The 72,089-nt window shown below is 40.1% G+C and overlaps 3 protein-coding genes across 3 annotated transcripts; 2 read left to right on the forward strand and 1 right to left on the reverse strand.

Moving 5' to 3' along the window:
- The first annotated feature begins 21,314 nt into the window (after positions 1–21,314).
- Positions 21,315–25,307, forward strand: LOC143534700 (vacuole membrane protein KMS1-like). The gene is made up of 8 exons (XM_077029130.1): positions 21,315–21,364; positions 21,906–22,117; positions 22,185–22,263; positions 22,999–23,301; positions 24,119–24,276; positions 24,360–24,476; positions 24,547–24,726; positions 25,053–25,307. Exons 1-8 carry the CDS (start codon positions 21,352–21,354, stop codon positions 25,224–25,226), a joined length of 1,236 nt encoding a protein of 411 aa, XP_076885245.1. The 5' UTR covers positions 21,315–21,351; the 3' UTR covers positions 25,227–25,307.
- Positions 25,308–26,060: 753 nt separating this feature from the next.
- Positions 26,061–27,189, reverse strand: LOC143534704 (uncharacterized). The gene is made up of 3 exons (XM_077029134.1): positions 27,024–27,189; positions 26,329–26,939; positions 26,061–26,126 (listed from the first exon to the last, which is right to left on the reverse strand). The coding sequence occupies exons 1-3, from the start codon at positions 27,187–27,189 to the stop codon at positions 26,061–26,063; spliced, it is 843 nt and encodes a 280-aa protein (XP_076885249.1).
- A 5,253-nt stretch (positions 27,190–32,442) lies between these two features.
- LOC143534706 (uncharacterized) lies at positions 32,443–33,252 on the forward strand. Its single transcript, XM_077029135.1, has one exon. The coding sequence runs from the start codon at positions 32,443–32,445 to the stop codon at positions 33,250–33,252; it is 810 nt and encodes a 269-aa protein (XP_076885250.1).
- The last annotated feature ends 38,837 nt before the right edge of the window (positions 33,253–72,089 follow it).

The following is a 72,089-nucleotide window of genomic DNA, read 5'->3' on the forward strand; positions in this document are numbered from 1 at the left end:
TCTTACACCAAACTTTTCCTTTCAAACTATCACTTGCCTTCCCCTTCTTAAATCTTTCATTTGGCCTTGGGGGTTCAATTCCAATGGTCCTTTGATTCTTGAGACCATCATATTACCGACAACATTAACCTCTCGTCATATTACCGGCAACATTAACCTCTTAACAAATGTCAAGAATATACAAGGTGGGTATGTAGAGTTTGCGGGTAATTCGGTTGGAATGATCACTAAGGAAAGTGATGTGTCAAATGGGTGCATCACGTTTGAAAAGGATAATTATTGTAACAAAGTAGATCACAACTGGTTGAGTGTGTCACAAATTTGTGATAAGAAATACACAACTGTATTCAATGATAAGGAGTGCATAATACTAAAACCGGGGTACGTCATTCCCGAATATATGGTAGTTATGAGATCTCCGAGATCAAACGATATTTATGTGTTAAATATGACTTCCAAAGCATCTACTTCTGTTGAAACGTGTTTTGTCTCTTAGGCAATTGAGAAAGACTCGATTCTGTGGCACAGATGGATGGGTCATATTCATGTCAGAAAGATGAATTATCTTATGGCTAATGACTTGGTTGATGGGGTTTCCTTGAAAAACTTCAAATTATCTAACCGCTGTGTTGCATGCAAGAAGGGCGAACAGAAGAAGAAGTCAAACCCTTCTAAGTTAATCATTACCATTGATACTCCACTGGAACGACTTCATATGGATTTTTTGGTCCTGTGAATCGTGTGAGTATTGCTGGTGATTGGTATTGTCTAGTCGTCACTAATGACTATTCAAGATATTCATGGGTGTTATTTATGAGTTCAAAAGATCAAACACCCATTCTGGTTCAAAATCTAATCACTAAGATCGAATCACTGTACAAATTGAAAGTGAGACGTATTCAAAGTGATAACGGTACAGAGTTCAAAAAAATTGTATTGGATTTCTGTTGCATTCAAAATGGAATTCATCGAGAATACAGTGCTCCTTATTTACCACAACAGAATGGGGTGGCTGAAAGGAAGAACAAAACATTGATTGAAGCTGCAAGAACAATGCTTGCAAACTCTAAGCTTCCTGTCTAATTTTGGAATGAAGCGGTGAATACTGCTTGCTATTCGCTCAATCGAGTTTTGACTGTGAACAGGCTTCAAATGACGAGTTGTGAACTTCTGAATAAGATAAAACCTAATTTAAAGTACTTGGAGCCATTTGGGTATCCTTGTACTATGTTGAAGAAAGATACGAGAAAATTTGAAGAAAAAGCGATTGAAGGTTATTTCTTGGGTATGCATCACCTAAGAAACGTGTATGTAACTTTACTTCAGGCTGTGTAGAGGAGTGGTATCATGTTGATTGTCAACGTCACACCACACCTCCTGCTGGTAAAGGACCTGATTGGATGTTCGACTATGAGAGTTTATTTAACTCATTCACTCAAATAGTTGATCAACCAGATGAGGACTTGGTACGTGCTTATTTAGAATATCAATTCTTACCTCCAAGATCTTCTGGTTCTGATTATGATGATGCTCTACAAGATGATCTTCCTAATACATCTGATGTGATTTCTATCTCGTCGGATGATGGTCATTTTGTTGATTCCTCCTCAGCTCCATTTCCTGAAACACATGAGATTGGTGAATCATCCCATGATGCTGAGGGGAATCTAACTAATTTAACTGACAATGTTGTTGTGCCTGAGAATCCTACTATTCGAATTCATATTTATCATCCACAGGACAACATCATTGGTGATCTTGATGTAGGTGCGCAAACACGTCATCAAGTTGTTACTTCAAATGATGCTAACATATTGTGCGCGTATGCCGATATGCACACATCAGGAATCATGAATCTCGCAAAATACACTTGCTTTCTATCTCAAGTGGAACCAACGACTGTTCGTATGGCGCTTGAAGATCCATCTTAGGTAGAAGCAATGCAACAAGAGTTGCAACAGTTTAATCGAATTGGTGTATGGGATCTCATTGACAAACCTGTTAGAGTTAAGAAATCAATGCCGACGAAATGGGTATTTAAGTGCAAGAAAGACGATCATGGGGTGATCGTACGAAACAAAGCACGATTGGTTGTTCAAGGCTTTCATCAGCAAGATGGCATAGATTACACGGAAGTATATGCTTCAATTGCTCGATTGGAGGCTATACAAATATTTTTGGCTTATGCGGCTTTAAAGAATATTAAGGTTTATCAAATGGATGTAAAAAATGTGTTTCTCAATAGGGAACTACATGAAGAAGTGTTTTTTTTTTTTTTGCAGTCTCCTAGTTTTGAAGATCGAGATTATCCGGATCGTGTTTACCGATTGAACAAGGTCCTGTATGGTCTACACCAAGCCCCGAGAGCATGGTACGGCACACTTGCTGACCATCTTACCGATAATGGCTTCAAGCGAGGAACTGAGGATTGCACTCTATTCTACAAGAACGTTGGTGATGATCTGCTCCTTGTCCAAATATATGTCGATGACATCATATTTGGTTCAACAAACGACAAGTTTTGTAAGGAATTTGAGAAGTCAATGCAGACGAAGTTCGAAATGAGCTCCATAGGGGAGATGAATTTCTTCTTAGGGTTGCAGGTTCATCATTCTGACAAGGGAATCTTCATTCATCAGACGAAATATGTGAACGATGTCTTGAGCCGATTCAAGATAACTACCGGAAAAATCCCTTCGATGCCTCTTCCCGTGGATCACAATTTGTCACCGGCCGAATTGGAAGATACCGTAGACCTACCCTTTACCGAGCAATGATTGGTTCATTAATGTTTAAACTGCTTCTCATCCTGACATAATGTTTGCAGTTTGTTTGTGTGCCAGGTACCAGTCAAGTCTTCAAGTGACTCATCTGGCGGTGGTTAAACGTATACTTCACTATCTGAGGGGTAATCCTGACATCGGGTTATGGTATCCCAAGGATGATAGTTTTGAATTCACTGCGTATTCCGATTCGTATTATGGAGGATGCAAGATCAACTTTAAATCGACTATAGCGGGTTATCAATTTCTAGGAAACCGGCTTGTTTCCTAGCAGCGTAAGAAGCAGAAAATGGTCTCCACTTCAACCGCAGAAGCAGAGTATGTGGCAGCCTCGAGTTGCTGTTACAGGTTTTTTGGATCCAGCAACACTTGCGGGATTACGGTTTGAAGTTTCTTAATACTCCCATCTTTATTGATAATTCAGCTGCTATAAATATCACTGAAATTCGATATCATTTTATACGGGATTGCTTTGAAAAGATTTTAATTGATACAGAGAAAGTGCACACTGATTTTCAAAAAACCGATCTGTTTACCAAAGCATTGATAAAACGTGTTTTAAATTCTTCTTGGTTTAATTGGATTAAAAACTCTTGCTGAGATCCTTAAACAAGGATAACTTTCTTTATTGCATTTTGTTTATTTTTTCTTTCATTTATTTTATGTTTTGGGTTTTAGAAGTGAAATTGAAAAATACAAAAATATTGTGATTTTGTTTGTATAGAGAAAAATCAAAACATTGAAAATCTGAAAAAAAAAATACAAAAATATTGTGATGTTTATTTTTAAATTTTATTGAAAAACCAAAAACATTGAAAATTTTGAAAAATCAAAAAGATTGTGTATTAAGCATGTACAGAGAAAAACCAAAAATAATTTTGCGCTCTCTCACTTAAAATTACGCAAATTACTCATATTTGATGGACATATACGTGAATATGTTTGGTCCTTATATGTACATGTAGATGTTCGGGATAGCCATCTTGATAATGGAAAGTATTTGGGGTGACTGTTGTGCGTTTTATTAAATTCTCTCGCTGAAAACTATGTCAGTTATTTAAGTTTGTGGAACATGCTTGCATGTTTTGGTCCTGTTATCTACTTGTAGATTGATAGGATAGTCATTATGTAGGTTCCCAGCCGGATCTACACGAGATATCGTGTACTACGTAGGTGCGGAATCCCTACGTAAGACGTTACGAGTATAGAAAACACTACGAGCTAACACACGACACGATAACCTAACACACGTTGTATTCCAACCGTAAACACATGATACTATTATCACTGGATACAAAACTCTCTGACTCGAATACACAAACTGTTAATCTATCTATTATCTAAGCCGTAACCTAGTTTATATAATCACGACAACTTCGCCTGGTATGTTCAGGCGAAGTTGTCACTAACTTCGCTTGTCTAACAAGTTCGCCTATATCAGCGAACTTGTTAGCAACTTCGCTTACATACAAACTCAAATCCAAACGACTCGATTACAGACACTAGACACTGAACTACTGACATCATGCACCAACAGACTCCCCCTTGGCAGTAGCTTCATCTCTTTAGCTTCAAACACGTGTCTTGTAATCTTCAATCTTCTATCTTCAAGCATGTACTCCTTATCGAACACAAACCGAGACAACTCTTTGATATTTCCTCGCTTCGTCTTTCCAAGCAGGAATATAAAATATCTTCTTGTCATTCAACACCTGCAAATCAGCTTGCGATAAGTTTACCAAGTGCATCGGATCGTACACTCTAAGCAGCTCTTGTTCTTCTTCGTCTTCCATCACTACCTCAGCTGTCTCACAATCTACAAACCACCACTTCAGGTCTTTAAGCACATCCTTGGGCATTAGCTTCATCGGTACTTCTTTCAAACACTGGATCGGTTTATACTTCATGACCATCCAAGGCTTTCCATCAGCTCTCAAACCTCTATCCTTGTCTTCAACAAGCTTTCCCTTTTGTGGCTTCAACAGCTCAAATTTCTTCTCTTTTATACTTTCTTTCCACACAATTTTCCCAATGACTCTAGCCATATTATCGTCACTTCTGTTTATCAATCCCAATCTGGCTAAGTCTTTCACTTCACATTCTGGCAGTGTTTTCAACGATCTTAACATCCTTCTAAAGTACTGAACACCGTCATACCTTTTAATCACGAAGAGCCTCAACTGCTCATCATATATCCAGCATATAATCCCTTTCTTCGCTTCAGCATAACCTTTAATGTTGTAACTCTTCTTAAACATTGTAGGGACCGCCGGTTTCTTCGTTTTGACGAACCACTGAGCATATCCTTCCTTCCACCTAGGCTGCTCTTCCCATTCAGACTCATCATTCCCAATCTGTTGACTCATATCTACGTTCTCGACTTGCGGTATCTCATGCTCCACATTCTCCTCTACTATCTCTCCCTCTTCTATCTCTGTATCAATCACAATCTCTTCACCAATTTTCTCTATCACATCACTCGGTAGTACATCATCATCACCAACCAAAACATCATCCATCTCTTCTACGTCCACCACCACCACATCATCACCACCAGCTGCAGATGTCGACTCCCCCTGAGTTGTGGAAGTTCCAAGAGCTTGATGAGTTCTTGGCAACACACCACCTGCATCTTTTGATGCATTGGGATCATCGTCTCTATCATTTCGTCTCTTCGTCCTTAACTCGTCGCCTTTACAGCTCGTCTCCCCCTGAGATGCCAAGAACTCCTTGAAAGCATCTATGATTTTACCATGTTGTACCAGGAGGGACGACTGCATCTGATTCTCTGTAACTAGGCGCTGAATAGCCTGGGTCTGGATAAGATTAATCCTTGACTGCTCTGCCACGACCCGTTCCAGTGCTGCTATTCGTTCTGAGTCTGATAGGGTTGCATCGAAATCGAACCTCATATGCGATAAATCTTGAGTGTACTGAGGAGGGATTTCCGATGTCACCGGCACCTCAGAAGTAGAGATAGACGTAACCGCAGGTGGTATCGTCACCGATAGCCCTGCAGTGACCACAACAGTCGACTCTATAAATTGTGCCACGACCTCCGATGGAGTAACGGTCGGAGGCGGCAATGAAACGATCTCAGGAGTCGAAAGTTGGAAAGTAGTGGGTGGGAGGCCAAAAGTAGACGAGGTAGCCACCACGGGAACACCCGTAGCGCTTGGCCTTGTAACCTGTAGGGATGAGGGAACCATTGTCATACCGGATAGTGCTGGTGGAGTGAAACGTACCACCCTAGAGCTCTCACCGGCTCCTGATCCTGCACCTATCCATTCCCTTCTTGACCTCCGGATCAACTGTTGTACCTCTTCCTCATAATTAGACTCGCTGTCATCAACAGTTCTCTTTCTCTTCCCATGTAGTCTTTCTTGAGTTACCATAATCCTTCTTGCCTCTGCCACTTCATCATCAGAATCAGAGCCAGCCACCGTTGTAGCTGCCCTAGTAACATTCACAGTCGAAGTACGTTCAACCGGAACCTGAATGTTCTCCTCTGGATCCACCCGATCCATATCAAAGAAGCCTTGACCACCAAATTCTGCATCAAGGTCCACGTTCTCCTCCGGTGACAAAACAGGAGCAGCAGGTATAGCTTGAGGTGCTCCTGCCTGTTGTGGTGCCAGGTCCCTAAACTCGTCCCCTCGTGCAGGCACATACCCCGCGTTGATCAAGTACCCAAAGAGTGGAGTATGCCGAGGACGGAGCTCAGGTTTGCTCCTCGCACTGGAGGATCTACATTGGGCGAAGATCCGTTTGTTCACACTCTCAACGTATCGGATCGGACGGCGCTGAGGAAGCGTTGGAGCAACATGATTCAAGATCATTTGTAGGAATCTTGGATACACGATGAATCGCTCACGCGCCATCGCTCTTCTTTGACGATCAATCTCATAAAAGACCATCTGACTAAAGCTGAATCGCTTGTTGTATGTCAGAGCAGTCATCGCTGACTGCATGGTCGCGCCCATGCCATCAGTGCCCGCCTTTCTCCCTGACATGCATACAATCATGACATGCATGAGAAAGCTTCACTGGTCAAGTAAAAAACCTTTCCTCCTCTGCGATCCCCCAAGGGACCAGAGTATCCCATTCTCAAAAACGCTCCATCACGGAAAGGAGCTACAAACTCGGTTGGGTCATCCCTTGTCTCATTCCCAAATCGTAAAGCCGCCCGGATTTGTTCAGAAGAGAACTGAACAATCTGATTGTTGACTGTTGCGCGCATCACCGGGGGCTCGACTCTACGGTCGTATTCCACTGTCTGCCAGGAATCCTCAATATTGGGCAAGGATATTGGCAGAGTTGTAGTAACCGCGTGGAATATCCTCGAGCGTAAAAGAAATGTGATGATTTCGCGGAAATCATCAACTCCGCTCGCTTCCGGGTCTAAAGTTATGTACATGTTGTGACCCGGGAAGAACTGTCTCTGGTGATCACCTCCGTCATCACCGCCAGCACCACCTGCTCCAGCAACAGCAGCCATATCTGCAACAAACAGGTTAAGTTAGATAAACGTCAAAGCGAATCACAAGTTCGCCTGTTACCATGAGCGAAGTTGTGATCAATTCTGTATAGGCGAAGTTAAAGGTGAGGCGAAGTTGGGAAACAACTTCGCTTCAACTTGAACTTCGTCTGAAAATAGTTAAGTAAAATGGTCCAGGCGAAGTTACGGATAACTTCGCCTAATCACAACATCGCCTCATAAACTGTTTCAAAATCAAAAATCAAGCGAAGTTAAACCTCAGGCGAAGTTACGGATAACTTCGCCTAAACTGTAACTTCGCCGAATTTGAATCGGCAACAGTTAGGGATTTTGAACGACGTGTAGATGATGATTTCGGAGATCGAGGACTCCGAAATACATGATTTTATGAAGTTTTAGACGTTCAAGTAGTTTACTATCATGTAAAAACAAGTTTGAAATCGGGTGTTTAAGGTTTCGAAAGACGAGGTCGATAATCGAGTCGAAACGACCGATGATCAACCTCAAAAACACTGATTATACGAAACTAGAAACCTTACACACCTTTAATCACAGATTGGAATCGAAAAAGAAGAAACTCAGATGATCGATGATATAAGTTCGTCGGTTGACAGAGAGTTAAGTTCGCTGGGTTTTTGAAATGATGATCCTGTTTGACCTTAAAACTTCTTTATATAGGGTCACAGACGTATCGGCGAAGTTGTGGATAACTTCGCCTATCAGGCGAAGTTATGCAGAACTTCGCTGATATTAAAATTTTTCAAAACAAACCCCATAATTTGAACAATTTGCGATTAAGTTCTAAAAAATCCTTTAAAGCGTTAAATGAAACGATCAAGACCAAGTAACCATGTATAAAATCAAACAATTACAAAAGTAACAAAAATTTGAAAAATTAAAGTACACGGGATCAAATTTCAGTCTCGACAGGGACTACCATGTTTTAGAAAAGATCCGAACAGGAATCATACTAATTTTGTGACTGTCACACAGATCCGTGTTCAGCTGTATTATGACATAAAGAAACAGGTTGTAAGCATGTAATCTACTTAAAATGGTTTTCATTGTTTCTGTGATACGAGTTAGGTTCAATTAAGCTCAAAACTTAAGTGGGCAACAACTCAGAGATTATGATGCCTCCTATCTATTCTCAAGGCGTATTTGACTTTCCCCAAGTCATCCCGAATTGACCTCGACCCGTAGTGTTTGATTAAGTAGTAATTACTCTTCGATCTTCGACCCTGCATCCTGTTCACCTTCTTGTGTCTTGATTGATAATCATTATCATTATGAACTCTAGAATTTTTTTTTTTTTTTTTAACTAACATGTATATACACAACTTCAAGTAGAAAATAACTGCAATTCCCGAATCTGGATCACTGCAGCGTCTTGACACGCTATCTTCACGGAAATCAGAACACTCACGGGCTCGTGTATGACTGGGTAATCGCTTTTCTGCCTATCATTCGGAAAGATATGTATGAAGACATGCACAACTCTTAAGGAGTTTCCACATAAAATCAAGTAGATTTAGTTAGTATCACTTCTACTTTTACGCACCATAAAAAGCTACCATGACATACAATGACTGTTCTAAAGTCTTTTAGGCCTAATAACTTCACTAGTTAAGCACACAGAATCAGTATATCTATCATTTTCCAAGGTTGGATCAATTTTCTGTTAATCATAGTAAAGTAACTTCTTACGAAGTAGTAGACTTGAAAAATAATTTCATTTCCCGAAAAGAAAAATTTAACTTCTATCGCCCCGACCAAATCAAAGTCTTCAGGTTAACGGCTATCCCGAAGATCCAATGGATCAGCTGGACCGACCACATACTAGTATGTGTCCTTCTAACTAAGTATGATCGACTAATTTTCAGCGAAAGAATGAAAACTCATCATAAACCGCCCCGGTCACTTTCAGTCATCTGGTTAATGGCTATCCTCATATTCTACAAGTAGAAATGTGGACCAAACATATCCGAAGACATGTCCTTCAAACTGAGGCAACCGACATAATTCTAAGCGATAGTGACGTTTTTTTTTTTTTTTTTTTAACACAAACATATGACTTGGTTACTCAGAATTTGATCATCCCATTCAGCTCAACAAGGTTTTGAAATCTAGTCTTGTCAAACGCTTTCGTGAACAAGTCAGCAAAATTATCTAACGTGTCAACCTTTTCGAGCTCAATCAGCTTCTTCTCAGCACAATCCCGTATAAAATGATGACGTATGTCAATATGTTTAGTTTTACTGTGCTTCACGGGATTGTTAGTTACTGAGATAACAGCAGTGTTATCAATGCAAATAGGAGTAAGTGAGAAATTCAGACCATAATCGCGCAACTGTTGTTGAATCCAAAGAACCTGGGAGCAGCAGTTGGATGCTGCCATGTATTCTGCTTCACAGGTTGAAATTGCGACTGAGGTCTGCTTCTTGCATTGCCACGACACTAGTCTGCCACCAAGAAACTGACATCCACCAGTTGTAGACTTCCGACTCTGATTGCACCCTCCATAATCAGAATCTATGTAGGCGACTAGCTCCAAGTCTCCTCCTCTCGAGTACCACAACCCCAGCTTCGGCTTGCCTTTGAGATACCGCAGTATCCTCTTCACACCCTTCAAATGAGATTCTTTTGGGTTTGCCTGAAAGCGTGCACAAAGACAAACAGCAAACATTATATCAGGCCTAGAAGCAGTTAAGTACATTAAAGAACCTATTATAGCCCGATATTGGGTTGGGTCCACGTCTGCATCGTTGTCTGAATCAGCACCCAATTTGTGATTGACGCAGACTGGAGTAGCATATGGAGTGCTGTCCTCCATCTTGAAGCGTTTGAGAACATCATGGACATACTTCGTCTGATGAATGAACATCCCGTCTTTCTTCTGATCAACCTTCAATCCTAAAAAGAAAGTTAGTTCACCCATAGCACTCATTTCAAATCTCTTCTTCATGACGGCCTCAAACTCCTGACACATGGCGACCTTTGATGCAGCAAAGATAATGTCGTCCACGTAGACTTGCACCAGCAGAAAGTCGCTACCCTTTCTCTTGAAGAACAATGTGCTATCAATTTTACCTCTTTCAAACTCATTCTCAAGCAAGTAATCTGATAAGGTTGAATACCAGGCACGAGGTGCCTGATGTAGTCCATACAGCGCTTTACTTAGCTTGTACACGTGATCGTGAAAGTCAGGGTCAGGAAAACCCGGAGGTTGCTCAACATATACAACCTCGTCGACTTTACCGTTTAGGAACGCACTCTTCACATCCAACTGAAAAACCTTCATCTCCTTATGAGTAGCAAATGCCAAAAACAAACGAATGGCTTCCAATCTTGCTACAGGAGCAAACACCTCATTGTAATCAATCCCCTCTTGTTGATTAAAGCCTTTAACAACCAGCCTCGCCTTGTTCCTGATAACAATCCCTTTCTCATCTCTCTTACATTTGAAGACCCATTTCGTGCCTATAGCATGCACATTCCTTGGTTTTGCAACCAAGTTCCATACTTCCATTTTCTTAAACTGAGCTAACTCTTCTTGCATGGCTTCGACCCACGAGCTGTCCTTAAGAGCCATTTGATAGTTCTTTGGTTCAATCTGGCTGATAAAGCAGGTGTACAAGCACTCGTTGATTATGCCTGATTCTTTAATGCTTGTGTAAACACAGGTGTGCTCATTCAAGCTTTGTCTTGTTTGTACACCGGCGGACATATCACCTATCACATTCTCCAAAGGATGATCTTTGTGAATTCTCGTAGTCGGAACCGAACTGACATTCAGATTATCTTCCAAGTTCGAAGATAGCTCATCAATGGGTGATTGATGTTGAGAGTGAAACGGATTGATGAATTCCTCTTCAGTAGAGGCAGCAGGGGTATTGACAGCATTTGACGAGGAAGGCTGACATTCATCATACTGTGGTCGTTGCACCAAAGTGTCTTCCTCATCGCATATCATCTTCGTAGCAATTCTTTCCTCAACTTCTGCAAAATCCAGATAAGGAATGTTAAAAGATTCAAAAAGTCTATCATAGTCGAAAACCCCAGCGGGTCCCGAGCTCGGTTTTGGTGATTTGTAACTTGTGATATCAGTGTTACACCCCACCTCAACCTTGCTGTTCGATGTATTAAAGACCCGTCTGTTGGGAGTCCCAACAACGTATCCGACTAAGATTCCTTCGTCGGCTACTTCACCAAATTTAGAATTGGTCTTTAATATCGAACATGGGGACCCAAATGGTTTAAGACCACTCAAGTTGGGTTTTCTCCCATGCATAAGTTCATAACAGGTTTTATTTAATCTTTTAACAGTTAACACTCTATTAAGGATATAACAGGCTGTTGCAACAGCTTCAGCCCAGAACACCACGGGAAGTTTCGAATCAGCCAGCATGGTTCTGGCTCCTTCAATTAAAGTTCTGTTCTTCCTCTCAGCCACTCCATTTTGTTGCGGTGTATACGGTGCGCTGTATTGGTGTTCTATCCCCTTCTGTAAGCAGAAGATCTCCATCTCGTAGTTCTTGAACTCAGTTCCATTGTCACTCCTGATGAATTTAACCCATTTCCCCATGATATTCTCAACCTTGGTAATTAAATTCTTTACCATCTGCACTGTTTCATCCTTTGACTTCAGGAAATATACCCAGGAGTATCGAGAGAAATCATCAGTGATCACCAAGCAGTAAGACGTTCCTCCTAGACTTCTTACATTCACGGGACCGAAGAGTTCCATGTGAAGTAATTCTAGGGTACTAACAATTGAATTGACCTTCTTGGTGAGATGGGATTTCTTGTGTTGCTTCCCCTTTTTGCATGATAAACATTTGTCTTCAAAGTTGAAATTCTTCAAAGGAACACCCAACACAAGCCCATTTTTGACAAGGTAGTTCATTTTCCGAAGATGAATGTGCCCCATTCTCCTATGCCACAACTCGGACTCCGATTCAGTCGCTTTTGACAGAAGACACGATTCTTCTGTGGTCATCTCAGTCGATCTCATATCCATGATATACGTATTCTTCACTCTTGGAACCTTCATAACAATCCAATCCTCTGGTATCTTAAAACCAGGATGCAACACAATCGATTCATTCTTTGTAAAATGTACGGTGTAGTCTTTGTCACAAATCTGCGAAACACTCAGCAGATTGTGCTTCAGTTCTTCAACAAAGTTTACTTTCTCCAAAGTCATCTTTCCATTTGACACCGTCCCTATTCCTGTAATCCTTCCACCGCTCTCTCCTGCGAAACTCACTCTTCCTCCTTGAACAGGTTTCAAGTCGTGTAACAATTTCTTGTTACCCGTCATGTGCCGGGAACAGCCGCTATCCACAACCCATTGATTGTTGGCAGCCCTGTTCAACTGTTCCTGCACGATTAAAGCAGATGATTAAAATCTTGGGACCCAAGACCGATTGGTCTTGGGTCGATACATTCCGTACCTTGGCTGTCCAAAGTTAGTATTATAATAATTTCTGTGAGTCCTAACAGGATACCTTCTTGTGGATTGACTATGAGGCCATCCAAACATTCTTGAATTAAATGAATTATTAGTTATGGTTTGGTTGTTAGCAGTGAAAAACTGAGATCCTTTTCTTTGAAAACCTGAATTAGACCAATTTCTGAATTTTGATGGGTTTTTAGTTTTAACATTATCGTCAGTTCTATTCTCAGTTCTCGAAGGCCTCACACCTCTGAATCTCTGCTTCAGAGGGCAATCAGCAACAAGATGTCCTTGTTGATTACATCTAAAACAACACCTGTTTTCAACTTTCTTATCAAAAGTTGTCTTAGATGTTGAGGCTGTATTACTGCCCGTTTGTCTCACATATGGTGGGACATACGGGTTTAGTGGAGACTTCTTTTCAGGTGTTTTATTTTTTTCTCCACTTTTTGGTAACACTTCCTCTTGTTTTGTCTCACTCGACTCAGAAGACTTGTCCTAGTTAGATGAGACAGGACTCGGAGCAGAAATCTTAACACTTGCAACAGGCTTACTAAATTCTGGTTCTTTAATCGTTACTTTAACCGGAACTGTCTAACCATAGTCAACATCGACAGATTTCTGATTACTAGGGTCATAAGTGTAATTATGATTGAAAGGTGGTGGAACTTCATGATAACCAATTCCTCCCCTTTTTGGGGAACCTTGATCACTAACGAGGTGATCAAGTATAGCGGAGGAATTTCTGAATTGTTCAAGTTTCCTGTTAAGTTCCACCACTTTTACCTGGTGATCAGCTATCTGTTTTTCCCTTTCAGCTATTAGTTTGGCTTTCTCTTCTAGAACTTCATAGCTAAGATCAATCACTTTAATTTTTTCAGCAAGCTTTGCTTTAAGACTTTTAATATCTGTTTCACTAGCTTTAATTTTTACTTTGTAACTATTTTCTCTAGCTTTAGTGAAATGATGATCTTCTTTTAAAGTTTTAAATTGCGCATCCAAACTAACAAACTGATCAGTTATAGTTGTCAGTTGTTCAGACAGATGTTCACACTTAGTACAAGGGAGTTCGGTACTTACCTCGGAGAGCTGGTCTGCCACATCTGCCATGTAAGCTTCATTTTCACCAGTTCCCTTCTTCTCACTATCTGCAGTTTCGATGTTTGCCAAATTGGCATGTTCAAATACTTCTTCAACATGCAGATTCCAGTTATACTCCTCATTCTGTCTGGAAATCATGGCTCTATAGTCATTACCACTACCACTCTGTTGTGTAGATCTGTTTTGACTGCGTTCTACACGTTCATTTTTGCATTCTTTTGCAAAGTGGCCGTTCTGCTGACAGTTGTAACAGCGTACCTTCGACTTATCAAACCATGGCCTCTCTCCAACAAACTTCCTGCCAGTCTTCTTCATGAACCTCTTCACCCTTCTGACAATCATAGCCATCTGCCATTGCAGATCCATCTCCTCCAGATCATCAGCATCGATCTGGTCATAGTCTTCATCCAAAACTGCAGGATCAACAATCTTACCCTGAATGTAGTTCTCATACGAAGCAAAAAAGGATGCATAGAGAGCAAACTGCTGTTCAGCAGATTTAACACTCATGGGCATCTTTGAATAGTTGTTGTTTGAAACACTTGGGGTAAAACTACTCTTAGTCGCTTGAGGTTGAGAAGCATTTGATCCTCCAGCTACAAAGCACACATCACCGTTCATGTTGAGAGATACATGTCCCTCATGTGTTGAGCTCGCGCCTGACTCTCCCTTAAAGTAATAAGCAGATGATTCAGTTTTCGAACTTGATCCAGAGTTAACCTTTGCACCATACATACCCGGATCTTGAACCTGATCGGTAGGTGTCTCCTTTCGTACCATGTTCAGTTCAAACGTTCTTAGCTTGTTAACTGCTGTCTCCAAGTCATAGTCAGCAAAGTCTTTATCTTCTCTCATCAACACAGTATACATCTCCCATTTCGGTGGGAGAGCATCAAGAAGCTTTTCAACTATCTCATCTTCTTTGTAAGCAATTGAATAGTTGCTGAGTTCAGTCATCAGATGATAATATCTAGTGATGATATCATCAAGTGATTCATTTTTCAGATACTTGAAGACCGAGAATTGGGTTTTTAGAAGTTTAATTTTCAAGGCACGAATTCCCACATTGCCCTCAAACCGGTTCTCAAGTGCTTCCCAAAGCTCTCTAGCAGTTTTATACTTTCGGAAGGTGTGAAGTATCTCTTGTGGAAGAGCCATTGTAATTGCTGCATGAGCTTTGCTTTCGGCCTCATACATTTTCTTCTCCTCTTCTTCCATCTCTTTGTATTTCTTGATCTGATCACGACCCTCATACTCAGCAGTAGGTGGAATGTAACCATCTTGTATGCACACCCACATCTTGGCATCTTGATACTTGACATATTGTTCAAAACGATCTTTCCACGCTACATAATCAGTTTTCTTTAGCATCTTAGGTGCTTTTGTAGCCGAACCAGCTTCTACTTCCATCTTTACTAGTTCAGTAATGTTTATCGAAGACATCTTTCTCAAAACTCAAAGAAATCCGAAAATCAAAAATTTTATTTTCAAACAGCACTGTAGGCGAAGTTGTGGATAACTTTGCTTAAGACTTAACTTCGCGTGAATTTGTAACTTCGCTCACTTTCTTAAATTCGCTGGATTGGCGAACTTGAGAATAACTTCGCTTAAGTTGAGCAAACTTGGGAGGTAGGCGAAGTTGTGGGTAACTTCGCTTGAGGTAAGCGAACTTGAAGAGGTAGGCGAAGTTGTGGATAACTTCGCTTAACCTTATATCTTCGCCGAAACCCTACTAACAATGACGGCAACTTCGCCTGATGAACACGAAGTTTCTGCAGATTAGATTTCTGGGTTTTTCGAGGTTTGTGAAGGTGTTATGGGTTGTTTAAGATTGTAGGAGGAGAGTATAGCACAAAATCTCAGAAAACTCGTCCCGCGAATAGTCGAACGGAACGATTTCTATACCCGCGTGATAATCCCGAACCACACAACCGAGCAAAAGCTCTGATACCAATTGTAGGTTCCCAGCCGGATCTACACGAGATATCGCGTACTACGTAGGTGCGGAATCCCTACGTAAGACGTTACGAGTATAGAAAACACTACAAGCTAACACACGACACGATAGCCAAACACACGTTGTATTCCAACCGTAAACACGTGATACTATTATCACTGGATACAAAACTCTCTGACTCGAATACACAAACTGTTAATCTATCTATTATCTAAGCCGTAACCTAGTTTATATAATCACGACAACTTCGCCTGGTATGTTCAGGCGAAGTTGTCACTAACTTCGCTTGTCTAACAAGTTCGCCTATATCAGCGAACTTGTTAGCAACTTCGCTTACATACAAACTCAAATCCAAACGACTCGATTACAGACACTAGACACTGAACTACTGACATCATGCACCAACACATTAGTTTATAGACTAAAAGTGACTTGGGTGATTGAATTTATTTTTATGCTCCTCAAAAATGAGTTTTGAAGCAAAAAGAGAAAATGATAGTACATTGATCATCTAGTCTCATATCCAGAAAGAAATAATCTTAAAAGATTGAGTGCTTAATTGCATTGGTGCATTGATAGGTCTTAAACAAGCTGTTAGGGTAAAATATGTGATATAAACATAAAGAAATGTTAAACTGAAAGAGGTGTTAGTCTCTTCCAAAACTCTCGGTAATGATGGCAGAAATGTAATAACATGTCATACTCAAACCTTGTGTTTGTCTGATCGCCAAAAACAAAAGGTCTGAATAAAAAGCATCTGTTTTCCTGACACTGTGAGTCTCTATGCGGCTTAATCATCTGGGTATTCATAACCATGAATATTTCAAAAGCTTTTAGAGCAAACCCAAAGTCATTAAACTTGATCACTGTTGTACAACGTACAAATTGAATTAGTGACTTGATCAAAATCTGATTTTAGTCATGCATTGTTCCTCCCTTACGTGAGTCTCAATACCAATAAGAAACGGACCCCAAGGGACACAATGTATGTAAGCCCACAGATGGACTCGTGCATACTCATTCACAATCTAGGAATCTTGGTGCATCAAACAAATATATCTAGAAAAATTTTAAAATTTTGATTGGCAGCATAATGGTTTAAGTCACGTTGGGGTGATACGGTAAAAATCAAATTAAGCTTGAACCGAGATTAGAGGCTGATAGTTTCCGATATTTTGTGCTTTAATTGAACATTTTAATCATATCACAAAAATACTTGAAAATTTGTTATAAGATTTAAGTGGACAACAATATCAATGACCGACTTTACGCCAGTCATAATATCGCTGAAATATAAAACTGCGATGGAAGGCAATTTGGTCAATATAATTATCTGCTTAAACTCACAAAAATACAAAAATATGTACTGCTTTCGTAAAACATTCAAAAATACAAAAAAAAATTGCTTTTCAGTTTTAAATGTAAATATTATAAAAGAAAAAGAAAAAGACCAAAAAGATTTTCATTTTTATTTATTCATTTATATATTATTTAATTCTTGATAAGTTATTTAAGTTATGTGTTTTTTAAAGTAAAACACGTTAAGGCATTGCATCTTATTCCGAAAAATAAGATTCGTAAGGTAAAGTTCATTGGGACACAGGTTTCGATGCAATATTTATTTCATTATTTAATTCTTTACTTAATTCTTTTAAATTTAAATTGAAAAAGATTTTAAATTTTAAATTTTAAATTTTAAATTATTGTCCATTCGTTATCTGTCTGGATAATGAATGAGGGTCATTTTGATAATGAATTACTCCAGTTCGTTATCCTTAATTCGCTTGCGCCACTCTGTAAAGAATGACCCATTCGTCATCTGACTTATAACGAATGAAGCACGAAGTTAACTTGATTCGTTGATTAATTCGTTATCAATTCGTTAAAATTTTTAACAAATAACTCATTCGTTATCAGGTCTTACGAATGAGATAACGAACTAGCTTATTCGTCAATTTTGAATTAACGAATTAGCTGATTCGTTAGTCTTGAAAAGTGTGCAAGTTTGTATTATATAATGAACAGGATCAGAACGAATCTGTTCATTTGTCTTCCTAAACTGTTCTTCTTCCTTAAGCAAACCTTTGCCAAAATTTTCAGAATATCCGACCTTCATTAAAACCTGTTTTGAACATCATCTGATATTCATAAGGTATACATGATCAAAACGCAATAGATTTCGAGAAAGGCGTAGTGATGAGCACTGCGAATATTGATGAGGTTGAAGAAGGTCAGTTCGTTGATCAGTCCCTAACACGCGAACGGATTTCAGTACTGTTAGGGTTGAACAATGAAGAACTGGATGCTTTAGATGCTGAGGAGGATTTGAAAGTGGTGAATTACGAGGAAGTATTACTTGATACGACTATTCCACATAGGAATACGTCGTTTATTTACGAATATGAGGAGATTGAGGTCGAAGATGTGACAGCAGAGGAATATCCTGATCTATACCAACGATCAAATTTTGATCAGGGTGTTCCTACTTTTACTGAATAAAATGTCAAAGCTGCTGAAGATCATTTGGAAAAGATCACGAAGAATAAAGCCAAGATGTCTAAACGTGATGCTGATCCAACTGAGGCTGACAATCTGGGTTGGTTCGAGTACCGGAGCAAACGGGCTTGTAAAATTATTGAGGCGTACAGGTACGTTGACCGAGAACAGAAACTGGACGCTGTCGCACGAGCCAAAGCTAATCAGAAGACCACATTCAAAGTCGTGTCGACTGTGAAAGGTGACATTGTATCTTGGTTATATGATTCTGAATTAAAGGTCTGTATTGTCAAGTGGGAGAACGGCGTACAGTATTATCAGCATATCACTGACATTTTCTCACTACCGCGTTAAATTCTTTAAGCCAAAGTCCCAACCCGTAAACGTATTGACGAGATTGATCCTCGTACGGGTTGGAGAAAACTCGTGCTTAAGGTAAAACCGCCAAAAACGATGAAACATGTATCGGTGAAGACGTTTCCACAGAGTCTTCACCTATCGTTTAATCGATAGTACTATGATAATGGTACCGGCGAGGCCATCATTGTACTGGGTAAAGGCTTTAAGACCAGCTTTATTAGAGTTATCGACTTGATGTGGCTCGTTAACTTATCTGAAACCGACAATGACGTGCTATTCGAGAACAAGATTTTGATAGAGCGCCATGAAGACTACAACCGAGCTATGCAATTCCAGCGTATCATACGTTTATGTCACGAGTTTGGGATTCATAATTGTCGTGATTGGCAGACAATGCGCTTCAAGTAGTTAAAGACAAAGAGCTCAAGACGAGGGGGTGTTTGTTAGTGCACGGTTTTGTCGCCTCGAGTCTTTGTAACTTATCGGTTGTAATTTATTATTATTATAATGTAAAGGGTATTTATGGAAAAACAAGTAGTTCGTTATGTATAGGCTAATTCATTTAGAATGTTTAACGAATTAGCCAGTTCGTTATATGTAATGTCCATTCGTTAAGGATGTTTAACAAATGGATTGTAATTCGTTATGTTTGTTTCCCATTCGTCATGGAATGTTGACGAATGGGTATAACGAATCACTGATTCGTTATGCTTTCCCTTTATGTTATGTAAGTTAACGAATGGAGCCAATTCGTTACGGGATGTGTAACGAATTGGTCTCCATCGTCTATATAAGGCTGAGATGCCTTACATAATTTATGTATTGATTTATATTATACCGAACCTCTGCTCAATCTCTCTCTCGATTCAATCCTTCGTTAACCTTATTACTCTAATCAGTTACTGTTATATATATATATATATATATATATATATATATATATATACTAAGATCATATATATATATATATATATATAACTAAGATCATATCATTAACTAGTTCCGTAAACTAATTAATCTAATACTATTATGAATTGATTAGATATGAGAATTACGTTTATAGTTTTTCGCATATTGCTCAATTGGTGGATTGACTTATGTGTTATATGTTAGCCGCATACATGGACTTATAGGTTTTACTGTTGCTGCATATTGATTGGGACATATACGGCTGTCAACTTATCCGTATAAGAGACTTATACGGTGTGCTGAACATATACGGTTACTGCTATTATTGTTGTCTATAAATAGATTGCCGGTTAGTTAGTTTGTTAGACTTTTGGATCCAGTTTCTGTTATTGTTGTATCTTTCAATCCATTAGGTCTCGTAAGCGTTAACTTTTACATCTTTTGTAATCAGGTGATTTGGATTAATAAACTTTTGGTTTAAACGAGATATTATCGTGTTTTTCATCTTGTATTGATTTCCGCTCAATACATTAAAGAGTAGAATAAGTTTATAAACGTGATGGCGATCCATCTCATGAACTTTTACGTTTTAGATGGGTTTAACTTTTTTCATTTTTTGCTTCAGTTTTTACAATTTTTGCTTTTGATTCGGTTTCAGATTTATTGGTTTTAGTTTTTCCATTTCATTTTAAGTTTTTGTTTTAGTTTTATTGGTATTTGGTTTTATTTAGTTTTTCGGTTTTTTTGTTTTAGTTTTTTTTCGATGTAGTTTTGTTTCAATTTTTATTTAGTTTGTTTGGTGTTTAGTATTAGTGTATATCGAAAAATGAAACAATACGAAGGTTTATAAATTAAGTGAAAGGTTCACATGTCTTTCAACTTTTAAAGTGAGTTGAAATCATTGAAGCTTTATATTTTTTGGATGTTCACGACCAGGTTTAATTAATTCACGTTTGGCATGAAGAATTTCAAAAGCTAAGAACGTTGTATGTGTTACCCTTTATTTATCTTCTTAATTTTCAAGTATGTTATTTCAATTTTCATTTATGAAAATGGGTCATTTAGAAATGTTTCGATTTGCTTTGGCTCGGATCAAAACGGGTCATTTTAAAATGATATCAGTAAGTTCTGGTCAACGAGTCAATATAAAAAGGTATCAATTTCATTCTTGTTTCAACGGGTCTTTTTAAAATCATATCGATTTGGGTCATTCGCAAAACGTATTGATTTGATTCTAGTCAAAACATGCCACTTTAAAAAAGTTTCGATTTGGTTCTGGTTTTTAAATGCGCTTTGGACGTGCTTCAGTTTATCAGAGTGCAAAACTTTTCGCATGAAATGTAAAAATAGGATCTGTAGTCAGTTAGTCACTTTGTTTGTTAGATTAGTGTATGAATGTTTATGTCATCAATTGTGTCCCCGGTCTAGGAATAAAAAAGCCTGAATCATTCTTGAATTGATGCTAAAAACACCAAGTTTGAATTAATATCAACGTTAAGGTTTTAGTTGTTTTATCCTAAAAACACCAAGTTTGAAATGTTTTGAAAACCAAACCAACCACCAACAAAACAGAAGACAGTGAGAGAGAGAGAGAGAGAGGCGGCGCCCTATCACTGATTCGTTCCTCTTATTATTATTATCCAACACTGCCTGCCTTATTATATTCCTCCTCCATTTCATTTCATTTCATTTGGGATTTCATTTGGGATTTTATTCCCCACCGTTGGGTCAGTCATGTTTTAATTATGGATCTTGTTGTCTTGTCTTCCCAAGCTGTCTGTCCGGACACATGTCGATTTCAGGTTAGGCCTTTCACATTCGCATTTGTTTCTTTCATCGGATTAATTACATAAAATGTAATGTAACTATTATTACTCTCCTTGTATTTTTGTGGTGGTGAAATTGCTCAGGATCATTTCATTTGTATGCTATGTTTTAGTATCTTGCAGCCATTGGTATTATGTTTATACTTTGTATATTTTCTTTTAGGGCACACAAATAAGTTTAATTTTTTTTCTCTTTGGTAGATATGTTTGATATTGGTGTGAAACATTCTTGTGTTGGCTAATCGCGTGTCACTGTGTGACGAAAAACTTTTGTCTTAGTAAATGATGATGGCGATTCATGCCGTATTGCTAGCATTCCGGTTGGGCGTTCTTTTTCAAATATATTTTATTATAGTATTAATTGAAAATGGAATAAATCGTGCCCCATTGTTTCCTTGTTGAGCATCATGTTATGGAATTAGGATAGATATGTAAAGTTATTATTATTATCCCAATATTTGATACAAGGTTTTCATTTAAGCATCTGTATTGTTATTGTTATTGTTGATGTTTGTAGGATTGCTTGAGAAGCATAAACAAGAGCTTGAGAGTTTAACCCTAACATCGCACCCTTTTAAAACATTGAAGTTATTCGTTGTGGCTGTTGCTCAGTATTTACAAAAATCACTCATATACCTTTTAACACATGGCGTTTGGCTTATGCTTCTAGTCATCGTCACGGTTGCAGGGGTAGTATTGTTTCTCTCTGCAGATGGGCCCCACGCAACGGTACATGTGTTTTAATTTTTTAACTTAATAAATGCATTCATTTGTAATCAAAATCTAATCTTTGTAGCATGTTGAAGAGCTTCTTAAATATATAAGATTTGGATTGTGGTGGATAGCTCTCGGTGTTGCGTCTTCTATTGGTCTTGGTGAGCTCATATAAGCAACCATTTTTATTAATCTATTTCGTTTACCATATTTATTGTTTATAATATATTTGTATGATTATCTCTTGGATATATTCTCTCATTTTATTATACCCTATAAATACAGGGTCACAGTTCTGATACCATAAAAGTGTTTATGGTATTGATTAATTGATAAACCTAATGCAAACTATGACCCAGTATTTATAGGGTATATTACAATGAGAGAATATCTCCAATAGATAATTCTACAGAAATATAATTAAAATAAATATGGTAAATTTTCTTATTACATACCGACTTAGGGGTGTGCCTGGCTTGTTTTTGGGCTCAAACTGAAATGAAAATCCAGCCTTTTGGATTTTTGAAAACCACTGAGTTTTGGTTTTTTCGGTGTTTCAATTTGGGTTTTAAAATTTTGGGCCGAAAAAAATGTCTCAAAATAATGAATTTGGGTCTAAACATTTGGTCTAGTTTTATTGTGTTAATTGATCATTACACATTTGGTCCTAAAATTTTGATGCTACCCATTTATTGATTTCTTTTAAATTTAAAAATCAGTATTTTTGGTTATGGTTCAGTTTTTAGTTGATAACCGAGAAACAAAAACCAACCTGTCGGTTTTTTATTGGGTTCGGTTATTCGTTTGGTTATTTCTGTTTTGTGCACACTCCTACTACATACCTTTAAAGTTGGCAACTAGTGTTTAATTATATTATCTTTTTCGTATTTAATTAGGATCTGGTTTGCACACCTTTGTTCTATATTTGGGCCCACATATTGCATTCTTTACAATAAAAGCAATGCAATGTGGTAGAGTTGATATTAAGAGTGCGGTTTATGATACGATACAATTAAACCGAAGCCCTTTGTGGCTTAAGAAAGATTGTTCCGAGTTTGGGCCCGCGTTGTTCTTATCCTCACATGAGGGGGTTCGGGTCCCGGTTACTAGCATATTGCCGCAAGTACAAGTGGAAGCTATTCTTTGGGGGCTTGGAACCGCATTAGGGGAACTCCCGCCATATTTTATATCAAGGGCAGGTTTGTTAATTTTCCTAGATCTCATTCCCTTTTAAGATTCATAAAAATGTTGAGATTTCAGATATACTATCAGGCTTTGGTATATGGCTTTTATATCTTAGTGTAAAAAACCGTGAGGGGCTATTCTGTGTACAATTAAATGACTCAATATGCTTTATTTACAACGAGATGCCTTGTATTTTCATCTGTTTCATATATCTAATCCTTTTATCGATTTAAGTTTCATAATTTCTTCATCCCTTTGGTTGTTATTACATATAAGCCTCCTGCAGGCCTTAAGTTTGACCAATTTCTTCTCAGAAGTACATAAGACCTTAAGTTTGACCATAATTTGACCCACAAGTATATGAGACTCTAGTTTGACCAAATTATGATTCAGAAGTACATGAGTATCAACCCTATGTTTGACCAGTTTTGACCCATAAGTACACGAGATCTTAATTTTGACGCAGAAGTACATGTTCCCCTAATGTTGACCAATTTTGACCCAGATACTCTGATGGTGATCTATTTTTACCCTAATTTAGCTGGATAAAAGCTTAAGCTGCATTAGTTTGGACAGCTTGAATGGCATTATTAGAATTTAGTAGTTTCTTTATATTGAAAGTGATATTATTTAAATGTTTATAAATAGCTTATTCTCCCAGTTATGTGAAAAACTGTGTAGTGTTAAATAGTGCGTGTTGCGTAATCTTTGAAGTTGAAAATGTGAAGACCAAATTACGTTAAAGCCATTAAAAAAATTAAAATGCATAGTGCCAACTGCCAAGTTTGTAAAGTGACGTCTTTTATTTTATTTTATTTGTACTTTTTGCAGCAAGTATCTCAGGTGAGAAAATAGATGCTGCAGAAGAACTAGAAGCATCTTCATCAGATAATAATCACGGAGTTGAATCAATCTTAAATCGTATGAAACGCTGGTTCCTGTTACATGCACAATATTTGAACTTTTTCACCATTTTGGTGCTTGCTTCGGTTAGTTTTGAACTTTCAGTTCCATGTTTATCTATTATCACACTTATTAATTAATTAACTTTGTATAATTACCTCATCTGTAGGTGCCTAATCCTCTGTTTGACCTAGCTGGCATAATGTGTGGTCAGTTTGGAATTCCGTTTTGGGAGTTTTTTCTCGCGACCCTTATCGGGAAGGCTATTGTCAAAACTCACATTCAGGTATATAAAAGATTTTGTTTATAAATGACCAAAAAGGACAATAAGAAGTAATTATGATATGCATTGGCAGACGGTATTTATCATCTCAGTGTGCAACAACCAACTTCTTGATTGGATAGAAAATGAGTTAATATGGGTGCTTAGTTTTATTCCCGGGGTGGCTTCTGCACTGCCAAATATTGTGGCTAAATTGCATGCAATGAAGGAGAAATATATGGCCGCCCCTCTGCCTGTCACATCAAATATCAAGGTAAGACTGTGAGCCTGACCTCTATTTTACTACTGAATTATAATTTTTTCAGGGAAAATACCCAAAATGTTCATATTAGAAAAGCGGTTCAAAGTCGTCCACTTGGCTAAATTCGTCGTATTTGTAAGTTAGTTATACGCTATGTAGTTAGTTGATTTGAGTTAAGGATGAACTAAACAGGAAACAAGGTCAAACGGGCTGAAAAGTGCAAACAAATGCATAGATATGTCATAAATGGTTTTTACAACATTATTTACTCGTTAAATTCAGAAAGACAGATAAACATATGCATATATTACAACTTCTAATGGTTATATATTTTGCAGGTTAAATCATGGGATTTATCCTTTGCTTCAGTTTGGAACTCGATCGTGTGGCTAATGTTGTTAAACTTTTTTGTGAAGATTGTGAACTCGACAGCACAGAGGTATCTAAAGAAGCAGCAAGAAAAAGAAATGGCTGCTTTAAAAAAGAAATTGGAAGAGGAGGATAGTCATTAGTTAGTTTCTGTTAGTTAGAAAAAACAAGTAGCTATTTTTGAATATTATGAAGTGGAAACAAAAAATCCACAACAGAAAAGAATCCATGCTCACATTTTTTGTACCCATTTACAGTAACAATAGTTGCAGACCTTAAACTGACAATTGAGTTTTGGATACATGTTTGGTTTACATACTACGTAGGTGGTAATTTTGGCCCATTGATTTATCAGAATAGACAATGAAATAGATCCTAACCAAAGTAAGCATGGCCAATGAAATGCTGACATCCTTAGATTTCACTAGGCACCAAATGAGTTTACACGACTTGGCTAATATTGTTGTCCAACACAAGTTTTATGCGATTTGGGAATGAGCGACTTTGTAATAATAGTAAGGCCAAGGTGGTTACTCGCCTTCAGGATTAAGCACCAACTAACGCAGTTGCGACACACGTCCTAATGTTGTTTTGCCAACTCCATTTTTCTTGATATTCCGAGCAGGTTATTGGCTTATTCCATCTGGTTAGGAACTATAATAAATATGCATTATACATATATGTATTTACATTATACAAGATTCTAATACAGAGGGAACCATATTTAAGTTAAATCCTTACATGGAAATTAACAAAGAAATAGACAAACATATAACCTGACAAACAACTAACTAATTCATCTATCATTCTCGCTTGTGTCGTGTCGAGTCAACTCAACCTCGTTCCATTTTGACATGCACAAAAAACGACGAATCGCCACCTTCTGATTATTCAACTACTACAAACAGTATATATATCATGTAAGGAAGGCATTTATCAAGCTACTGTAATCTTTTTAAATTTAGAAATTATTCACCTTACAACTCATCTAACTTGCTACACAACTGATGATGATAATCCACTACTATTGCTTCATACTTCAACTAGAAATACAAAATAAACAATAAAGTTGCAAATCATAACTTAAATAAGTAACAGAACCCACGAAGAAACAAATTAGCCTTACAAATTTCTTTTCCGTAGTAACATTGAAAACCCTTTACTGAAAAACTCATTGGACCCCACAGGTGGATTTGAGCCTGAGACCTCCGATACGATACAAGGCTAATTAGGCTTATATTTTACAGAATGAAACCCGGGTTTTGGAACCTTCTTCTTCTTAAGCTTGATCTTCACCATCACACCATTGTTGATCACAGACTGAACCACATTCAAAAGCTTTCCCTCCAATTTCGCCCCCTTTCTCGGCGTATAAACCACATTATGAATATCGTCAGCCAACGCCCTTTGGGCCAACACCTTCCCCACAGCAGCACAAGCCGCATGACTCTTAGTCGAGCCCAAATCAAACTTCATGTCCTTGGAAATCGAATGCGCGACCGCCACCACGTTACTCATGGCACGATGCACGACACACGCACGAACCGACCCTTTCGATACATAAACATCCAAACAAAATGGCTCATGGTATGGCCCTGTAACCTGATTAAAAGTCAAAACCCTTTTCTTCTTTTCAATAAAAAGTCTGTCATCCGACTTCCTCCGTTCAACGTTTCCATGGTTTCGTTTGGGTTCAAGTTCTCCGACTTTGTCTTCTGGTTTTGTAAGCTTGGACTTGGTTTTGGAAGATTTATTTTTATGGAAATTGTAATTATACTCCTCATACTCCTTTGAATCTTTATCAAGTTTATAGAACAGCTTTCCACATATTCTCAAATCATCAAACCCTAGGTCATCTAAATTTGGGTGGTCAAGGTTAAGGTTACTAACCCCTTTATTATTATTATTATTATTATGATGAAAAGGTAAGGAGCTTAAACCAGTTGAAAGTTGCCAGGTGTCGTTATCAATATTGTAATTATTATTGGAGTGAAGAGCAGTTTGAATTTTAGAAATAGAAGGGTGTAAGGTGGTAAATGAAAGAGTGTGTTTGATGGGTTGAAACTGGTACCTTGTGATTGCTCTTCTGATGAACATCCAGGTCATGTTGGTTGGTTGAATATTTTGAAGGTTTTCAGAGAAGCATTACGTCCAACAGTTGGTGTGGTTGATTAAAAACCACCACAATCACCTCCAGGTCATGAATCGTGTGTGTTTTACAACAAAAACCAGAGGCAAATCGTTGGGGGGGTTTTCCGAATAATCAAAGCATAAACAGGTCCATTGGTCCTCGTTGTTTCTAGGTGTTTTGGGGCTGGGGTTCAAGCGAGAGGGCTATAGTGTAGTGGTGGTGGTGGTGGTGGTGGTGGTGGTTTGTGGCTTTTTGAATATCGGTACCGATAATATCAATGATATTGACCGATATTGAACTAATATTTGACCAATATATCACCGATATTCCTGATATCTATGTTTTAAGTTTTAATTATCAAATTTTAGGGTTTAATGTTAGTGTTTTAAGTCTTAATCAATCCTTACTTGCTACGATTGTTAGTATTTTACAATTTGTAAAAGGTTAATTTGTTAATGGTATGAGACTATACTGAGTTATTAATGTTAAAATTGCTATATATATGAATTTTACATGAAGTTAAACTACCGATATCTCACTGCGATAACCGATATTTTAGATATCGGTCCTTGACCGATATCCGATATTTTTCCGCATTAACTGCTTAGTCACAGCCCAATCTTTATTAAAATAATAATACGAGTATCTATTTTTTCTATCTACACACCCAACCCTACTCAATTTTTAACACACATTCACAATCCATCCCAACTTAAAAAAAATATTTTTAACGAAGTCCGTTTTTAATAAATTTTATGTCGGAATGTTCATAATTTTTTTTTATGAAATGTCGTGTATTTAATTATTTTTTTAGCTCGAATATTAAAAGTTAATTGAATAATTAAGTTATTGGAGATTAGTTTAAATTGCAATATGAGTTTCCTCTACCAAACTTGATTGCTTTATTTTCTTTTTTTAATTTTTTTTAACTTTGGGTCCTCCAATCTCATTATGAGATTGCCAATAGAAGTAATCTTAGGGTATGGTGGATTGGTATAGATGGTGGTTTCTGGTGGTGCCGGTGTAAGAGAAAGAGACTGTGTGTAATAATTACATTTTATTTTTAACAATAAGAACCAATTTGTTGTTGTTGTTGTTATTATGTTAGTTTGTATAATTGTTTGGTGTTATTATTTGTTCGTATTTTCTTATTTTCGATTATGAAACATTATAAGTATTTGTTGATTCACATTTTGTTGTTATCATTAGGTTTTTTTCTTATGATGGGTCCTGACAGGCATGCTCACACTCGAACCCTTCTCAAAAGATCAAGGTCGGTCGGCGGTGCATCCCGCTAGGAGGATCCCGCCAATCAGCTTCCTTGCGCCTTACGGGTTTACTCACCCGTTGACTCGCACACATGTCAGACTCCTTGGTCCGTGTTTCAAGACGGGCCGAATGGGGTGCCTACAGGCCGGTGTCAGGAGCACGCAGGTGCCGAAGCACGCCGTGACGGCGCGCGCTGCCAACCACGATCGGCACAGTATTTGTTGTTGATTTTGATTATTTTGTTGTTATTATTAGGTTTTCTCTTTTTATAAAACATTGTTTATGTAGATTGTTATTGTTCCATACGTACTCATTTTTGATAGATTAGTATTGTTAACGTTTCATGTTAGTATAACTTTGTACATGAACCTTCATCTGTGTGTGTGTGTTTCAGATTATAATATTATTTAATATTTTATTTTAAGTACGAGTAAAAGACTAAAATATCCTTATGTGCGGAGTTTAATTTGTTAGTGGAAAGGACGAACAATGCAATGAACTTTAAGTATAAAGGATGTTTTCTGTCATTAAGTTTGCTAAATGACAACCATTAAAAGCACGTGTAAACATAAATAACTAGTTTTGCTATTCCGTCAACAAAATATCATGAACCGCTTATTTATACGGAGTTTTATGAGTTTTTTTTACTTAAATAGGTGAAGAAAAAAAAATATTTATCAAAATCAATAATTTGAAAAGTATTTACACAAACTTATTTTTTTTTCTCACTTTTAATCTTATTTAATATCTTATTAAATGTTCTATATAAAAAGCATAGATAGAAAACTAAAATTGAAATAATAAAACTTTTACGTTTTGTTTTCATTTAGTTCAAAATAAACTATTCAAAAAATGTTTTTGGAAACAATTTCTTATATTCAATAACTAGATTTAGAGCCTGTGTAACACACAGATAATCCAAATATTAAAGTTATAAATAAAGTAAATATAACTAAATAATGTATATAGAAAAATGTTTGTATCAATACTATGTGTATATAAATTGATTTTATTTATATCACAAAATTATTTTTATTAAAATGAATGTCATAAAAAAATAATGCATGTGCAAAAACACACCTAAGAACGCCCCGTCTATTGAAAACTTCATTCTCAGTATCATATTTGTATAATTGAAAGAATTTTGGTTATGAATCAATTTCGGAGAAGACTTCTCATATAATAATAGTTTTGAACTACACCATGAAAAATATTTTGATAAGTTTGAATGGCCTTCTTAACTTTTCCATAATGATAACATAAAGAATAACACGTTAACCAGTTCAATTTTATGAATGTTTTGATTCACTTGAGCATAATTTTGTATGACATATTTCACAAACAACATGATGATCACCATTGAAGGAAAAATCAATGTTGACACACATGTTGTAAATTTAATAAAAGTTAGAATCATTGATAGGCTTGGAGATGGCATGCCGGAAATGTTCGTCATCTTTCTTAGATTTAATAGTCATAGGGAAAGTACTTAATTTTCCAAATCCTGAATCTTTTGATTATTTAAAAAAATGTCATTGAAAATGAATTCAAAGCCACGTTCAAAATTCAAACTGTCATTTTGTTGACATTTTCAAGTCAAAACTTTGAACCCCTGGCAAGTTTGATGATAATCTATTTACATTCACAAACTTTTAAAAATAATCAGATTACTCGTTTTTACTGTAACAAATTTTGAGTCAAATGTAGTTAATTTGTACCAAACAATCTATTTACCAACTTTTGACCCATAACAAACAAATTTAAGTTCTTCAAAAATCCGAAACAATCATTTATAAAAAAAAATAAGAAACTAAGTTTGGTAAACTTTATTATATATGAAAGTTATCGGTATATACAATCCTTACATTTTAAAAAATATATAGTTTACTAAATTATCCGAAAAACAATTGGATATATTTAAAGCATAATATATTTATTATTTATAAATTTATATGACAATGTACAAAAAAATTCAATAGATACATGGATTGATTTTAGAAAATGGATCAAATTTTAAGCATATATTTATTATTTAATGATTAAGAAAATTGTTTCGTAAAATGATAGTATATTGGTATTATTTATATTTTTTTATTTACAATCTTCAACAATATACATAGTATAATATGTTAAGAATAACATTTGAAATTATATTCTTTTCAATCTTTACAAACACGGTTAGTTCACCAAGTATGTTTTAGAGTATATTATAACAACGTATAGTAGTATAGAGGTAAGGTACCAAAAGGACCCAAATACCCTTAAGTATCACCCGCGGGTCAATAGGAAGCTCCCAATGAGACACCCACGGAACGTATGGATCACCCGCATAACTGTGTAAAGGAAGAACGTCCTTGTACCACACGCGGAAGCATCCAGGCACCCTCAGACGTCATCCGTGGGATAGCACATCTACCCCCCAAGATGACCGGAAGGAAATGCTAGCAGGACAGCTGTAAATGACCGTCTCCTTTCTAGAAGATTTACCAAGATACTTTCTTGGGCAATACGTGATCTCTCAACCAATGGATAGAAGACACCTAGCCAGGTTGTTATAACCGTGCACATGGCCAGGAATTAACTCACCCTATTATAAAGCGACGCGTGTCCAGGTTGTTATACCCATGCAAATGCAACGTATAGCTCAACCTATCAGAAGAGGACACGCGTCCAGGTGGTTGCGAGAGTATCTTCTAGAAAGGGACAGCTGGCCCAATCACATTCTCACATCCTTCGGCTATAAATAGTTAAATACCCTCTCCATCTACATGAGGTACACATTCACTCTCAAGTATCTACTCTCAATACTCAAGTACTTTCTCTTCTTAAGAACTGTACTTATTCTCACGCCGGAGGGTGGTTACGGGAAGACCCCCCCCCCCCTCTTGTCCTTCCCGTAACGAGCTCACTGTGTCTGTTTTGCAGGTTCCGGTCACTGGACTTTAGGAAGTTATGCTCATATCGTGTTGGTTGTTGTTGTATCCTACCCGGTTGACTCATTAGATCCAAGACCCATTGAGGGAATTGGATCAGTGTTTCTTCATTGGCGCCATCCATTTTGGTGTTAGAACTGCACAAGCTTTTGTTGGTTTTTTGGTTCGTACGATATGAGTAAGCTTCATGAGGGGCCGAAGGGAACTCCTGTACCTATTTCACGAATCACTGATACTGAAGCACCTGTTGGCTTTACTTCAAATGTATTCGCATGCATCACGACACTTGGAAGTTCCAATCCATATGACCTAGGACATGCCACGACTCCAGTGGGTCCTACTCTGACGGACCTAGGGCATGTCACAGCGCCAGGAGGTTCCAGATCTGGCAATCCCGGGCGAATGACGAAAGAAACTCGCCGGACTCACTCAGAATTAGCTCTGGAAGACGATTCTGACGAGTCCGAACCGGCGGGAACTCACCATCGTAGTTCCAAAACTAGGGGACCCTTGTCTCCTGACGAGTGGTTCCGTATCCAACAAGAAAAGGTTGTAGCGGAGTATGAGCGACAAGTATGTGAAGAGCAACTCCAGGCTCGTACTCTAAATTATGAGGAATCTCCCAGGAAGTTTCTTTCCCCTCCTCCAACAGCGAGGAGTAGTCAGATCCGTCATAGCGTTCAGACGGAGAGAGATCCTAGGGAAGTTTGGAGACAGCATGACCGTCCTCGTATGGTCATGCGTGTGCCATCTTACCTTGACGAGTATGCCAGTTACGACCCGTCATACCGTCCGGGTGATATCAGTTATTACAGTGGCGATAGCCGCCTTCATTTGCACGAAGGAACTAACCGTCCGCATGCGGTAGTTCGCCAGGCGGGTTATCACAGTGATGTTGAGGAAGACTTTCCTAAGCCATACTGCCCGGCTGCGTTCGCTGAAAAATCAATGTTCATTGCATGAATTGCAGCTGCCCCGTTTCCAGTCAATGCTAAAATTCCAACATCCGTAGAGAATTATGAAGGGATGACTGATCCCCGTGATCACTTACTGAACTTTGTGGCTGTGGGAGGAGACAGCGGTTGGACTCTCCCATACTGGTGCCACATGTTCGCATTAACTTTTACTGGTGCAGCGCGAGAGTGGTTTAAAAAGCTTCCGGATGGACAAATCAAGAGCTGGGATGACTTTGTAGCAAAATTTTCCCAGCACTTTAGTCAGCAGAAAAAACACACTCGAGATCCGACCGAAATATTGAACGTTGTTAGGCGGAATAATGAGTCTATCGAAGACTTCATTACCCGTTTCAATAATGAAAGTCTTAATATTGGCGGAGTAAGTGAAGATATGTTGCGGGGAACTTTTCGCAAGAATGTAAAAAGTGATGAATTATTTTGGACATTAACTGGAAGAGATGGAATGCCCAAGTCTTGGGATGAAATTATGATTGCGGCAAAGTTGTTCGCAAGAACCCAAAAGACTTTGGCAACCAATAATCAGAAACAGAACTTGAAAGTCGAATTCCAGACTCCGCGACCGAACAAGCAGGAAAAAGGAACTATTTGGTCTAGACTCCAGCCGTCCGCGGAGGCGTCTAAGTTATTTGATGCCAGATCCTTGATTGGCAATAAAAACAAAGCAGGCTCCTCGACTCGAGGCTCAAACAATTGGACTCCACTTTCAAAGACTCCCACTGAAATCCTTACTACGGAGAATGTGAATTTCAGGAAACCACAGCCACTCACAAGGAGATCGTTCCTTGATACCAAGAAACATTATTCGTTCCATGACGACATCGGTCACAATACGAACGAGTGTGTTGCTCTAAAAAAATGAGATTGAGGCGGCTGTGAAAACAGGGAAACTTGGACATTTGGTCAAAGGTGGAAAACCTGGGATTGGTAAGGCTCCCGCGTGAGATAACCAGGGCCCGCCCAAAAAGCAAGTGAAAGATTTAAACGTTCATATGATTCAAGGTGGACACAAGGTTGGCGGGAAGATGAGAGAATTCCTGGATGAAGAGTGGAAAAATGAGCCTGTGATTTTTCCACGAGTCAAAGAAGGCACTTGCAACAAGAATCCTTTGATCATCACCGCTCTTTTTGGCCATTACCGCTCACAGTACGTTTTCTTCGACACTGGTAGCACGTTGGATATAATTTACGAGCAGTGCTTTGAGCAGCTAGATGAAGAAGATAAGGAGAATTTGAAACCCATTCATGCTCCTGTATCTAGATTTGGAGGCAAGATAATGCACCCGCGAGGGGTGATATCCTTTCCGGCCACTCTCAGTTACGGAATCCATTCAAGAACCGAAGAGGTCGAGTTTTTGGTCTTACCAGCAACATCAAAGCATGACATTATCTTGGGTCGGGAAGCGATCGGTGACTTCAATGCCCATCCTTCTACAGCACACGGTGCAGTCGGAGTTCCGACTCGCACTGGTGTGGCTATCATTCATATCAATCGCCATTGCTTAGCGATAGAAAGTTCTAAGCCCAGCAAAGTTTCGAAGCAAGCTAGGTAAACCGAACCCGAGAAATGGGTGCTAAAAAAAATTCTCATATCAAACTTTAACAATTGGACCCGTTATCTCTGAGATAGTAAGGACGTTTTTGAAGCAGTTACTGGCAAAAAGTGTTGACGTCTTCGCGTGGCAGCCCGCGGACATGACCGGGGTCCTGCGAAAGAATGCTGAACACAAGTTGCGAGTAAACCCAGCGTTTACTCCAAAAGAAGCTTAAGATGGGCCAGAACAAACGAAAGCAATGAATGACCAAGTTCAGGACCTCTTACATGCTGGAATCATCCGCCTAATACAATACTAGACTTGGGTCACCAATCCAGTCATTGTCCCTAAAAGCAATGGGACATGGCGGATGTGCATAGATTTCAAGGATATAAGCAAGGTGTGTCCCAAAGACTGTTATCCATTGCCGGAAATCGACCTCAAAGTTGATGTTGTAGCCCCATTCAAATTCAAGTGTTTCTTAGATGTCTACAAAGGCTATCATCAAATCCGCATGGCGTCGGGGCATGAAGATAATACAGCGTTCCGCACAGACCAAGGCACATTCTGTTATAATATGATGCCATTTAGTTTAAAAAACGCGGGTGCTACATATTAGCGGTTGATGGACGAAGCATTTAAGAAACGGATTGGTCGGAACTTGGATGTTTATATGGATGATCTCGTAATCAAAAGCATTGAGGAAGATCAGTTGCTGAGAGACATCGAAGAAACATTTGAAACTTTGAGAAGCATTAACATGAAGCTAACTCCAGCCAAGTGTTCCTTTCGGATGGAAGAAGGGAAATTTCTTGGAGTAATTGTTACAGGCGCGAGTTTTAAGGCCAACCCGGATAAAGTCTAGGCAGTAGCCCGCATGCCTTCCCCTTCGTCCCTTAAGGAAGTACAGACACTCAACAGAAGATTGGTTGCACTGAACAGATTCTTAGTAAATCATGCAGCCAAATCTTACCCGTTTGTTTCAACTTTGAGAAATTTCCTCAAGAAGGCACATTTCAAGTGGACCGCGAAAGTTGAACAAGCATTACTAGAGGTCAAAAATGCTTAATGGAGCTTCCTACCCTAACCGCACCGTACGCGGGTGAACCTCTGACACTATATTTGTCTGCAACAGACATTGCCATTGGAGCCGTGCTACTGACGGACAGAAAAAATTTCCAAACACCAATCTATTATGTTAGTAGGACGTTGACAGATCCAGAAACCAGGTACTCAATGCTCGAGAAATTGGTTCTGGCGCTGGTCTATGCTGCCAGGTGACTCCGCAGGTATTTCCAGGGTCACCCCATCAACGTGCTGACAGGATACAGACTCAAGAATGTGTTAAGCAAACCTGAATTGTCTGGGCGATTGGCGAAATGGGCCATCGAACTGGGTGAACGCGCCGAATACAAACTCAGACCAGCAATAAAAGGGCAAGTTCTAGCGGACTTCGTCACAGAGGTTCCGTAGCATAAAGAAAAAGAATGTTTAGTTGAACAACAACCCCAAGTACCTCCGCAATAAGGACAAGTCTGGTCATTGTTCATGGATGGAGCATCCAGTAGCGAGGCATCTGGCGCAGACCTCAGGCTAGTCAATCCCGAGGGCCATGAGTTTACATACGCCATCAAGTTAGACTTTAAAAGTACTAACAACGAGGCGGAATATGAAGCTTTTCTGGCAGGCCTAAGGATAGCTAAAAAACTTTTTGTAAAGCCCTTAGAAGCGCGGGTGGATTCCATGCTGATAGCAGGGCAGATCAATGGGACTTATGAAGCAAAAAACAATGTAATGGTTTCGTATCTGTCGCAGGCGAAGGACTTGATTCTTCAGTTCTCCTCGTTCAAAATTGTTCACATTAAGAGAAGTGAGAACAAGTCGGCGGACGCCCTTAGCAAATTGGCTTCAACGAACTTCAAGCACTTTGCTAAAGACATTCGTATTGAAGTCTTAGATCGCTCATCCATCCCGCAGAATCAATTTCTGGTAATCCAAACTGGTGTAGAATCCTGGATGACACCAATTATGGCTTACTTGTCATCAGGAGTCCTACCAGAAGAGAAGGCCGTGGCTCGGAAGACAAAACACAAAGCCTTGAACTATTAGATGAACGCTGGCGTTTTATATCGACGTTCCTTCCTTGGCCCACTACTTAGATGTGTGGATACCGAAGACGCGAACTACTTAATCTGAGAAGTTCATTAAAGCATTTGTGGTCTTCACGCGGCACCAAGAATGGTCGTAGCAAAGCTTATGAATGTTGGATACTACTGGCCGGGAATGCACCTAGATGCTGTATAGGAAATCAAGAAATGTGATTCATGTCAGCGTCATGCTCCCAACACATTGCGACCAAAGAATGAACTTGTTCCAGTTACTTCCGCTTGGCCGTTCCAGAAATGGGCTATTGACATCATTGGACCATTCCGTGAAGCCCCGGGACGTGTCAAATTTCTAATCGTGGCCATTGATTACTTCACAAAGTGGGTGGAAGCCAAACCAATCGCATCCATTACGGCATCAAGTGTCAAGAAATCCCTTTGGGAATTCATAATTGCCGATTTGGCCTTCCACTAGAACTTGTGAGTGACAATGGAACCCAATTTGTGGATGGCGGGCTACAAGAATAGTTGAAAGAACTTCATGTCACTCAGATTTTCAAATCTGTGGCTCATGCGCAAGCGAACGGTCAGGTCGAACGGACCAACCGGACAATAAAAGAAGGGATTAAGGCGAGGTTAGGCACTAAACGAACCGGCTGGGTCGACGAACTGCCCCATGTACTTTGGGCCTTTCGCACCCAGAAGAATTCAAGTAATTCTGAAACGCCATTCAGTTTAACCTATGGCACCGAAGCCATGATCCCGGCTAAAATCGGGGTTCCATCCGCACGAACTCTAATAATCGATGATAATGATAAAGAGTTACGAATGAACCTCAACCTTCTCGAAGAAAGAAGGGAATTGGCATCGATCCGCGAGCATAACTATAAACGCCAATTGCAAAAATATTATGACTCGTGGTTCAAAAAATGCATGTTTGATGCGGGAGACTTTGTCTTCTGCAGTAATGAATCTTCAGGCCAAGAGCCCCCGGGCAAGTTGGCCCCAACTTGGGAAGGCCCTAACAAGGTTAAACAAGTGTTATCCAAGGGTTCTTACAAGTTAGAAAAGTTGGACGGGACCGAGGTCCCTAGAACTTGGAATGTGGCATAGCTAAAGAAATGTTACATCTAACAAGACATGTTACCTTTTTTTTATTGGCCTGCGTGCCTAGTAGATTAATGAAAGACATGTAATGTCATCTCTTGTAATTTCGTTTGGCTTATGCCTTGTTTATGAAAGTCTGTTAATTCCATATTCTAATCTTATGTAATACACATGTTCTAGTTCGCGTACCAGATGAAATTCATACGTCCGAACAGAAGAAATGATGTAATCCTTTATTGACAAATAAGAAGATCCTACAAACACTTATATTATGAAGAATAAAACAAAGTGTACCGGATGAAATAAACTTCTTATAAATGTACAAAAGGGATTACAAAAAGATGTCAGTTACAAAGAAGACATACTTATGCAGAAATACAAGACTATAATTATCGTACAACATCTTCGTCTTCTTCTTGGTCATTATCCTCAGTCGCAAGGAGCTCCTTCAACTGTTCCACTCCATCTTCTTGATCTGCAAGCTCGATGATTTGATCTTCAATTGATAACTTCAAATTGTCAAAAATCTTCGTCTTCTTATCAAGAATTTTGGCAGTGTCCTGGCCGTGCAAGACGTATTCCTCGAGAATTCGGTTTTCTTCAGCAAATTTGAAACCTTCCCGGAAACCCGCTTGACGGCCAGCTTGAGAAGACGCGATCAGAAGTGTGGCGAGACAGTTGCCAAGCTCATCGCTCTTCCGGATGTGGGCAATGACTTGTTAACATAAAAGACATAAGCAGGCTTTCTAGGCATAACTATTATCTACAAAGAATTTGAAAGAAAGTGAGAGTCACCTTGGGAACTCCTTCAGCCAACAACCATTTTTTATCCGCCTTTGCTCGGATGAGTTCCATCGTGTGCTAGGCGTAGTCCAAGGCTTACTCCCTGTTCTTGGCAGCAAAAGTGGCAAGGCATTCATCTTTGGTGGCTGACTCAGCCTTCAAAGTCTTAACGAGCTCATCACGTTCATCCAGTTGTTGCTGGAGAGCAATTTTGGCTTCCTCAACAACAGACCGGCAAGCTTTCTCCGCCTCCAGTGCCGTCTTGGCGTCTGCCAACTGACGTTCAGCGTTATCAGCGGCCAGGAGATTGTCATTGGCTTCCTTCTCCGCCTGGGTTGCCCTATTCTCCGTTTCCTCCCACTCTTCATCCATGCCCAACCAGTCTTGGCATAATTCTTGAGTGGTAGAGACAGTGTTGGCTAGGCTGTAAGAGTAGGAGTTCAATAACTCCTGGCGTTGGCGCCCGTGCTGACGTTCCCTCTCCGTAGGAGGAAGACTCCCTTGCAGGTATTCCTGGAAAATGTCCACGTCATAAAAAGTCGAGTCTTGGCGTAAAGACCAACGCGGACGATGCATCGAGGAGTCCTTCCCATGCTAATACGATGACGCTTTTGGGCCACGGCCGTAAGCACTAATCCCTCCTTGATCCTTAAAACGATAGGAAAATTGGAAAGGTGAAGAAACAACGGGGTCTTTTAAGTTATCTTCTTTCTTACCTCCTGAAGGAGGGGTATCTGCGATAACTACCGGATCCTGCACACCTGTCGGCGGAGATGTTGGCGGTGTGGCAGGCGGTGTTGATCCTCTCGGACCAGAAAAATCCTCAGAAGATTTCTTCAGGAACTCTGCAAAGGAACATGTTTATATCAGCAACATACTTCAAGAAAATGAAAAAGCAATTATTAATGCTTAAAAGTTATCGAAGTCACCTGAAGAATCATCGGTGGGTGCAAGTTGTTGAAGACGGGCTGCTAGCTTCGTCTTCATCGGCTTCTGGGCAACGGAAGGCTTGGATGGCGCCTTTCGCTTGCCAGACGCCTTGGAAACACCCGCATCAACTGCTGGACGATCACCGTCGTTGATAACATCATCAGTCGCTCGATGTTCATCTCCTCTAGTGATGTCAGCCCCCTCGTCACCTGTCACCTTTTTGGTGATTAGAACCTGATTCCGCTTGCGGGTCAGACCTACAGTCGGATGTAGGATGCTTAATGTTTCAGTACCACTAACTGATATTCCTTCTTCGCGGGATGATGACTCCTCGCTAGACGAGAGAAGTACTATCACCCCGCTAGAAGTAGCAGCGGTAATTGGTCGGGGTTTCAAAATTCCCTCACCTTTTTCAACGAACTCCTCACCTTTAGCATACTTCGCTTCGAAAACCACAGGTTCCAAGCGGATCGTGGAGAAGAACAAGAAATTGTTGCTAGTACGCTCAAGGATGGGCGCGTCCTTTGGATCAATCGGACGACGCACCATAAGACCTTCCTCATGGTCTAGGAGCATACTAAAGACGAAACCCTCACCAGCATAAACGAAATCAACAGTCAGAATTTAGGCTGAACCCTTAAAAAGCAAAAAACAAACTTACTTTTGTTGGGTTTTTCGTAATATGGCTCCAAGTCGGGAAACGGCCATAGACGACTCATCATGAGAGCCACCAATGCTCCCTTATGTATCGCACGCATGGGAGTGGGTGTGCGAATCAGAGTCTCGAACCACGACAGGTTCACCTCTGTTGTAGCGCGGACCACGGGAAGCCCTTCTTCGGCCTTCCGATATGTCATCTCGAAAGGAATCACGTCCTCCCGGATCCAAAAGAACTTGGGCTTCCACTCGTGGAGACTCCGATACCACTCAGTACCAATGGGTCCCTTCCTGGTGGTAGACCAACTGTACCACCCATCCCAGTTAGCAATCTTATAGAAGATGGCGAACCGACCTACAGTAGGCTCTATGTTGTGAGCCTGACAACAAAATTCGAAGTGTCGAATTCTCAGCATCCCAAAGGGATGGGTCTGCGATAAGTGGATCTCGTAGGTCGTCAAGACGGACTGCATAAACTTCATCACAGGCAACCTGAAGTTCCCGGTAGTGAATTGGTCCGCAAACACGGCCATCTTCTTCGCTGGCGGTTTAGTGGCGACTGACCCGTCCGCCGGATACTCGGGTTCCCACTTATGCGCTAAGCCATAGATGTTGATGATGTCTTTGTAATCCCTTTCCTTCCAATGGAGAACAACGGTATCTATGGAGGGGTCACTTTTCTTCTCTTTACCCATCGTAGATTAGAGAATGATTAGATGACAATACTAATTGAAAATCTCAAATCTGGAGTTGAGAAAAGGTGGGAGAATTAGAACGAGATAAGAATCAATAAGAGGTGGGATATGGCCTATTTATACACATCGCAATTAATGTGATTGGTCATGCGCCAGTGGAGAGAGAAAATATAGCCCAATGGGAGGCTGACACGTCAGGCGGGAAAGACGAAAAAGCAAAAACAGACTGTCAAAAGACGTATACACGTCTTATCAGTTATCTTGCGACATTTCTCTTTCCTCCATGTCATTACTCTCATGCCACTTGCAAAATTCAAATATGGTTAATTAGAAAATATCTCACAAGTTGTTATCCCAACACGAAACAATACAAAACTCACAAGAAAATATCTAAAATATGATTTCTTTTCATTCATGATTGAGAAATAATTACAATATATGAAAAGAAATTACAAGTTTAAAAATCTAGTCTAAGGGTCCTGGGCGGACGTGTCCTCAGGAGATGTAGGCGGACTATCTTCCGTCCATTCCCCCAGGTACTCCTTCAACCGCTCCACACCGTCGTCAGCCACTGCAAATTCCAGAAGCATGCCCTCCAAGGGAAATGATAAATTGTCATATTCATGAAGGCGCATGTCATATTCTTGGCCAACATTCCGTCCGTGTAGTGGGTGTTCTTCAAATGGACGACCGGCTTGGGTATAACCCATTCCCTCGTTAAAGCCCAACACGCGACCAGAATTGGAAGAAGCAGCAAGCAAGAGAGCCAAGCTATCGGTTAACTCTGTTCCCTCCTTGATATGCCTAATAACCTGTGGAAGAAAGACAGATTCAGTAAAAATTGATAGCAACAATACTATGGGCAACAGCGGAAGAGTGGCGTAACATACCGCGTTAAGACTTTGGCCCAGCAGCCAATGTTGTTCCCTCTCCGCCCGCTCCGCCCTTTCCTGGAGTTCATGGAACCCGTCAGCTATATTTTGTTTTTCATTTAAAGATTCTGCTGCACGGGCTTCCGCTTCATCACGCGCCTGCAGAAGCGCGTCGTAGGCGGCTTGCATATCATCAGCTCATTTTTCATTAAGAGCCGCCCGCTCCTTCTGCACCTTTGATTCCGTCTCGAGCTCTTGGATAGGGACGCCTTGGCGGACCACTTGTTCTTCTAAGGCTGAACTGTGTTGGTGCATGATGTCAGTAGTTCAGTATCTTGTGTTTTGTATGTGTCTGTAATCGTTTTAGATTGTTTGTTTGGTTTTGAATATTGTTTTGTATAAGTTCGCCTGGGATGTAAGCGAACTTGTGAAGCGAATTTATCACAACTTCGCCTAGTATGTTAGGCGAAGTTGTCGAGGTCTATTTAAACCTCCACTTCGGCTTAAAAGGTGAAGTTTTTCCAGAACGTGGGTCAGTGATTATTGATATCACGTGTTGAAGCTTGGCAATATATCGAGTTTAAAGTATTACCCTGTGTGTTTGTTCTATTGATTCAACGTGTTATCTATCTTACACTCGTATCGTATTACGTGGGGATTCCGCACCCTAGTGTTACGAGATATTCCTGTGTAGATCCGGCTGGGAACCTACAATTGGTATCAGAGCATTTGCTCGTGATTGTGTGGTTCGGGATTATCACACGGGTGTTAAGATCGTTCCGTTCGACTATTCGCGGAATGAGTTTACGTTGAAATACCGAGTTTTTGTGTCTTGCCCATATTCCACCATCAAATATACCCCAAACACCTTCGCATACCTCGCAATACACCCAGCTAAAACCTGCAAAACCTCGTGTTCATCAAGCGAAGTTGCCATCAACTTACGTAGGGTTTAAGTGAACTTATAGGGTTTAAGCGAAGTTACTGAAGCAAAGTTAATAAAAGGCGAAGTTATTAGCGAGGTTGAGTGTTCGGCGAAGTTAAGCTTCAAGCGAAGTTGTTATCTGCTTACTGTTCACAAAAAGTATATTTTTTTTTAATTTTGAGTCTTGTTTCTTTCAACTATGACTTCAATAAACATCACAGAACTGGTAAAGATGGAGGTTGAAGCCGGTTCAGCAACTAAAGCTCCAAAACTGCTTAAGGGTACCGATTTCGTTGCATGGAAAGATCGGTTTGAACATTATGTGAAGTATCAAGATGCTAAGATGTGGGTTTGCATTCAAGACGGGTACATTCCACCAACATCCTTGTTTGAAGGTCGTGAACAGATTAAAAAGTACAGTAAAATGGAAGAGGATGAAAAGAAAATGTATGAGGCAGAGAGTAAAGCGCATGCAGCTATAACAATGGCACTTCCACAAGAGATTCTCCATACTTTCAAAAAATACAAAACTGCTAGAGAACTATGGGAAGCGCTAGAAAATAGATATGAAGGTAATGTTGGGATACGTACCTCCAAGACAAAACTGCTTAAGACTCAATTCTCCGTATTCAAGTATCTGAAAAACGAATCACTTGATGATATTATCACACGATATTATCATTTGATGACCGAACTAAATAATTACTCCATTGAATACAAGGAAGAAGAGGTAGTAGAGAAACTTCTTGATGCTCTCCCACCGAAATGGGAAATGTACACTGTTCTGATGAGAAAGGATAAAGACTTTGCCAAGATTGATTTGGAAACAGTGGTCAATAAGTTACGAAATTTTGAACTTAACATGGTTAGGAAGGAGACACCAACTGATCAGGTTCAGGATTCGGGAATGTATGGTGCGAAATTCACTCCAAGCTCAAGTTCAAAATCAGATTCCTCTGCCTACTACTCAAAGGGAGAATCAAACTCAACTCAAGATGGTCATGTGATTCTCAATATGGATGGTGACGTATGTTTCGTAGCTGGAGGTAGTAATCCTTCAAAACCTCAAGCCACAACTGGAAATTTCTCATCAAATGTTCCAAGCTATAACTACTCACAGATGCCCATGAGTGTTAAATTAGCTGAACAACAGTTTGCTATCTATGCATCCTTCATTGCATCGTATGAGAAATACATCAAAGGTAAAATAGTCGACCCTGCAACTTTGGATGAAGACTATGATCAGATCGATGCTGATGATTTGGAAGAGATGGACCTGCAGTGGCAGATGGCTATGATAGTAAGAAGGGTAAAGAGATTCATGAAGAAAACGGGTAGAAAGTTCGTTGGAGAAAGACCAGGGTTTGATAAATCAAAGGTTCGATGTTACAACTGTCAACAAAATGGTCACTTCGCTAAGGAATGTACAAATGAGAGAGTCGAACGAAGTCAGACCAGGCCTGCACAACATAATGGGGGTGGTAGTGAAAATAATGCTATGGTATCTCAACAGAACGGTCGATACAACTGGAATATAAAAGTTGAGGAGATGTTCGAACAGGCAAATCTGGTAAACATTGAAACTGGAGGAAGTGAGAGGGAGACGGGAGAAAATCAAGCATATATGGCAGAAGTGAACGATCAACTCTCTGAGGTAAGTTCTGAACTTCATTGTGAACAACGTAAAAACCTGTCTGAACAATTGAAAACATTAACTGATCAGTTTATTAGTTTGGACACACAATTTAAAACCTTAAAAGAAGATCATCACTATACTAAAACTAGAGAAAACAGTTACTCGGTAAAAATAAAAGCTAGTGAAAAGGATATCAGAAGTCTTAATGTCACTCTAGCTGAAAAAATACAAGTAATTGATATCAGTTATGAAGTTTTAGAAGAAAAAACCAAACTAATTGCTGAAAGGGATAAACAGATAGCTGATTACCAGGTAAAAGTGGTGGAACTGAATAGAAAAATTGAACAATTTAGAAATTCTTCTAATATGTTAGATCACATAATCAGTGTCCAAAGTTCCCCGGTTAACAAAGGGAGAATTGGATTCTCTGAAGTTCCACCACCATACAACAATAACTATACTTATGATCCTAGTGATCAGCAATCTGCGAATGTTGAGATTAGTCAGACAGTTCCAATCAAAGTTTCTACTAAAGAAACTGAAGTTAATAAGAGCAAAACGAGTAAGTCAAGTTCTAATGTTGCGATTTCTGTCCCTAGCTCTGCCTCATCAAATTCGGACAAGTCATCCGAATTGGGTGAGATAAAAGAAGAGGTTGTGTTACTAAAACGTGGGGAGGAATATAAGCCCGATGAAAAGAAATCTTCCCTAAATCCGTTCGTCCCACCATATGTTAGACAAACGGGTAGTAACGCAACCTCGACGTCTGCAACAACTATTGAGACGAAAGTTCAAAACAGAAGTTGTTTCAGATGCAATAAAGTTGGATACCTTGTTTCTGATTGTCCTCTAAAACAGAGAAAATTTAGAGGTATGAGGCCTCCGAAAACTGAGAATAAAACGAATACTAATTATGATGCTGATAAGAATGTGAACACACCAAAATTCAGTCATTGGACTAATCCAAGACTTCAAAAAAATCAGTCTCGTTTTTTCCCAGTAAATTACCAAACCTACAATTATAATTCAGTTAATTCTCGAAGGTTTGGATGGCCTCATAGCCAGTCCTCTAGAAGGTTTCCTTTCAGAACTAACAGAATCCACCCTCAAACTGACTTTGGGCAACCAAAGTACTGGATGCCTGACAACAGATTTAATCGACCCAAGACCAGTAGGTCTTGGGTCCCCAGATTTTAATCTTTTTCTTTTATTGTGCAGGAACAATCAAACAGGACTGTAAACAATATGTGGGTTGTTGACAGTGGCTGTTCCCGGCACATGACTGGTAAAAAGAAATTGTTACGTGACTGGAAATCTGTTCAAGGAGGAAGGGTTAGTTTCGCTGGAGAGAGTGGAGGAAGAATCAGTGGTATTGGAACTATGACGAATGGAAGAATGAAGTTAGAGAAGGTGAATTTTGTGGAAGAGTTGAAGCATAACTTGTTGAGTGTATCTCAGATTTGTGACAAAGAATACACGGTGCATTTTACTAAAAATGAGGCAATCGTTCTTTATCCTGGTTTCAAGATATCAGAGGACTGGGTAGTGATGAAAGCTCCAAGAAAAAGAACATGTATGTAATGGATATGAGGTCAACTGAGATGACAACAAAAGAGTCATGTCTTCTGTCAAAGGCAACTGAGTCTGAGTCTGAGTTATGGCATCGAAGAATGGGACATATACATCTTCGCAAAATGAATTACATTGTCAAGAATGGGCTGGTACTTGGAGTTCCCTTGAAGAATTTTAACTTTGAAGATCAATGCTTGTCGTGCAAGAAAGGAAAGCAACACAAAAAGACTCATCACTCCAAGAAGGTTAACTCAATTGTCAGCACCCTAGACCTACTGCACATGGATCTCTTTGGTCCTGTGAATGTAAAGAGTCTAGGTGGAACGTCATACTGCTTGGTTGTAACCGATGATTACTCTCGATATTCTTGGGTATACTTTCTGAAGGCAAAAGATGAGACAGTTCAGTTGGTGATTAACTTGATTACCAAGGTTGAAAATATTGTTGGGAGAAAGGTTAAGTACATCAGGAGTGATAATGGTACAGAGTTCAAGAACTATCAGATGGAGATGTTCTGCCTACAGAAAGGGATAGAACATCAGTACAGCGCCCCGTATACTCCGCAACAAAATGGAGTAGCTGAGAGGAAGAATAGAACACTAATCGAAGGAGCCAGAACCATGCTGGAAGATGCTAAACTTCCCGTGGTGTTATGGGTTGAGGCTGTTGCCACAGCCTGTTATATCCTTAATCGTGTTTTAACTGTTAAAAGATTAAATAAAACTTGTTAGAAAGCCAAACTTGAATGGTCTCCAACCTTTCGGGTCCCCATGTTCGATATTAAAGTCTAACTCTAAATTTGGTGAGAAAGCCGACGAAGGTATATTAGTTGGCTATGTTGTTGGTACACCCAACAGAAGAGTCTTTAATTTATCGAACAGCAAGGTTGAGGTGGTCTGTAACACTGACATTACTAGTTACAAATCACCAAGGCCCAGCATGGGACCGGCGGAGGCTTTCGACTATAATAAGCTTTTCAAATCTTTTAATGTGCCCTACTTGGATTTTGCAGACATTGATGAGAAAATTGCTTCACAGATTCTGAATGACGACGATGAGAACATTGTGCAACGTCCGCAATATGATGAAACTCAACCAACCTCGTCAATAGCAGTTGATACTCCTGCTGTATCGGATGAAGATGAATTCTACAATCCATTTCACTCTCAGCCTCAGTCTCACACTGATGAACTTTCTTCAAATCTTGAGAATGATCTGGAAGTCGGTCCGGTTCAGATTACTAAAATTCACAAGAATCATCCTTTGGAGAACGTGATAGGTAATCCGTCTGACGGTGTTCGAACAAGAAGAAGTTTGGATGAACACACATGTGTTTATGCAAGCATTAAAGACACGGGTATTATAAATGAATGCTTGTACACCTGCTTCATCAGCCAGATTGAACCAAAGAATTATCAAATGGCTCTAAAGGATAGCTCGTGGGTTGAATCCATGCAGGAAGAACTAGCACAGTTTGAGAAGATGGAAGTATGGGAATTAGTTGAAAAACCACAGAACGTAAACGCTATAGGTACAAAGTGGGTTTTTAAATGTAAGAGAGATGAGAAAGGGATAATCATATGGAACAAGGCAAGATTGGTAGTAAAAGGGTTTAATCAGCAAGAAGGAATCGATTACAACGAAGTGTTTGCTCCTGTGGCAAGATTGGAGGCAATTCGACTATTTCTGGCATTTGCTGCACACAAAGAGATGAAAGTGTTCCAGTTAGATGTGAAAAGTGTCTTTCTTAATGGTAAAGTCGATGAGGTGGTGTATGTTGAACAACCTCCGGGTTTCCCTGACCCAGATTTTCCTGATCATGTGTACAAACTGAGTAAAGCTTTATATGGGTTACATCAGGCTCCTCGTGCCTAGTACGCAAACTTGTCCGACTACTTGCTTGTGAATGGGTTCGAAAGAGGAAAGATCGATAGTACGCTGTTTTTCAAGAGAAAAGGGGGAGATTTCCTACTCGTTCAAGTTTATGTGGACGACATCATTTTTGCTGCATCAAAAGTCACTATGTGTCAGGAATTTGAAGCGGTCATGAAGAAGAGGTTTGAGATGAGCGCCATGGGCGAATTAACTTTCTTTTTGGGATTGCAGGTAGATCAGAAGTAGGATGGCATGTTTATTCATCAAACAAAATATGTCCATGATGTTCTAAAACGCTTCAAGATGGATGATAGTACCCCATTTGACACTCCAATCTGCGTCAACCACAAACTGGGTGCTGATTCCGATAGTGATGAAGATGTGGATCCCACTCAATATCGAGCAATCATAGGTTCCTTAATGTATCTAAACGCATCTAGACCTGACATTATGTTTGCAGTTTGTCTTTGTGCTCAATTTCAGGCAAGCCCGAAGGAATCTCACATGAAGGGAGTGAAGAGAATCTTGCGGTATCTCAAAGGCAAGCCTAAGTTGGGATTGTGGTACACGAAAGGGGGAGAACTGGATTTGGTAGCTTACACAGATTCTGACGATGTAGGTTGCAATCAGAACAGGAAGTCAACAACCGGTGGATGTCAGTTTCTCGGAGGAAGATTGGTGTCGTGGCAGTGCAAGAAGCAGACCTCAGTAGCCATTTCCACCTGCGAAGCAGAGTACATGGCAGCATCAAACTGCTGCTCCCAGGTTTTATGGATACAACAGCAATTGCGCGATTATGGTCTGAATTTCACACAAACTCCTATTTGCATTGATAACACTGCTGCAATCTCAGTAACTAACAATCCCGTTAAACACAGTAAAACTAAACATATTGACATTCGTCATCATTTTATACGGGATTGTGCTGAGAATAAATTAATTGTGCTTGAAAAGGTTGACTCTTTGGATAAGTTTTCCGATCTTTTTACTAAAGCGTTTGACCGATCCCGTTTTCAAAATCTTGTTGAGCTTAATAGGATGATCAATCCCGAGTAACCTTGTTTTCCATTTTATTTAAAAAAAAACATCACTATCGCTTAAAATCATGTCGGTTGCTTAAGTTTGAAGGACACATCTTCGGATACGTTTGGTCCTTACTTCTACTAGTAGATTATGAGGATAGCCATTAACCAGATGACTGAAAGTGACCGGGGCGGTTTATGATGGGTTTTTATTCTTTCGCTGAAAAATAGTCGTTCATACTTAGTTAGAAGGACACATACTCGTATGTGGTCGGTCCAGCTGATCCATTGGATCTTCAGGATAGCCGTTTACCTGAAGACTTTGACTTGATCGGGGCGATAGGATTTAAAATTTTTTTTAGGGAGATGATATAATTTTTCAAGTCTATAACTTCGTACGAAGTTTCAATACGATGTTTAAAAGAAAATTGATCCAACCTTGGAAAGTGATAGAAAAACTAATTCTGTGTGCTTAACTGGTGAAGTTATTAGGCTTAAAAGACTCTAGAACAGTCATTGTATGTTATGGTAGCTTTCTATGGTGCGTAAAAGTAGAAGTGATACAAACTAAATCTCCTCGATTTAATGTGGAGAATCATTCTGAGTTGTGCTTGTCTCCATATACATCTTTCCGAATGATAGGCAGAAAAGTGATTACCCAGTCATACACGAGCCTGTGAGTGTTCTGATTCCCGCGAAGAGAGTGTCAAGTACCTGCAGTGATCCAGATTCGGGACTTGCAGTTGTCTACAATTTGAAGTTGTATTAATGTCTTTATTAAAAAAAAAATGTGTATATTGTTAAGCCTTCTGAAGCTTATGTTGTTTCAAATATCAAGAAAGGGGCAAGAAAGAATATTTCGAGAATAAGAAAGAACGGGAAGAAGACTCTAAAGATAGATGTGTGCACATTGTTTAATCAGACACTACGGGTCGAAGTCAACTCGGGGTGACTTGGGGAAAGCCAAATACGCTTTGAGAATAGATAGGAGGCATCACAATCTCTCATGTGATATCCATCTAAATTTTGAGCTTAATTAAACCTAATCCGTATCACAGAAGCGATGAAAACCATACTAACTTTTATACCTGCATACAACCTGTTTCTTTATGTCATAATACCGCTGAACACGGATCTGAGTGCCAACCGCTTAATCAGTATGATTCCTGTTCGGATCTTTTCTAAAACAAGCAGGCTCATCAAGACTGAAATTTGATCCCGTCTATTCTATTTTACTCAAATTTTCGTTTTGTATTTCGCTTTATGGTTTACATTTAAATAACTTGGTTACTTGGTTCCTTGATCGTCAAGTATAAATTTTTACCGGAAATTTAAACAGCAAGGTGCTCCTTGTGTAAAGGTTCGGTCTTAAAATGGGCGATGTTTTGTTTGTAATTCTCATATTTTTATAAACCAGCGATGTTTACTAAATGACGAAGTTCACTTATAACCAACACAGGCGAAGTTGACCAGCCTTTGACTTGGCGAAGTTAGGTTTGGGGCGAAGTTATCACAACTTCGCCTCTTGGGTTTTCTTCCACCTATATAAAGGGTTGTTGGTCAAACAAGTCAAATTATTTTCAAACCCTCTAACCCTCGGCGAACTTATACCCCGAATCGAACCTCTTATTGTTTGATCTCAGTCAGTGATAAAGGTTTGTAGGATCATTGTGACCCGTAATTCGCAACATTCGATGATAATCAGTGTCTTGATGATCCAATTTGTGGCTTCGGTTGAACGGCTCTTTAAACCCTCATTCAACAATTCGTGTTAACTGTGTTTTAGTCTTCATATGGTCATCTGAGCCTATATCGGCTACCGATGTCATGTTTTCATTCGCAAAATCGATCAAACACAACCCCAATTGGGTCATTATGTTGCGCCGATTAAAGAAGCGAAGTTAAGGTTTAGGCGAAGTTGCTCATAACTTCGCCGACTGATTAACTTCGCCTCTTCAGAAACTTCAACCATAAGTTATATGGTTTATTTCGTTATTACTCAGGCGAAGTTGAGCCACAGCGAAGTTAAACATAAAAGATATCATAACTTCGCCACTAGTAACAGGTGAAGTTATGATCTGTTAAGAAACTATTCTAATTTAGACCGTTTGTTGTGCAGTTATGGCTGCTGTGGCAGGGGCTGGTGGTGCTGGTGGTGACGAAGGTGGTGACAACAACCGACAGTTATTTCCGGGTCACAACATGTATATCACTTGGGATCCGGATGCTAGTGGTATAGAAGAATATCGTGAGATCATTTCATTCCTCGTTCGCTCACATATTTTTCACGCCATCACGACTACTCTTCCCATTTCGCTACCAAATATCGAAGACTTTTGGCGAACGGTTGAATATGACTGTAGAGTTGATCCTCCGGTTATGCGCGCTACAGTGAACAATCAAGTGGTACAGTTCTCCGCAGATCAAATAAGGGTTGCTTTACAGTTCGGGGTTGAAACTACAAATGATCCCACAAACTTTCCAGCTACATTCAGAGATGGTGCGTTTCTGCGCACGGGTTATTCGGGTCTGTTGGGTGACACTCAAAGGAGAAAGGGATTTTTATTAGATCAGTGGCGTTTTCTGATGCACGTGATGATAGTGTGCATGTCTGGCCGTAAAGCTGGTACAGACGGTATGGGGGCAACGATGCAATCTGCAATGACTGCCCTGACTTACAACAAGCCCTACAGCTTTGGTCAGATGGTGTTTTATGAGATTGATCGTCAGAGACGCGCGGTCGCTAGGGAAAGATTTTTGATGTATCCGAGATTCCTACAGATGATTCTGAATCACGTAGCTCCTACGCTGCCTCATCGACGTCCTATCCGTTATGTTGAAAGTGTGAGTAAGAGGATTTTTGCGCAATGCAGGTCATCAAGTGTTCGTAGCAAACCAGAACTTCGTCCGCGGCACACTGCATTGTTTGGTTATTTGGTGAATCCTGCTTATGTTGCTCCTCCAGGAGATGAATTTCGTAACCCGGCACCGCAACAGGCTATTTTTCCTCAACTACCTCCTGTGGTTCAACCACCACCTGTGGTACAGCAAGCACTGCCTGCTGATCCAGTTGCAGCTCCGGAAGAACAGGTTGACCTTGAGGTCGCCTATGGAGGGCAAGGGTTCTTTGACACGGAACGAATTGATCTAGCTGCTGAGGTTCGAGCCTCAGTAGCTGAGGCATCTGGTGTGAATGTTTCTATGGTCGCTACATCTGTGGCGGATTCTGAGAGAACCGACTCTGACTCCTCCACTGAAGATATCGTTGAAGCACAACAGATTCTGGCCAGACAAGAAAGAATACATGGCAAGAGAAAGAAAGACTCAGATGACAGTGAATCTGACTATGAGGAGGAGTTAGACAAGTTGGTACGAAGATCGAAGAAGGCCAGGGCTGGTGAAAGTTCAGGAGTTCGTGAAAGCTTAAGGGTGGTTCGTTTCTCTCCACCCTCGTTATCTGGTATGACTATGGTTTCTGCTTCTATGACTGTAACAGTACCGATTACCTCAAGTGTTCCCGTGGTGACCACATCGTCATCCTTTGGTGTTCCTCCGACCACGTTTCAATTTACAGCACCGGAGATAGTCTCCTTGCCACCTCCTACTGTCACTCCATCGGAGGTTGTTGCAAGATTTGTTGAATCAACCTTGGTTGCTACTGCGGGGATGCCTGTTTCAATACCACCCGCGGTTACTTTTCAGACTACTTCTGACATTCCAGTTAGTTTGGGCATTCCTCCAACGTATGCTCAAGACATTTCTCACATAAGGTTTGATTTTGATGCTACTTTATCAGATTCAGAGAGGATAGCAGATCTTGAACGGGTGGTTGTTGAACAGTCAAGAATTAATCTCATCCAAACTCATGCCATCCAGAGACTTGTGGCAGAGAATCTGTTACAGTCGTCCCTCCTTGTTGAACACGGTAAATTATTTGATGCACTTAAAGAGTTCTTAGCATCTCAGGGGGAGACGAGCTGCAAGGGCGACGAGTTGAGAACCAAGAAGAGACAAGATAGAGACGATGATCCCAATGCATCGAAAGGTACAGGTGGTGAGTTGCCAAGAACTGAACAAACTCTTGGGACTTCCACATCTCAGGGGGAGTCAACTGGTACATCAGGTGGATCAGGTGGAGAGAATGTCGTTGTTGTTGATGATGAGGAAATGTTTGGTGATGATGATGATCTAACAGATGATGTGTTAACTATTGATGAGATTGAAAAGATAGGAGAACAGATTGTGATTGATAGTGAGATAGAAGAAGGTGAGATTGTGGATGATAGTGTAGAACATGATATTCCAGATGTTGACAAGGTGAATGTGAGTCAAGATATGGATGTGTCAGATGAGTCTGAGTGGGAAGAACAGCCGAGATGGAAAGAAGGCTGTGCTCAGTGGTTTGTCAAGACAAAGAAGCCAGCGGTTCCAACAATGTTTAAGAAGAGTTACAACATCAAGGGATACGCTGAGTCAAAGAAAGGTATTATTTGCTGGCTGTATGATGAGCAGTTAAAGTTGTTTGTGATTAAGCGTTATGATGGAATTCAATATTTTAAGAAAGCATTGAGATCGTTAAACACCTTGCCTGAGTGTGAGGTGAAAGATTTGGCTCGTTTGAGATTGATTAATAGGAGTGATGATGATGTTGCAAGAATAATTGGAAAGATAGTATGGAAGGAAGCTATTAAGGAGAAAACGTTTGAGCTTCTAAAGCCTCAGAAAGGAAGATTGGTTGAAGATAAGGATCAGGGAATGAGGTCTGATGGCAAGCCTTGGATGGTGATGAAGTATAAGCTGATTCGGTGTTTGAAAGAAGTGCCGATGAAGATGATGCCCAAGGATGTTTTAAAGAGTCTCAAGTGGTGGTACGTTGATAGTCAGACAGCTGAAGCTGTTATGGAAGATGAGGACGAATAGGAGATTCTGAGAGTGTATGATCCCATGCACTTGGTAAATTTGTCTCAAGCTGATTTGCAGGTACTAAACGATAAGAAGATATTCAACATTCCTGCGTGGAAAGATGAAGCCAAGAAGTACCAGAGAGTGGTCTCTGTCTGTGTAAGACAGGGCGTTCATGCTTGAAGACGGGTGGCACGAGATTTTTGGGATTACTAGACACGAGAATGAAGATAGAGATATGAAGCTACTGCCAAGGGGGAGTCTGTTGGTGCATGATGTCAGTAGTTCAGTATCTTGTGTTTTGTATGTGTCTGTAATCATTTTAGATTGTTTGTTTGGTTTTGAATATTGTTTTGTATAAGTTCGCCTGGGATGTAAGCGAACTTGTGAAGCGAAGTTATCACAACTTCGCCTAGTATGTTAGGCGAAGTTGTCGAGGTCTATTTTAAACCTCCACTTCGGCTTAAAAGGTGAAGTTTTTCCAGAACGTGGGTCAGTGATTATTGATATCACGTGTTGAAGCTTGGCAATATATCAAGTTTAAAGTATTACCCTGTGTGTTTGTTCTATTGATTCAACGTGTTATCTATCTTACACTCGTATCTTATTACGTGGGGATTCCGCACCCTAGTGTTACAAGATATTCCTGTGTAGATCCGGCTGGGAACCTACAAATTGGCATCAAGTGCCTTAGCCAAGTCGTCCTTCTTCTTTTGTGTTTCGGCTTGGGCAGCTTGAAGAATGGTGTTTTGCTTCTTGTAAGCTTCTTCCCATTGTCGGGTCGCAGCCGTATGCCTATTCTTCTCATTTCTGAGAGCGATTTCGGCATCAGACTGCTTCCACTTGGCAGTGTTGGCATCTTGGCATTGCTCATGAGCTTCCCTCTTAGCTTCCTCGGAAGACTAGATTAGCTCACCCCATCGCTCTCCCATCGAGCGCCACTCGCGTAAAATATCCTGCCCACAAGCCATAGTGTTGGATAAGGACGAGGAATAGTCATGATAGAGGTCTTGGCGAGGGCGACCATGCTGATGGATTTGTTCCGCTGTCGGGACACACTGGTTGACAAATGTTACACAAGTGTCCAGATCAGTAACGAGATCCTTTCACGATGTTTCAGTTTGGAACAAACTTCTTGTTATCCTCCCCCGGGTTGGGCTTCCAATTATAGTCAAAGTTTTTCGATTGGGGATGCTCCACACCTTCAACATTTGTTGGAGAATGGGCGGGAGTTGTCAAAAAATCGGACGGAGTGGGCGGTGGAGATTCATGCGTCTTGGATGCCTCCTCGTCCATAGCAGGATCTTTTCCTGCAGAGCTGGAAGCATTTCCAGTCTCGAACAAGTAAGTCAAGGAATCCTTAACTCCCAGCGGTGGAAGCGGACACTCTTGATACCCCTCAGATGGAGGAGTTGGTGGTTTGCCTTCCTTCTCTGGCTGAAAAGAAGGTAGTTTTTCACTTACAGGCGTCGGGGATGGTAGTTTATCTTCCCCCTCATGTGGAGTTGCCGGTTTCTTAAAAATACTAGCACCAAAAACGTCAGCAGGATCTACATAGAACAAAAATGGAATACAAGCATTAGAGAAAACATGAAAGGGAAAGGTACAGTTGAAGCATTGACTTACTAGCCATCCCCTTCATACGAGCAGCAAGGCTGACTCTTTGCTTCCGCGGACGCTGCGCCCGCTGCTTCTTTGGCGCCAGACCTTCCTCCGTATACACGGAGCTCGCGCTCGCACCGCTTGCACGAAGAGACTCGAAGTTTCTCTTCCGCTCCAGTTCTGTCAACAGATGCGACACAGACAATATTTCAGAAGCACTATCAGAAATTTTGTCTTCTCGGGTTGTAGAATCGTCACTCGAGGAGAGAATGACGATTACCCCATCAGAAGTAAGGATGTTAAGTGGACGAGGGTTTAAGGTGCACGCACCTGACTGGAAGATCGCCTCCGAAGTTGCAGTCTCGGCTGGTACATTGGTAGCGAAGAGAAATTGACTCCACGTCCTCTCCAGGACAGGTGTCTCTTTCGCATCACGAATGCGTTTCGCCGTGCAAACCCTGTTCTCAAAAAGGGAAATCAGCATAGGCCCTTCACCTGAAAACACATAAGAAGTCAACTAAGATGATTCATAAACAAAGCAAAAGAGAGAAAAAGGAAAAATAATTTACGTTCGTTCACACCCATAAAAACAGGATCTAAATTGGGATATGGCCCTAAGCGGCTCATGTCCGCCCACACCAGAGCCTCTTCTAGCAGAATCTGCATTGGGGATGGTTCCGCCACCATGGTGCGGAACCACTCTTGTTGCTAGTGAGGAGCTGTAACAACTTCCGGAAGCGTCCCGCCAGCGGGACGACGGACCATGGCGACTGGAACAACATCTTCTGAAATCCAGAAGAATTTGTGGTGCCAGTCTTTTGAACCCCCCCCTTAGGCACAATGCCAATAACCCTACCCTTCTCTAGGGTAACACTTAAACCATTTGCCACGATTGGCCATCCCATAGAACAACGGAAAACGGTCAATCCGAGGCAACATCGTCTTCGCCGTACACAAAAATTCGAAATGTCGAATTTGCATAAGAGCGAGAGGATGCAACTGGGATAAATGGACCCCATACGCACTTAAAACCTTCATAAGAAACTTGGTTATCGGAAACCGAAGGTTCGCGTAAACAAAATAGTCAGAGTACACTGCCATCTTATCGCCGGGAGGCATACTCGCGACGGATCCGGCACTGGGGAACTCGGGTCCCCATTCCGGTGGGATACCATAAATACGAAGTAACAACTCGTATTCAGAAACATCCCATTGGATCTCTGCAGTATCAATGGTTGGTACCAAAGATCCTGCACTACTAGCCATCGATTCGACTATAAACGGAAAACAGCGAGCAATCGTAAAGAACGACGAAGGATCGGTTAGTAAGTTGAGAAAAAAACAAAGAAGAAAGAAGAAAATCAGAGGCGATAAAACTTCATAAAGAATTTAACCTCCACTATTTATACCCATCGCAATTAATGCGATGGGATATGAACAGTGGAGAGAGAAAATCATCGTCCACTCAGCAAACGCCACGTCACATGGGAAATTCAAAAAAGAGAAAAAGTGTATAGCCGGCATAAACGTCCCATCATCTGTCACGCACCTAGAAGTGGTCAACTTGTCCTTTTTCACGGTTACCCACACCACCAACATAAGATATTTTCTACCAAACTCCAAAATTCAAAAACCCCCAAATACATCTTAAAGTCTAAAATTTCACCCGCATAAAAACTTCACGCGGAAGAAACACTGGACTAGGGGGGACTTATAGAGGTAAGGTACAAAAAGGACCCAAATACACTTAAGTATCACCCACGGGTCAATAGGAAGCTCCCTATGAGACACCCGCGGAACGTATGGATTTTAACATTCGTTACTTTTCAAATCCGAAATCCTTTTATTTTATCTTTTTCTTTCTTTTGCCTCACTTATTATTCGAATGCTCGTTACTAATTCCCACCTTCGTTTAAATTTATATATATTTTGTTTATTTACTTAATTATGGATAATAACTATGATTTCTATGCAATAATACCCCCTAACTAACTTAATAACACTTTTGAATCCAAAACTAAAGATTGAGGACCATTCTGAAAATTATAAAAATATTATTCTAATCCATCTCTTCCCTCCCCTCTTCCCACCGTCGACCCACCCCCCCCCCCCTCTTGAGATTATTGATCCATAAAATCTGCCGGGAATCACGGATTTGAAAATCCTTACGCGTCAATGAGCCAATTACGCGTTCAATCATCATATAAACATGGAAATTGACAGCAATTGACAACCAAATCGTCATTATCACGAGCCGCACCTAAATTAACCTAATTACACTATAAATACTCATGTATGATTCAATTAAACTGGACCGCATACTCCTTACAACATCACGACACTAAACCATAACTAAATCTTACTAATTAAAGCCGTCCAGCCTTATTTGAGTTCAAGATAGTAACAAGAACCCTAGTTTTCTCTATTCCACTCAATCCGGCTCCGATTCAGGTAAGGAATGTATGGTTAATGGTCGGTTTTATGCGAGTATTAATAGCCCTCTGTCAATTTTGTGTGACAGAGAGCAATCGATGCTCAATTTGGGGATTTATGATTTAGGGTTCTAAGGGTTTGGGAATCAATTACAGTATAGGTACATATATTTGCGGATTCATTTCTTAAACAAGTTGAAGCACCAGCCAAGTTGGCTGGTGCGTGGTGAGTTAAAACATAGAAACCAGCCAGGGCGCGGGTTCGATCCCCCATGACCTGGGGGTAGCATGAATACCATATTCAAGTTTACTTATGTTTTATTCCAACATCTATTCAAAACGCAATTCAATATATGTTTATGTGTGATTATTGGATGCTCTATGATAAATACTCTATGTGCTTAATTGTTTATTTTATGTTTGGTGGTTGGTATCTCATCCTCATATATCCTCATCTAGTATGATCATACATTTACCCAAGTACGTTGATTTTGTATCAATAAGAACGGGTCCACATCTGTTTAGTTGTTTACATTTTCATAAGAATTGTAATACTCATCATTTACATATGAATTGTGATTTATCTATATATATCTCAACTAAAACTTATGTACTCTCACCAACATTCGTGTTGACAAACTTTATTTTTATACATGCTACAGGTACAAGTAATTTACATTGTTCAAGATCGACGAAATTAGTTTTACCTTAGGATTTTATTTAAAATACTAAACATGATGTAATTGTTGTTTATTATTGGATTTGTGTACTTGTTTAATGTTAATGAAATTAAATAATTATAGTCGCTTTAATTAGTGTCTTTCGAGCTACTGTCCAATCAATACGTTACGCCCCGACATGTTCCGCCTTTGGTCGGGGTGTGACAGATTGGTATCAGAGCCGAAGGCTATAAGATAGGTAGTTAGATATAACGACTTTGTAGCATACTTAGGGTCCCTATACGTGATATGCCTTTACGTGTTTGCACCCTGAATTATATTATTGATTAGAGTAGCTTAAACATTATTTAATGATTTAATATTATTCTTGTACACAAAATCACACACTTATTCCGAGGCTATGCCTCACTCTCAAAATTGTTTTCAAAACTTTAGGACGATTTTTTAAAAAAATAGGAAATTCCTTAAGAAATCCCGCCTTTTTACTCCCCTCTCCTTGAGGATGATTCGTGGGACGGATATGTAGTAAATGTAAGAGGGACGCACTTGTTTACCGAACCCTTGACACCAAGGCTTGTGAGCCTAAGTGTCACACCCTCAAAATCCACTAACGGAGTTTTACCGTCAGAGGGTGTGAACTAACAGGATCAGATTCATTTGTTATAATCAAACCATAAAACAAAGTTTTCAAACCACGAAAACGTTTACGAGTAATTAAATGCGGAAGCGTAAAAACCATAAAATAAATGTTGCGTCACGCAGGACGACTTAAACCCAATGATAACAGTTTTAAAATAGTTTGCATAACAAAAGCGTTTTTCAAGCAATGCATGATCCTATACCGCGCGCCCGCCTCGGCTACCTGAGAATAACATACTAAAAGTGTCAACACGAGGTTGGTGAGTTCACAAGTTTATCTAAAATAAAGCGTTTAGCGTTTTGCGTTCAGCGTTTTGCGTTTAGCGTTTTGCGTTTAGCGTTTTGCGTTTCCAGATAGTGTTAAATCAATTATATATCGATAGGTAGCTAGCCTATACAACAAGTATTACTAAGTGTTCGACACCGAAGCTGACTGTTTATCAAGTGCCTTGCCACCAGGTCATCCAGACCATGGTATGTGTTAGCCAAAATTACACCCGCTCGACCTCCAATCGAGTGTAGCGTTGGGTGGGGTTTGTCAAACCCAGTAGTACTACTCAACAGTGACTCGCTATTATCCAAATATTAACCGGTTCGATGTGTAGGACTTCAGTTGTTTCGTTTGCCACTTAGCCTTTACAAGTGATATATAATTTACTAACAAAATCTCAAATGCGTTTTTCGGAGTATGTTATCTCCCCCAAGTGAAAAGCATAGAGGATGCATAGGATAGTTGTTTATACCTTCCTAGCACCTTAATCTTCAATCAAACTTGAACAATTTTGATTGTATGTGTGTGTGTGTTGGCCGATTGCAAGGGAGAAGGGGAAGAAGGGGCTGCCGTCGGGTTTGGGAATGGGTAGAGGGAGTTAGGGTTTTACATATTATTAATAATAATATAATACACTTTGGTCCCTCAACTTCTAGTTTGTACTTTCCTAGCTTAAATTAACTAGTTTGCATATTGAGTTAATATTGTTATAATATGTTATCACATAACACATAAGTCTAACACATAATTATCACATAATTATTGTTTTGACGTTTTCGTTTATTCACCAATTGTTTGCGTCAACTCGTTTGCGTTTCGGTGCAATTCCCGAAAGACTACACATGTAGTAAGTGTCAAGCGTCATTTAAACCCTAGTTTAAATGTAATGAGGTGTGCGTTATAGATTCAATGATCTTTAAGTTTGAATTGACGGAGTTGAGTTAACGGAGTTAACCTGAATTTGACGATTGTCACATCATTCCCATGTTAAAGAATTTTCGTCCCGAAAATTTGAGTCAAGTCGTGATGAGTGTCTGAAAAAGTAAGAAAAATTTTTAGTTTGTCATATCATCCCCTAGTAGAAAGAAATTTCGTCCCGAAATTTAATTCGTACCTCCGGTGATTTCTGACAGTTTGACGGGTTTCGCGTTTTCCGGTGTTTGGTCAGCCCTTCAAAAAGGTGAGGATACTTTTTCATCATTTGATCCTCGCGTTCCCACGTGAACTCCGGTCCACATCTCGAGTTCCAACGAACCTTAACGATTGGAATCTTGCTGTGCTTAAGTGTTTTGGTTTCCCAATCCAAAACTTCGACTGGTTCTTCAATGAAGCGTAATTGTTCGTCAACTTGCAGTTCATCCAAAGGGACTACTTGGGTTTGATCAGATAGGCATTTCTTCAAATTGGATACGTGGAATACATTGTGTACGCCACTGAGTTCCGTTGGTAGGTCCAGTCGGTACGCCACCGGACCAATGCGCTCAGTTATCCGGTAAGGACCAACGTATCGTGGGTTGAGTTTGTTTCGCTTTCCAAAGCGAACCACACCTTTCCAAGGTGAGACTTTGAGTAACACTTGATCGTTCACTTGAAATTCGAGAGGTTTTCGGCGCTTGTCGGCGTAACTCTTTTGGCGATCTCGTGCTGCTGCCATGCGATTTCGGATTTGAATAATCTTTTCCGAAGTTTCGAGTACCAGTTCTGGACCAGTGATTTGGCTGTCATCTACCTCTGCCCAGCAGAGAAGTGATCGACACTTCCGTCCGTACAGTGCTTCAAACGGCGCTGCTTTAATACTTGCGTGGTAGCTGTTATTATACGAAAACTCTACCAAAGGTAAGTGAAATTCCCAACTTTTTCCGAAGTCCAACACACATGCACGCAACATGTCCTCTAAGGTCTGAATAGTTCGTTCACTTTGCCCATCCGTCTGAGGATGGTAAGCTGTGCTCATATCAAGGCGGGTGCCTAGTGCGCTCTGCAGCGACTTCCAAAAGTGCGAAGTGAAATGGGAATCTCGATCAGAAATGATTGAGACAGGCACCCCGTGTCTAGACACCACTTCTTTCATGTAGATGCGAGTCAATCTTTCCATTTTGTCCGATTCCTTGATCGCTAAGAAGTGTGCCGACTTAGTCAACCGGTCAACGATCACCCAGATGGTATCGCATCCCGTCGGTGTCTTAGGTAAACCCGTGATAAAATCCATTGAGATGTGTTCCCATTTCCACATTGGAAGTTCCGGTTGTTGCAGAAAACCAGATGGTTTCTGATATTCTATCTTGACTCTGGCACAAGTCAAGCATTTGCTCACGTAGGTGGCAAGGTCGGCTTTCATATTTGGCCACCAGTAAAGTGCCTTTAAATCATGATACATTTTATCTGAGCCAGGGTGGATAGAATATTGGGACTTGTGAGCTTCGTCCATCACTAGAGTTCTCAACTCTCCGTATCGTGGAACCCAAATCCGGTTCTCAAAGTATCGGACCCCGTCCGATTTGGTTTCAAGTTGCTTGTTCATGCCCCGCATGAGTTCTGATGGAAGATTATCATCTTTCAAAGCTTCGAGTTGCGCCTCGCGAATCTGATCGGGTAAGTTGGCATGAATCGTGAGTTGCAATGCTCACACCCGCCTGGGTTTATCGGTTTCTTTTCTGCTGAGAGCGTCGGCCACTACATTGGCGTTGCCAGGGTGGTATTTGATGGCACAATTATAATCCTTAAGCAGCTCGACCCAACGACGCTGTCGCATGTTCAGCTCCTTCTGATCGTAGATATGTTGGAGACTCTTGTGGTCGGTGTAAATGGTAAACTTGGTACCGTACAAGTAATGCCTCCATATCTTAAGGGCAAACACCACAGCTCCAAGTTCCAAGTCATGGGTCGTGTAGTTCTTCTCGTGAATCCGTAGTTGTCGAGAGGCATAGGCTATAACCTTCTCGAGTTGCATCAGCACACAACCGAGGCCTTGTATCGATGCGTCACAATGTACCTCAAAATTTTCTGTTCCCTCGGGGAGGGCTAGAATAGGGGCGCTACAGAGTTTGGTTTTCAACAGTTGAAAAGCGGATTCTTGTGCGTCTCCCCAATTGTACTTAGTACCCTTGTGAGTCAAAGCGGTGAGGGGTTGAGCAATCTTTGAAAATCCCTCGATAAAACGCCGGTAGTAGCCGGCCAGTCCTAGGAATTTCCGCACCTCAGTCGGAGTCTTAGGTGCTTCCCAGTTTTTGATGGCCTCTACCTTGCCGGGATCGACATGATACCATTCTCATTGATCACATGTCCTAAAAAGTGAACCTCGCGAAGCCAAAATTCGCATTTCGAGAGTTTAGCGTATAGTTGTTCCTTCTCCAACAATTTCAGAATTAATCTCAAGTGTTCTTCGTGGTCAGCCTCGTCCTTGGAGTAGACGAGAATATCATCAATAAACACAATCACAAACTTGTCGAGGTACGCCTTGCATACTCGATTCATGAGATCCATAATACGGCTGGTGCGTTGGTTAGACCAAAAGGCATAACCGAAAACTCGTAGTGACCATACCGTGTTCTGAAAGCCGTTTTTGAAATATCTTCTTCGCGCACTCTTAGTTGATGGTAACCAGATCGCAGATCGATCTTCGAGTAGTAACTCGATCCTTGAAGCTGGTCAAACAGATCATCAATTCAGGGTAAAGGATAACGGTTCTTGACCGTCACCTTGTTCAACTCCCGGTAGTCGATACACATTCGGAAAGTCCCGTCCTTCTTTCGGACAAACAAGACAGGGGCTCCCCATGGCGATGAGCTAGGTCGGATAAAACCCTTATCCAACAAATCTTGCAACTGAGTGGACAGTTCCTGAAGCTCTGCCGGTGCGAGCCGATACGGGGCTCGTGCTATGGGTGCTGCACCGGGTGTCAACTCGATTTGGAATTCGACTTGTCGTATAGGAGGGAGTCCAGGCAAATTCTCCGGGAAAACTTCCGGAAAATCTCGCACAATCGGTATATCTTCAATTCGCTTCTCCTCCACGGGTTTCTCAACAATCTGCGCCAAAATTGCCGGATGACCCTTTCATAGATACTTCTGCGCCTTCATGAGGGTAATGACGCTGGTAGTCATGCCGCTTCTCTCGCCCCGGATCGAAATGATCTCTCCGGAAGGGGTAGAAATGTGGACTATCTTGTCATGACATATAATCTCCGCTCGGTTCTCAGATAACCAGTCCATGCCGACAACGACATCGAAACTACCAAGCGTAAAAGGTATGAGGTCAATATCAAAAATATGACCTGACAGTTTTAACTTACATCCCGCAAGTACATGAGTCGTTACTATAGTCTTACCGTCAGCTAATTCAACAGGAAACTTAGCATCTAACAGGGTTGGAGTTAAGTCTAAGAGTTGACTAAAGGCTTTTGATACAAAACTCCTATCAGCTCCAGTGTCAAACAATACAGAAGCAACACAATCGTTCACAGGGAACTTACCAGTCACCACGTACGAATCATTGCGGGCTTGGCCCGACCCAATAACGAAAGCTCTTCCTTTACCATTGCTTCCACCACCACTGCCACTTCCATTACTTCCATTGTTCTCGTTCTGTTTCAGCTTGGGACAATCTTTCCTGAAATGACCCTCCTGACCACACTCGAAACACCCTTTAGTCGCCTGGGTGGTTTAGGAGCACCCTTTTCCGCTAGGTCTCCCCTACATTCCTTGGCCTGATGGCCCATTTTTCCGCATCTCAGACACTTGACACGGTTACACGGGCCAGCATGGTGATAGTTGCACCTGTTGCATTTCGGGTGTTTCCCAGCATAGCCGCTCGAACCCTGCCCGCCAGCGTTATTGTTATTGGGACCCTGATTATTGAAGCTCCGGGCGAGTTCGGGTTTACGGTGGTGTTGTTGCTGTGGGGGGTTCGATGATGAGGACCTGGTGTTGTCGAATTTCCTCTTTCCATTACTCGGGTTGTTGTTGCTATTGTCAGTGCTCGGGTTATCACGGGTTTTAGAGGTCGAACCTCTAGGTGGTAATGCACCTTGGGTCACTGCCTGATATGTCAGTTTGTGAGCTAACCGGATCGCCTGTTGAATTGTAGCCGGTTTAGAAGACGTCAGCATACCCTGAATTTGTGGTACCAGCCCATCGATGTACATCTCGATCCTCTTACTTGACGGGTCTACCATCCGTGGACACATTACTGCTAGCTCGTGAGAACAAGTGGTGTAGGCTTCAATCTCGGAACCCACCATTTTCAACGACCAAAACTCAGATTCCAGCTTCGCGATTTCCTCTCTAGGACAATACTCTTCCCGCATCATGTTCTTGAACTCTTCCCAGTTCATAGCGTTTGCTAATTCTAGTCCAAGAATTTGCACATTTGAATTCCTCCAAGTGAGAGCAGAATCTTCCAGTGTTCCAGCAGCAAATTTGACCCTATTGGCAGGTGGACAGTTACACATCTCAAAAGCTGATTCGGCCTTCTCAGCCCAACGCAGGAACCTTATGGCTCCCTCAGTGCCCTTAAACGAATTGGGCTTGCAATCCAGGTAAATCTTGAAGATACAGACACTGGCTTTGCCTCCGGTTCTGCTGCATTCGGAGCAATCTGTGCCTCTAGTGTTGCATGACGAGCTAGAGCTACCGCTGCATGGCCTCTTGCATCTCTGACTTCTTCATGCAAGTCTATCATTTCTGATTGCATCTTGATCACTAGTTTCATTAGCTGAACATGAGCGTCCTGAACTTCCTTCATGGCTTCAGTCAGGTGGGAATTCACTTCCTAGCCCTTGCTCCATCCCATATCAATCTAGTAACATTCACTCTCGTTGAGTACATAATGTCAACTTCACGCTCTAAATAGGAGGCGAGAGCTGCGAAAGCACGCTCTATTGGTTCGGTTATGGGTGGTAGCGTGTTGAAGGACATAGGACAGCCCAGGTGAGGTAATGGGGGAACTTGCACACGGTAAACCATACGCTGGATCAAACTCGGGTACCAACTCCAGCTAACGTTGTCTTCGTACATCTCTCCAGATAGGCGATGTCTCTTCGGTGCAGGGGCTGCTAGTGTCGGGACTACTCGAGGTGGTGATGAGTCAGGTAGCTGCGGTTCCTTTCCAGGGGCATGAGACATCGGGTCGGATGATGATGATGATGATGATGGCGTCGACATCCTTACAGGATACGTCGTGTATGGGTTACGCGCGTATGAGTGAATGAGGTAAAGAGATAAAGAAAACGAATAACTAAATATATAATACACATTTATATATGCAGTGCGTAAAATTATAACTAATGGGTCGTTGCGGTTATAGTCTAGTATGAATGCATTTCTAGTTCGCTATAACCAATGGCTCTGATACCAATCTGTCACACCCTCAAAATCCACTAACGGAGTTTTACCGTCAGAGGGTGTGAACTAACAGGATCGGATTCATTAGTTATAATCAAACCATAAAACAAAGTTTTCAAACCACGAAAACGTTTACGAGTAATTAAATGCGGAAGTGTAAAAACCATAAAATAAATGTTGCGTCACGCAGGACGACTTAAACCCAATGATAACAGTTTTAAAATAGTTTGCATAACAAAAGCGTTTTTCAAGCAATGCATGATCCTATACCGCGCGCCCGCCTCGGCTACCTGAGAATAACATACAAAAAGTGTCAACACGAGGTTGGTGAGTTCACAAGTTTATCTAAAATAAAGCGTTTAGTGTTTTGCGTTCAGTGTTTTGCGTTTAGCGTTTTGCGTTTCCAGATAGTGTTAAATCAATTATATATCGATAGGTAGCTAGCCTATACAACAAGTATTACTAAGTGTTCGACACCGAAGCTGACTGTTTATAAAGTGCCTTGCCACCAGGTCATCCAGACCATGGTATGTGTTAGCCAAAATTACACCCGCTCGACCTCCAGTCGAGTTTAGCGTTGGGTGGGGTTTGTCAAACCCAGTAGTACTACGCAACAGTGACTCGCTATTATCCAAATATTAACCGGTTCAATGTGTAGGACTTCAGTTGTTTCGTTTGCCACTTAGCCTTTACAAGTGATATATAATTTACTAACAAAATCTCAAATGCGTTTTTCGGAGTATGTTATCTCCCCCAAGTGAAAAGCGTTTAAAACAGTTTAAAGGGGTAAGTGAAACTCACTGTTTGCGAAGAATTCCCAAAATAAATCACCAAGTGATGCGCGTCACAGAAAACTCTCTCTAGCGTTCTAAAACAACAAGGAGATTTTCTAAGTATCGGAACTAATATCGAGTCTCTAGACCCGGCACATAATTCCTAAGCACAAGATACGTTTCGTGTTTATATGTGAATCGTGTGTGACTTAACAAGCACGTTTGTGATACGCTACGTGTGTGAACAATCGTTTACGTGTCACGTATTAATAATGTACATCACTAGCAACTATTCCCCTCAGGGGAAATTTGGTCAAAACACCACAATTATTTAGCAAGTATTTCCCGCAGGGGCAATTTGGTCAAAACATCACAATTAACTAGCAATTATCATGTTTCATGCATTTTCACAAAATTCAGCAGCTAGTTTCACCGAGACAGAAATTCTACTTGAAAGATTGTACTATTCCACCGATCATAGAATCTCAATTAATTTACCAAAAATCATCACAAAAGCATACATGTATTAGGTTTCCAGAACATATTTTATTTTATTTTTATTCCACATATGTTTCTCACAATGATCAAAACATTACATCAAACTCATAACAGTCAAATTCATGCGCAACAGAATGTTATTTGAAATTACCGTTAAATGAAAAATCCAACAAATGCAAGACCAATTGGGTTAGGTTCTTAACTCAACAAGTTAACTTCCAGAAGTGGAACCAACCCATTTGGCCTTGTAATTCATGAGATATACTATTTACAAAACAACCTAACAGCAGGTCTCACAACTCAGATTTGCACAACGTTTTTGTAAAATCATAAAAGTTAACTTTTACACGTCCAAAAATTGCAAATTTATATTCTTTAGAAACTAGACTCAACCTAGTACACTGTAGTATCAATAATCTCAACCAATTTTCACATTTACACCCCGTTACAGTCAATTGAACATCAACAACACAATCTGTCCAGAAACTGTTTGCAACAAAACTCAACATATTAACCATCTATAGACCACAATTCATTCATATGACATTATAGACACCATAATCACTATCCATGCACATCAATTACACATTACATCCATGATTAGGGTTTTACTTGAACTCCAAATCAAGAAAGAAACGATTAACATGCAATAACACCAATACTAGCTATCAATTCAACAATCAATACATCTTTCAATCAAAACAAGACACATGAACACAATCACATATAAAAATCGGACCTAGGGTTTATAATTAACCCATTCAAAATCGAAATTAAGCATAGAGGATGCATAGGATAGTTGTTTATACCTTCCTAGCACCTTAATCTTCAATCAAACTTGAACAATCTTGATTGTATGTGTGTGTGTGTTGGCCGATCGCAAGGGAGAAGGGGAAGAAGGGGCTGCCGTCGGGTTTGGGAATGGGTAGAGGGAGTTAGGGTTTTACATATTATTAATAATAATATAATACACTTTGGTCCCTCAACTTCTAGTTTGTACTTTCCTAGCTTAAATTAACTAGTTTGCATATTGAGTTAATATTGTTATAACATGTTATCACATAACACATAAGTCTAACACATAATTATCACATAATTATTGTTTTGACGTTTTCCGTTTATTCACCAATTGTTTGCGTCAACTCGTTTGCGTTTCGGTGCAATTCCCGAAAGACTACACATGTAGTAAGTGTCAAGCGTCATTTAAACCCTAGTTTAAATGTAATGAGGTGTGCGTTATAGATTCAATGATCTTTAAGTTTGAATTGACGGAGTTGAGTTAACGGAGTTAACCTGAATTTGACGATTGTCACACTAAGGAAGTGCAATGCACATAAATCTCAATCAACCGCGATACCTTGTTGCCTTCCTGGAGTGTTCGGTAAGGGTGTGGAACTTATTAGGCCAAAGCATATCACACCAAACGTACCCGAATCTGCTACCCTCATTGTATCAAACATGGTCATGTGACGATCACACTCTGAAATCAACGATGAGATTTTTTAAAATTTTCTTTTTATTTTGTTAAGAATGAAATTTTTTTATCAAATTATTAATTTCATCAATACTCTAAGTTAAGGTTATTAAAATTTTATTCTCATGAATTTTCACAAAAAACTCGAAATTTCACATAGTTATACAATTTTTCTTTTTCCAAAAATCATAAGAAAATTTTCACGTGTCGTCATTGTAGCATGTCTTCTTCCCGCCTTATCAACCGTAACCGTCGCACCGGCAACTCTGGCCGCAGCATGTCGTCCCGCATTACTAAAGGCATCGTGGAAGCCCTCCTAATGACCATCTCCCAATTGCAAACTATGAATTCTTCTTCATCATCCACAACTCCGAACCCAATTGCTTACCCCCTCAAACAATTCAAGAATGCCAAGCCGCCCGAATACTTCGGTATCGACGGTGCTACCGTTCTCCTCCAATGGTTCGAAGAAATGGAGAGCATATTCCTCCAATGTGAATGTCCTGAGGACAAGAAAACCAATTACGCCTCGAGCAAGCTTAAGAAGAATGCCCTCAATTGGTGGAATGGTGAGAAGCGCACGCTTGGCGCTGAGGTTGCCATGGCCTTGCCATGGGATGACCTCAAGAAACTTATGCTCAAGAAGTTCTGCCCGAAACATGAGATTCGGAAGTTGGAAGAGGAATTTTGGAATTTGAAACAAGAAAGTGGTAATGACATCGCCTACAATGATCGTTTCCATGAACTGAGCCTTTTCATTCCCCACATGGTCACTCCACTTGAGCGTGCAATCGACAAGTACATCTCGGGTTTGCCTATGGAAATCCAAGACTCCGTTCTAATTCGTGACCCTCAAACGCTCCATGATGCCATCACCTTAGCCGGTACCCTCACCGAAAACCACGTTAAGGCCGGGACCTTGACACGGAAAAATTTCAAGAAGCCCAATGATAAGCCTGCATCCGAGCCCACCAAAGAACCTAAGCCCGAATCTCCCAAACCCGAGTCTTCTAAGCCCGAATCATTCAAGCACACAACTCTCCCCATTACCGCAACAATAAAAGAAAGTCCAATTCCCAAAACAATGTCTTGGCCCAATCGCAAACCCAACCCACCAAGAAACCCTACACAGGACCCCACCCATTATGTGATACGTGTAACTTTCACCATTCGCCTAACCTCAAGTGTCGGCAATGCACCCATTGCAATCGATTTGGTCACCTCTTTACCACATGTCGTGAACGCAACCAACTTTTCATGCAACCATTTACCTCACCTCTTACCCAACCCTTACCTTATGCTCAACCGTTTACTCAAGCACCCTCAACTATTAGAGCTTGTTACAATTGTGGAGACCCTAGCCATTTTCGCAATGCATGCCCAAGACTCGCACACATGAACCAAATTCAATCCTACCCAACTCAAACCACTCAATATCAAGCTTACCAAGCCCAAGTAAATCAACTTCAACCAATCCAAGCTCAACCCATCCAAGCAATTCAAGCCCAACCCATTCAACCAATTCAAGTCAACCAACCAATCAACCAACCTCAAGTTAACCAACCCTAAACCCATCCAAGCAATTCAAGCCCAACCCATTCAACCAATCAACCAACCTCAAGTTAACCAAGCCACTCAAGGTACTCAAGAACATGTGTGTTACATCAACGGTTCCCAAGTCTAAGCCTAACCCTTTATGAAGACATGCTACGCAAAAGACGTTTCTTTTAATTAGTTCTTTTCATTTAAATGTAATGTATTGACTTCATTAAATCTCCAGTTTTGTTATTTATAATGGCATTCAATCTCTCAATTATTCCTATCTTGTCATTTATTGCACTATATATTGTTACACAATTTATTATCATAATTTAAGTGGTCTATGACCGGTTATTTACCGGGACTATGTGCATGGTGATGTGCATAGTTATCTAATAGTACCGTGTTTGTATCATAAACTACCTATGACCGATTTCCTACAAATGTTTTGGAAATTGGGACTATGAACATGTGTTGTACATAGTTATCTAATAGGAGTCACATGTACAAATTTTATTTCGATATTTTAATACATGGCTACCCAAACCCCCCCCCCCCCAAACTCACCACATTCTCATGGTACTCTTATCTCATTCCATCGATTTTATAATCTTGATTTCACCTCAACTATTATTATGTTCATAAGTCATGTGATTCGCTTGTTATGTGCACCAATTATTGCATGATTTTTTGTCGTCGTCACATGTATTTTCTTTACATCGTATGTGTAAGTTAGTTATATAATTTTTCCTCTATCTATTTATTTCATTTTGTTGTTATCACTTTCGATGGTTAACTTCAACAATTTCGTTAATTTTTATTTTATTTATTTATTATTATTATTCTTAAGATTATTCACTAGTTATCTATGATCATTAAATTTTCCATATTTATATATATGTTTATTGCTCTCGATCAAATGATTCTGTATATAAAAAAAAACCTTATTTTACCCATGTTTTCAAACCCGCACAACGGGACGAACCATGTGCATCATGCGACGATCTAAATAATTATGAGTGCACGCATAATTATCGAAATCCTCGCATGGAACTCATGGTGAATACGGTTGTGTGTCATAACTCGGAACCCAGGGTGATTTTGGCTAACGGTACAAATATCGATGTGATAAGGGCATGGTGGATACGCCGCTGGTACATCTTATATATAAGTGTCCTTATCATGCCATCCGTTTGTAGTGTTATTTGGGTCACCTGAAGATCTGTGTTATTATATATATGTATATATATATAAATCATTTCTTTCTTAGACTCTTACTTTCTTTCTTTATGTTATGTTTTATTTAATTTCGGGACGAAATTTCCAAAAGTTGTGAATCCTGTAACATTCGTTACTTTTCAAATCCGAAATCCGTTTATTTTATCTTTTTCTTTCTTTTGCCTCACTTATTATTCGAATGCTCGTTACTAATTCCCGCCTTCGTTTAAATATTTATATATTTTGTTTATTTACTTAATTATTGATAATAACTATGATTTCTATGCAATAATACCCCCTAACTAACTTAATAATACTTTTGGATCCAAAACTAAATATTGAGGACCATTCTGAAAATTATAAAAATATTATTCTAATCCATCTCTTCCCTCCCCTCTTCCCACCGTCGACCCCCCCCCCCCCCTCTTGAGATTATTGATCCATAAAATCTGCCGGGAATCACAGATTTGACCATCCTTACGCGTCAATGAGCCAATTACGCGTTCAATCATCATATAAACATGGAAATTGACAGCAATTGACAACCAAATCGTCATTATCACGAGCCGCACCTAAATTAACCTAATTACACTATAAATACTCATGTATTATTCAATTAAACTGGACCGCATACTCCTTACAACATCACGACACTAAACCCTAACTAAATCTTACTAATTAAAGCCGTCCAGCCCTATTTGAGTTCAAGATAGTAACCGGAACCCTAGTTTTCTCTATTCCACTCAATCCGGCTCCGATTCAGGTAAGGAATGTATGGTTAATGGTCAGTTTTATGCTAGTATTAATAGCCCTCTGTCAATTTTGTGTGACAGAGAGCAATCGATGTTCAATTTGGGGATTTATGATTTAGGGTTCTAAGGGTTTGGGAATCAATTACAGTATAGGTACATATATTTGCGGATTCATTTCTTAAACAAGTTGAAGCACCAGCCAAGTTGGCTGGTGCGTGGTGAGTTAAAACATAGAAACCGGCCAGGGCGCGGGTTCGATCCCCCCTGACCTGGTTTTGTTTCTTTTTTTTTCTTCTTTTGTAAATCTATTGTATTTCATTACATAATAATTATTTTTGAAGAAAATAATAGTTTGTAAACTCGTTTATCGAACCAAACCCCGTTACTTTCAAAATTAATAAATATAAAATTTTAGACAGAGTTATAAATTTATATTTTCTCTATTTAAAAGCCTAATATTATTTTGTTTTACTCATTTAATTGAACTAACCACTATTAATCGTTCAAAACAAGTGTTCGCGTATTATATAGATGTTTCATATATAAATACATATGTAACATTTGGGTCTTTTTAATTCATTTATTTCAATTATAAAATGTATTTAACACCTTATTCTTCGATCTAAATTTGATATTCATTATTAAGTGCAATATTGTTATTATAAATCTAATATAATAATAATAATATGGTTAGTTAAACATAAACTACTTTAAATACAATCTTACTTAATACCCATTCAAATCCCAAAATTTATTATAAGTCTTGTTAATTTTTTTTATGAAAGATAATTAATAATATCTTTAAACAACTAGGACCTCTCGTTGACGTATCCCGAGAAGCTTGACCGTTTCATCCTAGCTCTT

Source organism: Bidens hawaiensis, unplaced genomic scaffold, assembly GCF_021521415.1.
Source record: "Bidens hawaiensis isolate Kalapana, Puna unplaced genomic scaffold, B.hawaiensis_p1.1 tig00010300_1, whole genome shotgun sequence".
Lineage (NCBI taxonomy): Eukaryota > Viridiplantae > Streptophyta > Magnoliopsida > Asterales > Asteraceae > Bidens > Bidens hawaiensis.

Bases quoted from the DNA above. Each gene is read 5' to 3' on its own strand.
- LOC143534700 (XM_077029130.1), top strand. The intron at 22,118-22,184 runs GTACATGTGTTT...TAATCTTTGTAG, and splicing joins CAGATGGGCCCCACGCAACG to CATGTTGAAGAGCTTCTTAA. The intron at 24,277-24,359 runs GTTAGTTTTGAA...CCTCATCTGTAG, and splicing joins CCATTTTGGTGCTTGCTTCG to GTGCCTAATCCTCTGTTTGA.
- LOC143534706 (XM_077029135.1), top strand. From the start codon at position 32,443: ATGACTGATCCCCGTGATCACTTACTGAACTTTGTGGCTGTGGGAGGA.
- LOC143534704 (XM_077029134.1), bottom strand. From the start codon at position 27,189: ATGACCTGGATGTTCATCAGAAGAGCAATCACAAGGTACCAGTTTCAA. The intron at 26,940-27,023 runs GTTTAAGCTCCT...ACCCAAATTTAG, and splicing joins CACCTGGCAACTTTCAACTG to ATGACCTAGGGTTTGATGAT. The intron at 26,127-26,328 runs GTAAAATATAAG...TTGTATTTCTAG, and splicing joins CAAAACCCGGGTTTCATTCT to TTGAAGTATGAAGCAATAGT.